Genomic DNA, 72,089 nt, shown 5'->3' on the forward strand with positions numbered 1-72,089 from the left:
GAAGCAACCTACTGTGGCCACTTCGAGTTGTGAGGCTGAGTACAGGGCAGTCTTCACAGCTACGATTGAGTGTGTTTGGCTCAGACGCCTTATGGCTGATTTGGATGTTGGACAGGACACTGCCAACACTATCTACACTGACAGTCAAATTGCATTGGCAATTGCGAGGAACCCAGTTTTTCATGCTCGCACAAAGCACATTGAGGTGCATTATCACTATGTCAGGGAGAGGCTCTCAGCAGGAGAGATCATCTTGGCTTATGTGCCAACAGAGGACAACCTTGCAGATCTTTTCAGAAAGGCATTGTCTCGTGAGAAGCTTGAAGCTTTCCGCAAAGCTTTGGCTTACTCCCCTTTGTGGATTGATCATGTCCTCAGGGCATGGAACTTCCCTTTACTCATGTGCCAGCTCTCATTCACCGCATCACTCCAGGGGGGATTTGTTACCATATACATGTGGTAGTGATGTGTGTGAACATACTAGGACCACCGGGGCATTTTTTCCCTCTTTAGGAGGTTTTTCGCCCCCGAGCATTGTATATACGCCCATCACTCTAGGGCTATCTATCTTTCCATTGCATACTAAGTAACACACTCTCTATTGTGTGCCTTGAGCTTCCTTCATCTTCTCCAAGCTGTGTGCGTTTCTCTGCAACCCTAATTCCAACATAAATACTGCTAAAAAACCAAGAAATATTGCATTTTTTACTCTTTTTGCACATTTCATGGCCCAAAAGTGATAAAAAAGAAAACAATGCACAAAAAATCTGGACAAGTATCAAAGTTAGGTGTGCCTTTTATTTTTTAAGTGTGGAATGATTTTTTTTTGAGTAGCTTTGGATAATTTCATTTAATCTTGTTTATAAAAGCTAATAAAAGTCATAAATAAATAAATAAATACGCTGAAATGTTAAAATTGGAATCGAAATTCAAATGCCAAATCTTGACGCTCAATGGAACGGCTAAAAAGAGTTTGGGGCAAATCCCATCAAATTGTTCGACGGTCACTCCGACTCACTAACCACATAGGAAAACTTTTGGCAGAAAGATCCTTATGCGTCGGTTTTCAAAAAAAAATCGATCCGGGGGTACATTGTAAGGGCTTATCAGCTCAATGGGTAGTTACAAAATGGGGGTTTCAAAAAAGTCCAAGTATGTATAGTCCTTTAAGCCATTTCTACTCTCATTTGCATTCTAGCTCTTCGAGAGAGAGCTCCAGCTAGTGATTTTTTATGCTCTTTTGTGAGCTTCTATGCACTATCTGTCAATATTTACCTACTCCAGCCATCATGGATAAGTGCCTAACTAAAACAAGAAGCACTTTGATTACCACTTTGTCCACCACCAAGGTTGTAGGAGGCACGGCAATCGGGGTGTTTTCGAGAACAACAATGTGTGCACTAGCCACACTGAGCATCCAAAACACACCAAACTTGAACCATATGCTCATCTCAAGTAAAAGAACCCAACAATGGGCTCAAAAGGCAAAAGCTAACCAAAAAACTGACTTAATATCTTTGGCGCATCGAAGATAAAAGGCTCAATTGGAGACCAATTTTTACCCACTTGCAGATGCCATCAAGTAGAAGACTTGTAGAGGTTTGGGGGTGAATGAGAGTCCTTCTCATCAGGTAAGGGCAAAATGACCATATACCCACCACAAAGTGACATTTTGCAATTTTGTGCAAAATATTGATGCATTTGACCTCAAAGTCAAGGAGGCACTCTACACGCTATACTTGACTCCTACTAACCTTCAATGGGCCCACAATCACAAGTTGGTATCCCCAAATCAACTCTACTCAAGAGGAGACAATCAACTTCACTAAGATAAACACCAAGTGCAAGATACAGAACAAGGGTCACAACCTACCTTAGTTAACCTAGTAGAAGCTATATAGGGCAAGTTGAGGGCACAAATGGTGCTAATATGAAAAATCTATCAAAGTCGTGCCAAAGATAAATTGTCACATTACAAGTATGATCCACGTAGCCTCTACATAACTTACACTACCGTAGTACACTCTCATCATTCATGCACTTCCTTATATTTCACTTTACCGCCAAAAGACGCTAAAGGGTGCACATAAAAGACCTCTAGCCAACCATTTAAGCTCAAAATTTACCAAGAACTTAATTGGCACCCCATAGAAGCACCTAAGAGGGAAAAAGCCCAAAAAGACCCAATTCTACACAAATTTATCTTGGGTGCACAAAAGATAGATATGTGACCAGTGGACCCTATCTCATCAAATTTAGTCACAGATATGTTTATATAGCTCAAATGAAGCACCATGTCAAGTTCCATCAAGATTGACAAAGCCCAACCCCTTCCAGCACAACAAGCTTTCGTAGCAAAAAAAATCGAACACAGAATTGTCCATAACTCTCACCCGCAGGGGTCAAAAGTCCATCATACTTCATAGATATCACCTACAACACATTCACCTCTTGTACATCTACTCTGGTACTAGATTGCATTCACAGACACACACTTGCATCTTAGGCGTGCCAAAGATACATTTTACCAAAATTTGTGTTTTTTGCACCTCAATTGTTGTATTAGCCTTTCCGCTTGTTAGTAAGTGGTGAAACAATTATGACAAGCCTATTCTTATGATTTTTTGTCAGGATCTCTCTCATCTACCTCAAGAGCTTCCAAAAAGAAAACCATAAAGGCTAAGCTGGTAGAGCTTCCCTCGTACTAGTTAGAAAAAGATACTCTCAAGGAAGCAAATGTTACCCGGTTGGCCAAGGAGAAGCTAGAGAGCCAACATGTCATAGTCTATCATGGGATATTCAAAAGCTCACAAGGATTCAGAGTAGAAGTGCAGATGTTGCCCAAAGAATCTCAAGACCTAGCAAGGGAAGATGCAATTAGACCAATGTGGGATAAGATTAGTCTCAGAGACTATATCTAGTTGGGACCATGTGGTGTCAACTACCAAAGAGCTTGTGAGATGTTGCACATCATTAATGAAAAGGGTCGATCTACCATTTCAAATTTTAATGACACTTCAATAGAGATGAACATCATAGAAGAGTAGATAGTTGATGCTTTGAGATTTCCCAAAGGGGGAAAACTAATGAGGGACCGTCAGCTACCTACCATAGGCATATTCACTAGCAAATCAATATCATTTGCAAATGGAAAGGAATTAATAGAGCAGGCACTCAAACTTTACCATCATCATTTCCATTTCACCGCGAAGAGGCCACCTTAGTACACATGCCCTAACCACACAGTGTCATCTACCTTTAGCTAGAAATTAGAGAGGGAAGAGCTACAGAGGTCAACCATGCCCATTATATCCACACTACTCTAACACATGTAAAGAAGCAAGAATATATATCCTTCATGGGGTCTCTAGAAGTGCTCATTGGGATAGCATCCCATGCTATCGGTGGCCAAGCAAAACACCTACCACCAGCCCCATAACAAACTTATGGCTAGGAGACAAATTGGATGGAGACGAAGAAGAATCACAAACCAAGGCACCACCAGTTTCCACAAGATTAAGAAGAAGACTTGTCAGCGTCTCTAAAGCGGAGGAAAAAACTGACACAACAACCACATCAACAACACATGAAAGGGGATTTTATTTTTGTGAGCTTTCAGTTTCGAGCTTTTACAATTGTAACTTATTTTTTGAGCTTTTGAACCAGAAGATTACACCAATGATATCTTTAAATATCATTGTGACTTGAGAGAAGTCTATACTACATAGTGTAATTCTTTAATTACCAAACAATTATATGTGATATGAAAGCATGCCTATAAATAAGAAAAATGAAATTTTAAAAGAAGCATTATTTGCATTTATTTTTGAGCTTGAAATAAATTTAAAACTTAAAAGTTTTGCAAAATTCTCCTTTGTACAAAGACCATTAAAATAAAAATAAAAATCGGTACATCCTTTCCTAGGCTCCCACATGGGATGTCCATCACATAATACAAAAAACCATCCACAATCAATTGAGAGTTTGAAGTCGTAGGGGAAGGAAGGTCGAGAAACAAAGAGGGACGAGAGCGAGCTCGCTCAGATTGGAGGAATTTCAAGAAAAATCTACTAGCTATGACATTTGGGAGTTTGACATCAAATATTTCTCTTGTTGTGGTTTATTCAAAGATGTATTTCATGAGCAATATGTTTTGGAGATGGCCATATGGTATGATAAGGGGGCATTATAGATGGAGGGAAAAGAGGTTGATGCCTCCAAAGGAGCTAGTATTATATTCTCTAGCAGTCAAGGGAGAGCAAAAGCAAAAACAATATTAAGATCTCTAGAAGCAGTATGTCCAAAGTTGGTGTACAAATTAGGGAGGAGACCGTGTGATGTAAGGTTTTTATTTTAAAATATTATGTGTTTTTTTCCATAAAAAAATATTGCAACAATCATGTTGAGGTGTCTTTAAGGCATAGGCAGCTATAGCCTTATATTTCTATGTGCATATGCATTTCAATTCAAAGCATCTTGATGTAGTCACATATGTGTCACTTATAAAATCTTGTTCTAGCATTCAACCACTTGAAAAAGGAGAGAAAATTATGTTGATATCATGAAACAAGATATGTTGGGGAAGGGAATTGTGCTTGGCAATGCTTTAGTGGACATGTATGCCAAATGTGGTGCTCTAGTCAAGACAGCACAAGTCCTTGATGATTAGTTTCTTGAGAGAGAGAGAGAGAAATGTTATACTAAATGTCTATGAGACCAAATTGATACAATCTTAGTGGATCTAATCCAATGTCTGGGTACAAAAATAAAAATGAAAGTGAAAGACTAAAATTATGATTGAAAGCTTGTTCTAGCATTCAACCACATGAAAAAGGAGAGAATACGATGATATCTTGAAATAGGATCTGCTGGGGGAGGGAACCATGCTTGTCATTGCTTTAGTAGATTTGTATGCCAAATTAAGTGTTCTAGTGAAGACAACACAAGTCCTTGATGATCATCTACCTCACACACACACATAGAGAAAAATGAAATGAAATGTTTTATAAACGTCTTAAAAAGGCCAAAATGACCTACGAGACCAAACTGATACAATCTTAGTGGATGTAATCCAACGTCTGGGTACAAAAATAAAAATGAAGTGAAAGACTAAAATTATCATCATCATCAATAATGCTTGAGAATGCCTCACACTGGGTGTTATCCTAGAAACTATTGCATTGGTCGTTGAAGAGCTTTGTCAATGTCCACCTCTATAAATAGTCATATTGGGCCTCTCTCATGTTGTGCTAGAATAGTCTTGGTCCTATGATGGAGCCTCCATCAATGTCATGGTCTACGAGGGCGTATAGCTCTCCCAAGCTCAATGGCTCCGTTAGCTAATATACATCTAGTATAAGTTGGCTCTGAAGTCTTCTATGAAGAATTCTCATTTGGCTGTTAAGTCACTACTTTAAAGAAGTCAATGATCTCCCTCTATGAACGTCTCCCACTGCATGATCTCCTCAAGGGACTCTTCCTTTGTCTGCACATCTCTAGCAAAAACAACCAAAGGAATCAATGATCAAGTTGATATCTCATTACTCTGTCTTTGGAACTATATGACACAACTAGCATATACTGACCTTTGCCAATACTCTCCTAAATCTATCAATCTCAATCACTAGCTGATGCAATGATGTGTGCATTTGACTAATAGCACATTGTATACCATAGGATAAATGAGTGTCCATATAGGCCGGTTTGATCACATATCCATCCTCTATTAGTTGCAGAAGATGCTCTCTATAGAAAGTAATATCGTGTCCAACTCTTGTATCAGTTGTATCCATGTGCTCCTAGTATCTAGTTGAATCAAATATCGACATATAGTCTAGTGACCTCTGTCTGTGAGAGAGATAGGTAGGGTGCATGCAAGGAGTACTAAAACAAACGCAATCTATCCATGCAGTTGAAGCCCTGTCATTGAAACCATGATTTCATATGCGCATACACGCATGTTGTGTCTCCCTATAGCTCTCATTGTCGGGATGACCTAAGGGCAAGCTGAGAATATCTATCTCTAAAGAGTTCCCATAAAATATGCATCAAGGGTACTAATCTAGTAAGATCCCGAAGACCCCTCCTTGGCAACCCACCTCTACTCTGTTGTTTTTGGCAAAACTCAATGATGACGGTCTTCTCTGCATATGCTACTCGGGCTACTCCCTTAGCACATTTGAATACTCATTCTACTTGTATATATAAGAGGAAAATTTTATGATCCCTATGGGAACCAAGACTTGTCATGAGAGCATAAAGTTGAGGCAGCCTCAACAATTGGAGAACCCTCTCTCAAACCCTTCTATATGCAACTCTTCTCTTATATATTGAGGCTAGGTCCTACTCAGTCCCACCCTTTCATGCTCTACCACCCCTCCTCCCTTATGCACAGTTGGCCGCTATCTCCTCATTGTTGATGGTGGCCCAGCTCTCTTATATAAGAAACTACCTACTTATGAGTAGTCGCCCCACCCACCATGTGCTCCTCTACATGTTGTTGGTAGCACACCACGAGAGGGGAGGTAGCTAGCTTGGCTCAAATAATCCCATTCCATGGTGGTCCACTATGTTGCATGTGTGTGTGTGTGTGTGTGTGTGTGTGTGTGTGTGTGTGTGTGTGTGTGTGTGTGTGTGTGTGTGTGTGTGTGTGTGAGAGAGAGAGAGAGAGAGAGAGAGAGAGAGAGAGAGAGACCCCCTTGATATCCAATAGCTCCCTATATCCAACCACCTAAAAGAACTATCCTCATTGATCCAATCCGCACTTGTACAACCTCGCTCTTCACCTACAAAGTAAATACCATCCATACAGTACTTATGCCATACACAGCAGCCAAAAGGATGAAGAGGACCCCACTCTGCAACTTCATATGAGATTATGCATGGGCATTCACATTGCATTGGCTCGGTCACCCTCTTGTCTCTCAATCTATGCAGTGTGCCATCTTCTGCTAGTGACAATATAGCAACCCCTTTACCTTGATGATAGCCTATCCACTGCCTCTTCCATTCCTCTCTTCTTCAAGTCTGTTTGGAGCATGTACTGAAATGGCGGCAAGGTAGGATTTGCAATGAGAAAGATGACAAAGTCCCGACCATTGCCAACCTCATGAACTTGATGTAGAGAATTACAATGGGTGCAGTTGTAATCCCTTGCCGCATGGTGACTAACAACAATAGTTTAGTGGGTACTCAGATCAACAACATGGATGGTGTTGGACAATGTCAATGCAGGCAAACAGCCATGCTAAGCAAAAAAAAAAGGGGACAAGAGCCGCCCCATCATCCGCGCACACGCGGATGATGGGAGGGCTCGAGCCCCTCATCTTTTCTTTCTAGAATTTTCCCCTACAAGTCATTCTCGTCCATCAATTAGGTGGCCATATTTGTGATTCCTACGCATGGCTCTCGCCCCATAGTATTCCGCCCTTGTCCGACCATGTTTTTCAAATTTCAAACTTTGCATGACATTGCCAATGCATTCAAACCATGCTAAGCAGAAAAAAAAGGTGGGAGCTGGAGCCCCCCCATCATCCGTACGAACGCAGATGATGGGGAGGGCTCTGGCACCTCCCTTTTATTCAGACTTTTTTCGCTACGAGTTCTCTCTCTGGTTCTTATGCATTAATTAGGTGGCCATATGATGCCTACACGTGGCACTTGCTCCATGGTGTGCGACACTTGTCCGACCATGTTTCATGGCAAGGGAGAAGCACCTTCCCGTTGGAGAGGGGGAATGGGGGAACACGCCCAGCACAAACACAAGGGCCTCTCTATAGCTCAAGGTATCCACAACACCCCTATCTTCTCAGAAAACAACTTCAAACAAACTCTTTACACTAGCAGACCACTGCCTGCCCAACTCTTACAGCTCACACACTCCACAGATCCACCACACAACGCACACCTACTACCACAACTTGTCTCCACCCTTACACACACTCACAGCCACTCAATCTCACTCCCTCACACAACACCGTCGGTCCGGGGGGGCCCACATAGCTGGCACAAAGGGGAAACATGAAAGCAGGAGAAAGAGAAGGGGGGAAGGGGAAACAACAGCAAGAGGGGTAACTGTGACTTGATTGCACTTCAAAAAACATGTAACACTGACTTGCACTACCATCACCATGGCATATTTTAGGAAAAGTTACAAAGGGGCTAGCTTTCTAGAGAACTCCACTTTGCAAGCTTTCAAACGGCATCCAAAAGGCCAGAAAAAGCCCCTAATTTGATCCAATTTCGACTTTTATAGGGGGGGGGGGGGGGCTTAATTTGGGAATTTGCATTTTCATTGGTCCATCTGGCATCTTGATTTGGCATTTTTTGGAAGGGGGCACTGCCTTGCTCTATTTGCCCTCTTCTTCTCTCTTTTGTACTTGAGGGGGGATTAGCGATGTCGCTATTGACCCTTGTCTTTTTTTCATATTTTATTTTTATCTTTCATTTCTAACCCTTTTGTGGGCTCAGCCTTGCACTGCTCTATTGGCTTGACTTTGACTCTTTCCCTCTCTCTATGTGACTTCTCCTTCACTTCTTCCTCTAGTTTTCTCTCCCTTTGCTCCTCTTTGGTCTAGCTTCAACCTTGCTCTCTGCCTTGGTTTGTCCTGGCTAATGCCTCCCTCCTATAGATCTTCAAAAAGAGGCCTTTAAGGCTGCGGAAATGAGCGCACATTGGGCCTGCCACATCCTCAATCAGGGCCGCCCCCTTCTTCTTCATGCGGGCGCACGCCACCACGCCGCACCGCCCGGTCAAAACCCGCCACATACAACACCGCCGCCCGCCAGCACAGCGCCGACTGGCTTACGCCATAGCCAAGCTCAAGGGAGCTCCAAGGGAGCCCTTTGCACACCTTAGAAGGGCCCACTTCGTGGTCTAAATACCTCGAACTCCCACCTCCTCAGTGCACATGTGGATTTACCACCTTGCCACGTGGCCGTTTTATAGCCCATGACCTCCAAGGCATTGGAAAAATTCAAAAAAACCTCATGAAAAATCCATTTTTTGGTCTCTTTTTCCAGACTCCCCTTTACTGCCCCAGGGTCGGATCTTCAAGCCGCAAAGCCATGCCGGGTCTCCGCTGTATCGGCCCCCGAGTTGTGCAAAACTCACCACAGTTTAACTCCCCTGAGCTCGCTATCCAAGGCCACAGAAAATGGAAAAAATCATCTGCAAACCTTTCACTACCCAAGGCTCCCAACTTCATCTTCCTGTATCTATCTGACCAAGCATCTGATTGATGCGCCATCGATTTTTGCTAACTCCACATGATGCACACTATCATCGGGAACCTTGGCGAGGCTGAAATGATGCCAGATGTTGCATTCTCTAGTGCAGTCAAATGGGCTCAGACCCGGCCCCCGGAAAAAATTCAATGGACCTTAACTTGTTATCCAGAGCTCGGATTCACAATCCGAGAAGGCATGCTCCACAACTGGAGCACTACACATGTATCCACTCACACCTTCCTGGGCCACCTGTCCCCAGCTGCCGTGTCCATCGAGGATCTGCTACACCTTCTAACTTTAAACTGCAATATCTTGAGCATTGGGGCTCCATTTGACGTGACATCTGGACCAGCTTCTAGAGCACACCAAAAAGTACATTCTAGAGCAATGACTTGGCATTTCGAGAACCTTCATATGCCATCCCATCTTGACCATCCCGCAGCACTTTTGGCCTAAAAATCCGCTTTAAGCATACATTCCCGCTACCCTTTGGCTGCCTAGGGCCTTGGAACCTATCCTAGCCTTCTGCACTGCACTTGCCTACTGCCTCTGCCTGGCATAGACCACCTCCTAGCTTCGACCAACTTTGGCTGCACACTCATTTCCCAGCCCCCTTGTCGATCATTTATGTTTGACCAAAAGCATACATACAGAAATTTAAAACTGTTACACCAAACTGACGATAAAAAGCACTCCTAAAACCATAACTATATATACAAGCTATGTACAAAAGCTTCCTCTCCTTCCTCTCGCACAACGCATGCTTTAGGTGGGCTGCCCACCCCCCTTAACTACAATTTTCTGCACCTCGGGCACTAAATCCCTCTCGAAATACAGTTTGAGCCACACACCATTCACCCTGTTCCTAAGAAGTTTGTTATTTGCTCTTACCAACTGGTAGGTCCCATTCGGAAAGGTCTTTTGCACTTTATACGGACCTGTCCACTTCTTTTTAAACTTCTTCTGGAATGTGAAATCCAGATAGCTTTTGTACTTCATGACCAAGTATCCTTCCTCTATCTTCTTGTCCAGTAGATTCTGATTGAACTTGGCAACCCGCTTCTCTCTCTGCTTCACATAGTAGTCTGTTTCCGCCTCTTTGTCCATCTGCAAAGCCTCTAAAGTGTCTATCCGATCCTATAGAAATCCTTGTTGGGTGGCATTGACATGCCACATACCCTTCAAAGCACCTAAGTGTGCATGCACCGGCAACACAGCCTCCTTACCATAGACTAGCTCGAATGGAGTGAAGTTTGTAGCTACTTTATAGGACGTCCTATACGCCCATAGACACTTCTCTAAATTTGCTTCCCACTCAGCTTCCTGCTTGTACACGTACTTCGTTAGCATCTTGATGATTTGCCCATTAGCCCTCTCAACTAGACCATTGCATTGGGGGTGATAGGACGAGGAAAACCGATGTTGAATCTTTAACTTTTCCACTAATGCACTCATGAGCTTGCTTCTAAATCCCTGACCCCTATCAGAAACTAAAACCCATGGAACACCAAAACGGCAACAGATATTATCAAACACAAACTGAGCCACCACATTAGCATTTACTTCCTTCATTGCTTTGGCCTCAACCCACCTTGTAAGGTAGTCAATAGCTACCACCACGTACTTCTTACCGCTAGTAGACTTTGGGAGAGTACCTATGGCATCCATACCCCACTTCTCAAAATCACTTTGTTCAATGATGGCGCCCTGTGACTCCGCTACCAGTCATCTTTCACCTATAGTTTGACACTCATGGCACGTCTTGCACCAGTAATGCACGTCCTTGACTATGGAAGGCCACCAAAAGCTTGCTCTAAGCACTCGAAACAAAACCTGGTCTTTGCCATGATGTCCACTTTCTTTGTGGCATTGCTCCAACACCATTCCTATCTCTTCTTTGTACAGCACCCTTCTAAGGACTCCGTCGCGCCCATAGTTCATGAGATCCTCACATACCAGTGTGAACTTGCGGGCCTTTTGCATCACTCTTCTCTTTTTCAACTTAGACAAACCCTCTGAACATTGCCCTATACTAAAAAAAACTTCAATCTCCTTTAGAGTCTCCCTACCTGCATATGTGGCTGGGGCCACATATAAACCTACAACATGCACTTGCACTCTGCTACTTGCTAACTGATCCGCCTCTTGGTTCTGCTCTCTTCTCACATGCTTGAATTGGACCTCTTCAAAATACCTTAGCATCTTCTTGATGGAAAAGAACCAATGCTTCAAAGAATCGCGCTTTACCTACCATTGGCCTAAAAGTTGCTTGATGACTAGCAGTGCATCTCCTTTCACCACCAACCTTGAAATGTTGAACTCTATACACTATTTAAGACCCAAATGCAGAGTGAGATACTCTGCCTCATTATTGGTATGGACATCCTCTAGATCATACGCCTTCAAAAATATAACTTTACCATGTGGGGCGTGTATCACCACACCTCCTCCTCCTTTCTGTACTACACTTCGATACGCTCCGTAAAACCACATCGTAAAAGCATCATCCAAGTTGGGTTCATCCTTAGCTTCATCTTGCACCACTCTTGGATAGGCCGGAAAATTGATGGCCTTACTGACAAGAATGTCTGCCAGGTGAGATTGACTCGTGTGATCTACCTTGAACTTGAATTTGAACTCTTGCAGCTCCAACACCCACTTCATAATCCTCCTTCCTGGCTTCAAATGTAGCACTACCTCTGGCAATAGATTATTAGCCATCAGCACAAAAAACTTACGCACAATCAAATGCACCTTGAACTTCCTGTAAGAGAAGACCAGAGCCATCACCCATTACTCTGCCTCGGTGTAGGTAGCCTCTTCTGGGCTAATCACCATGCTCTCGAAGTATATCGGCTTGTAGCTTCTCCCTACCTTTTGTAGTAGAACTGCTCCAATAGAAATTGTGCCCACTATCATAGACACATAGAAGTCATCCTCTTGATTGGGAGGACATACTGCTAGCAACTGACACAAGATCTCTTTGAACCTATCAAAAGCCTCTTGAGCTTCTCCATCCCACTCATAACCATGCACCTGTTGAGCCCTCTTTTGAAGAAGATGCACATATTGCGACAGCATCCAAAAGAAACGTGATAGATACTTCAGCTTATGAACAAACAAAGACAAACCTTGAGCATCTGATGGCAGATCCATCAACACCGACGCCTTCACCTTCTCGGGGTCAGCTTCTATACCATTTTGCGACACCACATGACCTAACAGTTGTGCTCGAGGCTGTGCTAGCTTGCACTTCTTGGGGTTTAACTGACCTCCTTCTTCATCAAGCCTTTGAAAGCATAAATGCAGCTTTGATAGGTGCTCCAATCTTGAACTATAGCAGCCAATATCATCCACGAAGACCCTAATAAAATAGCCCAGGTATGGACCAAATACCCTGTTCATCCAATCTTGGAAGGTGGCATATGCATTCACCAATCCGAATGGCATCCTGCAACGATAAGCGAAACAACCCCATGGAGATATGAATGTGGTCTTCAATTGATCTTCAAGTGCAATCCCTATCTGAAAGTATCCCGAAAAGCCATCCATAATCGAGTATCTCTCATGCCCAGCCACCAAGTTTAGGATTTTGTCTTGAAATGGCAAGGGATTGTGATTCCTCTTGGTTGCGGCATTCAGTTTCTTGTAGTTGACACACACTCTCCATTTCCCATTCTTCTTAGGGGTTATGACCAATGGCGAGACCCACTCTGACTCTTTCACAGGATATATGATGCCAACATCCAGTAGCTTATTGATCTCCTGCCAAAGGGCCTCCTTTTGGATTTCCCCTAGTCTTCTCAGCTTCTCTGCTTTAGGCCTATGTCCCTCCTTAAGAACAATCTTGTGCTCCACCCACTTTGCACCTTGCAAATGCTTGTACTCCATCGCAAATAGATTTGGATAGGACTCTCACATTTGAACATAGCCTTCCTTTTCACCCTTGGTTAAATCTTCACTCAACATGCTCGAAACCTCTTCTATGCTTAAACCATGAGCTTGAGGCTGCATACCTTCTTCTTTAGGTGGGGAGTCGTCTATGGTGGCTCCGAATAAGTATGCATCTATCTTCAGCATGTCATCTTCGCTCTCCCCTTCCTCTGTGCTAGTATAGCCTTCATCATAGCATGTCTCTGTCTCGTACTCGTAACTCGTCGTGTCTCCCTCATCTTTAACTGCCATAGTATGAGAACTAATCTCTGTGGTCTTCAAATCAAGCACAATTTGTCTTCCTCTCTCTTTGTCAGGCAAGGTGAACACTTTACTCTCCCAATCTTGCTTTGCTCCTATCGCCGTAATCCATGGCCTACCCAAAATCATTGGATAGGAATTATCTCCTGCCTTCATCACAAAGAAATCTATTAGGCATTCACTTTGACCTTTACATCCTGAGCCACACCCAGACACCTGGCCTTAGTATGGTTAGCCATCCTCATGCGCACATTTGACTTGACTACCGCCTTGACTCCCGTCTCTCTCATGGCTGCTTCCGTCGTGACACAAACCTGCGCTCCACCGTCTATGTAGGCTTGTACCTGCATCCTCTTCTCTATAATTGCATCCACAAGCGGAAGAACGTCAGTGGGGCTACCTACCCTCAAAGCCATGTTTTGCACCGCTTGCACATTCTCCTTAGCTCTCTGTACCCTGGTGCTAACACTTGTGGACCATTGCCTTCTTGACTTGGATTTAAGGCTAGCAGCTGACCAAACATAATATTTGCCTTTTGATTTTGAGCATCACTCAGCAGATTGTACTTGGGATAGCCACGTCCTAGCTGAAAATCTGTCTGCTTGATCTTGCGATGTCTCCTTCTCTTGCTAGGCTTGGGCTGCTCTCTACCTTCGTACACCTTCTCTTTGCCTTTGCGAGCTCTAGTTTCCCGCTCTGTCTCAAGTTCTCTATTAACTCTTGCCATTTTAGTGACCAAAACCTCAACCTCCTGCTTATCTACTCCGATAATATTCACTCTTGGGACCTCGCCTCCGTTTTGCGGAGCTGGCTGCACAGGATTCTCTACCGCTTGCTCTCTTGGACCATTGAATTGCAATTGACCTTGACCCCTACCAAATAGCGGGTAGATGCCTCCTCTTTCTCTCTGTGGTTGATGAAAATCGGGCGCCTAGTGCCCCTCTTCTCCATAATTGTAACACCTACTAGGCAATGGCCTTGCCCTGCCCCTTGTTCCTCTTGGAGCCCTCTATCTATGACACTGAGCCGCAACTCCTACATTTGCTCGGAAAAATCTTGCACCATGCGCACCCAATTTTGCGGCACAACAGCTACACCTTGATTCCCATGATTTTCTTTGTGTATAGCCTCCCTCGGACTCTGCGGTTGAGCATGGGCCATAGTCTCATATCCTGACACACCCTACTCTATCTTTTTCTTTATCTTCCTGCTCTTTGATCGGGCAATTGCTACCGCACCATTGTAATTCTCTGGGCTCTCGAAATCAGCTTTTTCTCTCACCTTTGGATGTGTACATGCCATGAACTTATTCAGCTTGAAGTAGTCTCCATTAGCCAACTGCATGGCTGTCACTAGCTCTGCCCAAAACTCTTCAAAATGACCCAAAAATAGATTGAAATCTTCACATACGTCTTGCTTAAGCGCCTTCAACTTTGCATCCATCTTGACTGGGGACGCCTCCTTGCAAAAGTCGTGAAGAAACCTCACCCATAGAACCGTCCATGCTTGCTTCGGCTCGCCTTCCAACGCTTTGTACCATGCTTTAGCTTTACCATGCATCACCAAAGGAAAAGTCTGTATTTTGCTATCCTCGTTCGGCATACACAACGATAGCAAATAAAGCTCGAAATTCGGCATCCACTCGTCCGGGCTCTCTTCGCCTGTGAAAATCGGTCCATAGCTTCTAGCTACCATGACTTCCAACACAAAAAACTGCTTCTTTTCGATTAATTGGGAGCAATTAGTGTGCTCCTCCATGGGGGCACCAGAAGATGGAGAGCGGGAATGGGGGAACACGCCCTGCACAAACACAAGGGCCTCTATATAGCTCAAGGTATCCACAACAACCCTATCCTCTCAGAAAACACCTTCAGAGAAACACTTTACACCAGTAGACCACTGCCTACCCAATTCTTATAGCTCACACACTCCACAGATCCACCACACAGTGCACACCTACTGCCACAACTTGTGGCTTGATTGCACTTCAAAAAACATGTACACTGACTTGCACTACCATCACCATGGCCATATTCTAGGAAAAGTTACAAAGGGGCTAGCTTTCTAGAGAACTCCACTTTGCAGGCTTTCAAACGGCATTCAAAAGGCCAGAAAAAGCCTCTAATTTGATCCAATTTTGACTTTTATAGGGGGGGCTTAATTTGGGAATTTGCATTTTCATTGGTCCATCTGGCATCTTGATTTGGCATTTTTTGGAACAGGGCACCACCTTTCTCTATCTGCTCTCTTCTTCTCTCTTTTGCACTTTGGGGGGGATTAGCGATGTTGCTACAGCCCCTTGTCTTTTTTCCATATTTTATTTTTATCTTTCATTTCTAACCCTTTTGTGGGCTCAGCCTTGCACTGATCTATTGGCTTGACTTTGACTCTTTCCCTCTCTCTGTCTGACTTCTCCTTCACTTCCTCTATTTTTCTCTCCCTCTGCTCCTCTTTGGTCTGGCTTCAACCTTGCCCTCTGCCTTGGTTTGTCCGGCCTTAGAACGGCCTCTTTGCTTTGCCTTGTATATTGGGCTGGCCTCGGGCTTTTATCTCTCTCACTCCTTTGCACTTTATTGCTGTGGGCCCCCCACTTTTGCACCTAACCCCTCGGCCAACCCGGCCCTTTCTTCATCTCTGTGGGACCGACCCCTTCTTTACGTCTAGGGGAGGGGGGGCATTAGTGATGTCGCTAAGGCCTCCCTCCTATAGCTCTTCAAAAAGAGTCCTTTAAGGCAGCGGGAACGAGCGTACATTGGGCCTGCCACATCATCAACCAGGGCCGCCCCCTTCTTCCTCACGCGGGCGCGCGCCACCATGCCGCCCCACCCAGTCAAAACCCGCCGCATACAATGTCGTCGCAGAGCCAGCACAACACCAACTGGCTTACGCCATAGCAAAGCTCTAGGGAGCCCTTTGCATGCCTTAGAAGGGCTCATTCCCTGGCCTAAATACCACGAACTCCCGCCTCCTCAGTGTGCATGTGGGTTTACCACCTTTCCACGTGGCAATTTTACAGCCCATGGCCTCCAAGGCATTGGAAAAATTCAAAAAAACCTCATGAAAAATCCATTTTTTGGTCTCTTTTTCCAGACTCCCCTTTACTGCCCCGCGGTTGGATCTTCAAGCCGCAAAGCCATGCCGGGTCTCCGCTGGATCGGCCCCCGAGCCGTGAAAACCTCACCACATTCTGACTCCCCTGAGCTCGCTATCCAAGGCCACAAAAAATGAAAAAAATCATCTGCAAACCTTTCACTGCCCAAGGCTCCCAACTTCATCTTCCTGTATCTAGCCGACCAAGCATCCGATTGATGTGCCGTTGATTTGTGCTAACTCAACATGATGCACACTATCACTGAGAACCTTGGCAAGGCCAAAACAATGCCAGATAGTGCATTCTCCAGTGCGGTCAAATGGGCTCAGACCCGATCCCCGAAAAAAATTCAACTGACCTTAACTTGCTATCCAGAGCTCCGATTTGCAATCCAAGAAGATCGACATGCTCCACAACTTGAGCATTACACATGTATCCACTCACAGCTGCCTGGGCCACCTGTCCCCAGCTGCCCCGTACGTCCGGGATCTGCTACACCTTCTAATTTTAAACTGCAATATCTTGAGCACCGAGGCTCCATTTGACGAGCCGGATGGATCGGCTTCTAGAGCACACCAAACACTACATTCCAGAGCACTGACTTGGCATTTCAGACACCTTCATATGCCATCCCATCTGGACCATCCGGTGGCACTTTTGGCCTAGAAAGCTGCTTTAAGCATACATTCCCGCTACCCTTTGGCTGCCTAGGACCTTGGGACCTGTCCTAGACTTCTGCACTGCACTTGCCTGCTGCCTTTTCTGGCATAGACCACCTCCTAGCTTCAACTAACTTTGGATGCACCACTGTGTTGGCCCTAGAGTGAAAAGCTCACCCATCGTCCATGTTGGCCCTCTGGTGCAAAGCTCACCCATGGTCCCCACAGTGATCGCCATGTGTATGAAGCTATCCATAAAACTATTTTTTACCAAAAAAGGGGGTGCAAAGCTCACCTATCATCTGTGCGCACGCGGATGATGGGTGAGCTTTGCACCCTCTTTTTTTTATTAAAAAATAGCTTTATGGATAGATCTCACCATCTCATTGACAATGATGAAGAGCACCGGTACCCGGATAAGGCACGATGGTGACCACTCTAATTAGACCTTTTTGCTTGAGGTGGCTGATGAGCTCGCCTATGCAAGTGGCGAAATCCTGAGGGGAGCTACTGTCAAAGATCTTGTAGTCGATGTTGAGGGCGTCAATGTGGTAGGCGGAGATGATGAGTGAGACATAGGAGATGGAATTTTCAATCCAGGTACTGCGGGACTTGGGCTAGAAGCCGATGCTGGTAGAGAAGGTGATGGAGGGGTGGGTGGCTTTGATGGTGAAAATGGCGGAGGGAGACAAGCGGGGCTGCCAAGTAGCCTCAAAGAGCCCGTTGATGGTGCCGGTGTCGGTGGAAAATGCCAAAATGAAGAAGAATTCAAAGGGAGAGCAGGTGTAGGGAGCGATGGGGACATCTAATAGAGCTGCACCACCACCGCCGATGTACTCCATGAATACTGGCTGCACCAACGTCCCCCCGCTTGCTGGCACTGGCTCTGGCTCGTGCTCTGGCTCTGGCTCTACAACCGACGTTGCTAGCGCGCTTCTTGCCATCCGCCCACCTCTTGCACTAAGATACAGACAACATGTCGCATAACATCACGCTCACGGATTACACCAACACATTTGGTAGCCCACAGATTACACGATGATATGCCTACAGAATATGAACCTCCTCACCTGCTTCATTCTCTGCAATCACGCCTGACGATGATAGAACCCAGCTTGCTACCAGCCACTGCAAAACCATCCAACCAACCACAAATCGTGTCATCGTCTAACCGGCTGTACAGAGAGAGAGAGAGAGAGAGAGAGAGAGAGAGAGAGAGAGAGAGAGAGAGAGGAGCTGGTAGAGCTCTATGCTAAGCTACTTCCAAACTTCTAAGATCCAAGAGTGGATGGAGTGGTCTTGGACGGAAGTTAGTGCAGTATGTAACAAGCATTACCTACCAGCTGCATCGGTCAAATAGACACATACAATAGTGATTGCCATGTGTATTAATCTACCCATAAAGCTAAAAAATGCCTTGATTGACAATCTATATTAAGTGTACTAAACTTTAGAAAGCACAATAAGTGCTTCACGATCTTCTTATCCGGAACTTCATCTCTTGGAATGCACTAATTGGGGGATATTCCCTAAAGGGACGAGGCAAAGAATCTCTGAGATTTTTTGAGCAAATGATAAGTGAGGGAGTCTCTCCAAATGCAATCACCTATGATTTCATTTGATAGCATGTGGAAAATCAAATTAAATCAATGTGCTAGGTTTCTTCTACCAATGCTAGGTACAAGTCCTTCAACTCCACAGTTGGATGATCTTTTCAATTCAAATGGAGTTGTAAATGTGTTGCTTCAAGTTTATGTGAAGATACAAAGTGATATTTTGGAAGACACTATTTCTTTTGAATGTCATGTCTCAAAACATTGTATAGGTTATATAAACCCCCCCCCCAAGAAAGGAGAAGTTCTTTACTCAAAGGAGAAGCTTCAGGTTCTACAAGTTCAACAACCGTTAAGGTGCCCACCATCAAGCCACCACCCAGCTACACAACCCTAGGCATTGACTCGAAGGAGGTGTCCCAGTGACCGTGGATAGTTCCTTCGTTGATACATTAACACATTGTCTGCCTTCAGCAAATCAAGTTGCGAGTGTTGCAGATGACATTTTGGGGCTTGATGGTTTCAACATTGTTGGCTCTCTATATAGATACGTGTCACAACCAGCTTTATCACTAATTGTATCATCAGCTTCTCAACCTACTTTATCAAGGGCTTTTCATATAGGCCAATCCTTGTATACATCTTATTCTAACCCACCATTTCCAATTGGTGAGATAGCCAACCAGGGAAAATCAAGGAGCATAAGATTGCAGCAAGAAAAATGGTTCAAAACAAGGTCGGCTGTTTGGGCTCATAGTCTTAGCAAGGGCTTGATTGATTTGAACATAGCAAGCCATAAGATTCTTGATACTTCTTTTACTGGTTTAATTTTATAGTTTGAACTTCGTTACTCACGTTCCTCCATCTTTTGGCAGAAAACAAAATCCTTGAGTAGACATAGGTATCGATTTTGATCAATTGCAAACTAGATAAAGGAAGAGTACAACAAGCATAGGAAAATCAACAAGAAAGAGTACGAAAGGCATAGGAAAATCCATTGGTTTTGGTTCAAGACTTGGAGTGGCGGGTGCAAGTGCAATAGTTCCTCTTGCTATGCCAATGGGGATGGCTCCCAACATGGGCAAAAGTATGAGCGTGGGAGTAGGCACAAGAAAGGGACCCACGATGCAGATGGGTTTTAATTATGGGGTTGGAACCAATAGTAGGTATTAGTAGGAGTTCCACCCTAGGAGGTTTTTCAAATCACCAAAAATAGTATGGTGGGTCCAGATGAATTGAATCTAATAGCTTGCTAGTAATGATAGCCATACTCACGTGTGTTCTGCCTTTGGCAGGTTTACTGAAGATATGACATGAATTATGGTAGGATACTGGCAATCTAAACACAGCCAATGATCTTTGTACTGAACATGTGATTGAACAAGATCTCTTAAAATTAAAAATAAATGTGAGATTGATTAGAATCAATCTCTTCTTAAAACCTCTCTATATGTAGCATGATTGGCATACGTTGTAAGATGAGAAACTGAAACGGAGAATTGTAGCATACCTTATGCATTCTTTCTTAAGAGAATTATTATAATTATTGTTGATATTTTCAAAGGATTAACTAGAATCAAAAGATCTAGCAAGGTGAGTAATAAAGACATAAACTTTTTATTTCTTTATTATGGATATATGCTAATGAATAATGTCTAAACATGGTGTTTCATCTATCCAGAATTCAAACATGTGTAAACTTATGAATGACAATTTTAAAATGTACGGGCTCCATTAGACATTGATGGGGGCTTTTCACAAGCCAAGCTCCCATACCCCTCTTCTCTCGTCCCCACCCCATGAAAACCCCCTCTTATGGAGGGAGTGATAAAAGCCATTGGAAAAAGTAAGAAAAAAATAAAGTATGATTATGTAAATATATAAGAAAGGTAAAATAGGCCACCTCATGCCTGCGGGGTAGCCCATCCCCACCTTGCCTCCTTTTTCTTCATTGTTGCCCCGCCGGGTGTTCCTTTTTCTCTCCTCCACTCAAAAGGTCAACCCCCTCTCTCTTCCCTTTGTCCTTTCTCCTTTCTCTCTCCCCTCAAGCTACCCCACCTCTCACCAATAATGCATTATAACTCACCAATAATGAACCCTAACTCACATGCAACTTACCCTATCTTCCAAAATAGTATACCCCACCCCCTCTTTCTCTCTCCTATCATATCCCATGACCCAAATACCCCCCCCTCTCTCTAAAGGGTGCCATGTCTCTTGTCTTGTAGCTAAATAACCTCCCCCACACTCACACACACTCAGTTTCACTGAAAAAGGTGCCCACAGACCCATCCCCACCTGGTGGTTACCTGATTTTTCTTGTGTTCACACACATCTGTACACAGATTCACCTCTGAGCACACTCCCCTCCCTCCCCTCTTGTAATTACTTTATTATCCATGTCACCTCTCACTTTTTTTTCATCAACCCATCTCTCTCTCTTAGTCTCTCTCATGAGACTGTTGTTCTGGCACATATACACACAGCCAGACAAGTGGGGCCCACAGTCACATGGCCTATGTAGATAATGATTTCTTCATTTCTAAATTCTAGAATTTCTCCCCCCCTCCTCCCCTATATAAAGAGGGGTCACCATCACACAAAAACACACAACATCACCAAAGAACACAGTATGCACTGTGTGTGCCTAGTGCACACACACACACCCACACCATCACCATCACCGCAATCACCATGCTTGTCTTGAGCATGACCTCTACACCCTTGGCTATGGAAGATGAAGGGCAACTAAATGAAGGATGATGGCCATAATCCTCGTGCGAGTCTTCGCCATCAACTCCCACCTATCCGCCATGTGCTCTACCACTCTCTCCCTTCTCATTCCCCTACCCTATGCTCCCCATTTCATCGCCTTATTCTCTAAATAAAGCTTGAGGTTTTGTGAGTATGTTTTCTTGCAATGTTTTGCCCATGTGAGGTGTGCGGAATCGCCACCTAGTCTTTTGTTTTGGAGTGAGCTTTTGTATGTGTGAAGGGTGTGCGGATTTGCCATCCTTTTGTGGTGCCTAAGTACTAAGCCGCTATACCCCCTCCCTCACTCTCTCTCTCTCTCTCTCTCTCTCTCTCTCTCTCTCTCTCACTTGATCTCATTCCCTTTCCTCTTCATCATTACTCCCAAGCATCCATCTCTCTTGGATGAAAACTTCGTTATGGTGGTGTGTTGTTTGCGTCCTAGCCGCTGAAGCTAGGTGGTGCCCCCTGTTTGCTTTACCATGACAGGCTCGAGGCGTGCCATTCGGTCCCCGGTGTTTTAGAGGCCGTCGGGGTTTGGTGTTCGCTTTGCTCCCGTCATTTGGTGCCCCCACTGAGGATCTTATCATGAAACCCTTCAAATTACAAGACTGAAACCCTTAAACTATTGTGAATGGATGAATGGCTAGCAGGATTTGCTAATTGGACGACAGAAGAAGTAGAGCTCCAAGCACAACTAGACCAACTCCGCATCTCCATCGAATCTCGAGTGCCAGGCATAACGGTAATCTATTTGCAGTGGGAGAGTCAACCAACACGCCAAACCCAGTGGATATACATAGGCCAAGTGCCAAGAAGAAGAAGGAGAAGGTCGAAACCATGTCCGCAACCTACAACCAACCCACAACAACAAAATGGAAGGAGATCTACACAATAGAGAATCAACACTATTCTACTTTGAGAATCGGGTAATTACTCAAGTCACCGAGGTAATTATCACAGTCAGTTTTCAAGTCACACCTGATGCTGCAGCACAGATAACGGAAGCATTGGCTCACACTCTCACTAGAGAAACTAGGGATCTACTGAGTTTGTTTCAGGAAAGAACACCACCCTCTCCCACAATCTTGGACAGTGACTAAGCACCTCTAAGCTTCACATGAATCAGTACAACCTACCTCAAGACAGATCACACATACCAACACGTGTACGCTCAATCAAGGTAATACTGGATTTGAAGGCTCACTACCAGCACGTCATTGACACCATGCTAGGTGGGGAGCGGTTTTTGGAGGTTCTGGCATCAGATCAACCATTTGTCTTACCTTTGGTACAAGGCAATGTACCGTTTGAAGTTTTAATATATGTCCTAGTATAAGAGGGTATACACGCCTCCTTGTAAAGAAGAAAAAAACTTTTGCAAGTTAAGCAGTGTGTCTTTCTAACTCTCTCTCAGTAATCATGGCAAGTGTAGCATTTCCAACATTTAAAGGAAAGAAGGGGGAGGATTTGGTAACAGACTTCCTAGATGACTTTGAAGTAGCATGTGTAGTGAGCAACAAAGATACGGATGAATCCCGGGTTAGAATCTTTAAGCATCTCATGAAGCTAGAAGTTAGATCATGGTACAATGCACTTCCACAAGCAACCAAGGATGACTAGGAACCCTTAAAAACCGCTTTTAAGAGGCGCTTTGGGGGAGGTACCACTTCAGAAAAGTTGTGGGACAAGTTGAGAGACTTGAAGCAGGAGGGTCTTTTAGAATATGCCACCTATGAGTCCAAATTTGTGGATTTGTGGGAACGGTGGGTTGAGTCACTGGCTAGGGGGGAAGCTGCACCCGATTTTCTAAAAAAAGATCGGTTCACGCATGGCTTATGGCTGCTTCTCAAGGAGAAGGTGAAAGGTAGATTCCCGGCTACGTACGAGTTAGGTGTTGAGATTGCTCGCCATAAAGACAAGAAGCTGCGAATGAAAGCCAAAGAAACCGAGTCAACAGAATCAGGAACATCGCGTCGGATAGCAACTACGACAACCACCATTCCACCACCACCACCGGCTCTTGGGGTAAGAGATGACCAACAAGATATGTTGGCCCATATTACTGACCAACTACAGAATTTGTCTGTCCACTTAATACAACAAGGGAGGAGTCAAGAAAGAGATCAAGACCCTGGAAGAGCACGACGACAAAACAGGGAGTATCATTGCTACAACTGCGGAGAAGACGGTCACGGTATGTACTATTGTCCCAAACCACGACAAAACTATAATAGAGGAGGTAGGAGGAACCAATTGTCACCCCCTAGAGAAAGAACACCCCCACCCAGAGCACCACCCCCACCAACACAAATTCTACGTCCACCCCAGACATCACTACAAGCATCCATCCCACCTCTTCCACCAGCCCCACCACCTGATCGCCCTGTAAACATCATAAGGCTAGAAGAGAAAGGAAAAGCCATAGTAGTGGATCCACCCAGAGCAAAGGAGAGGGACAAGGGTAAGGAGAAGGTAACCTTTTTAGAACCACTTGAAGCCATGACTGTGAAAAGAGCTAGGAGGGAGAAAGCTACACAATCAGATGATGAGAGAAGCATGAGAGGAGAAACTAGCAAGAGGCCATCCAGGCCACGACGGAAATTGGGCATCACCGACTTCCAGCTAGGGGAAAGTTCTAAGCCCTATGATCTAACATTGGATGTGGCAGAGCAAGGACCGAAGATTACATGGCCACAGATGCTACATCTTGCACCAAAAGTAAGGCGACAATGGTCTAAAATGGTAAGTACAAGACGCTCCAAAACAAAGGTAGCCGGAGCAATTTCGGGATGCAACATGGATGACATCCTTCCAATTGTCGACGTAAACATAAAAGGAAAGAGGGTTGGAAAAACCTACATTGATGGAGGTGCACAAATCTGTGTAATGAGCGAAGCTATGATGCTTCGATTAGGGCTCGAGATTGACAAGCCTTCTCCATGCAAGGCAAAGATGGCAAACAACGCAAAAGTAAAGTGTGTGGGTGTGGTAAGTGCCGTGAAAATCAAAGCTTTCAACACTGAGGTAGAGGTAGATGTTTTTGTAATGCCTACTAAGGGGGAGGGCTATCCACTAAGTTTGGGAAGGCCATGGTTGATGGCCATGAAGGCAAAACAGGACTGGGGTACTGGCCTTCTACGCATGGCCGGTAAGAAAGGGGAGACAATCTACTACGACATGAGGATTGGCAAGCAGAAGCAAATGAATCTGGAAACATCGGCAGATGAAACCACTAGCGAATCTTCCAGTTCTGAGGAGGAGACCACATCCACTGATGAAAGTGACAGTTCCATTGATGTGATGGGTATCATTATGAAGGATCCACAAAGGGTAATCACAACTGGTGATCCATCACCAAAAGGGAAACCCAATGAAGAGGAGAGAAAATCTCCTGGCCTAGGAGGAAGTTGGTTGAAGGGTATGTTATCTACGGAATTAACACTTGAGGAGAAAGATAATTTTTTGCGAATGTCGATGGGATTTCCTAACCTGTTCATTGACAACTATGAAAGAATCACAGGCATTACAGTGGTGGAACATCATATTAAGCTGAAGGAAGGGGTAAAACCAGTTGTGCAAAAGCTACGACGACTGGGGGTCATACAAGAAAAGGCACTCTTGGCCGAGGTAAGGAAACTGCTGGAGGCGGGATTCATCAATCCTGTAGAAAACTCAGAATGGGTGTCACCCGTAGTGGTGACGCCTAAAAAGAATGGTAAGTGGAGGGTCTGTGTTGACTACAAACCACTAAATGCAGCTACAAAGAGAGACCACTTTCCTCTCCCTTTCTTGGATGAAATTCTGAATGAAGTAGCGGGTTTTGAATGCTATACCGTCTGTGATGGTTATTCTGGATACTTTCAAATACGCATAGCCTTGGAAGATCAGCTAAAAACCACTTTTATCATGCCATGGGGTTGTTTTGCATACAGGGTTATGCCATTTGGTCTCACAAATGCACCTACCACATTCCAAAGATATGTCACATATGTTTTTCAACCGTTCTTTGGAACATCCATAAGAGTGTTCATTGATGATTTTTGTATATATAGCTCCCGTATTTCACATTTAGAAAAGGTAACTGAAGGTTTGGCCAGGTTGCAGAGCCTAGGTGGCCAATTAAATGTGGATAAATGCCACATTGGGGAGAGTAAATTCATTCTACTAGGCCATGAAATTTCAGCAAAAGGTATCAACGCCGACCCAAGTAAGGTGTCCGCACTCATAGCCCTACCTTCACCAACGACCGCACCTTCAACTGGTCTCTTTTCTACAGAAGGTGAGGTACTTAAGTAGATTCATACATCTACTATCACAACTTGTTCTACCACTGCAACAACTCACTCAAAGATCAACTTTCACTTGGGACGAGGAAAGCGAACATCACTACAACAAGGTAAAGGAGGTCTTAGCCACTCTGCCAACTATCTCACCACCTAAGTGGGATGAAAAATTCTATGTCACCTCAAGTGTTGGTGATGACTCATTGGGGGCTGTGCTACTCCAAAAGGATACGACGACATCTTTCATGAGGCCAATCTACTTCTCTAGTCGAATGATGACAGCAGGAGAGAAAGGTTTCACCCATGTGGAACACTTAGTCCTAGCTCTTAGATTTGCAACTACAAAGTTTAGGTCATATTTGTTGCCTAAGCAATTTGTGATTCTAACCACGGATGAAATATTTCCCTATGTTGTACAACACATGGATGTGTCTGCTAGAATTACTAAATGGCTAGTTCGTCTGCAAGAGTTTGACTACATGGTACAGGTAGAAAGCACGACAAGGGCAAGTTTGGGGGGACTCATGACCTACCAAGTCTTTGAAAGGAAGGAGAAGCAATCTAAGGAAGGAGAAGTATGATTACCTCCAGTACCACCGATGGTAGAAGGAGCATACTCTCTCTACTTTGATGGAGCCTACAAGCGAGCGTCCGACAAAGCAGTTGCAGGCATAGTGGTCTTTGATGACAAAGGGACAAAGGTATTTTCGTTGGGCCAATTGTTAGATTCACATTCTAACAATGAAGCTGAGTATGCATCACTAACCAAGGGTCTACAATGGTGCGTCTTGCAAGGTGTACAACGCCTTAATGTATTTGGGGATGCTCTACTTCTGGTAAGGCAAGTAAATGGAGCATGGACATGCAAGAATCCTAGTTTAAGGACTCACTTAAGTGGTGTAAAAACCTTGTTGGGTAAGTTTGAAGAAGTTCAAATACACCATATTCCAAGGGCTCAAAACCAAGAAGCAGATGCCCTAGCAAGTGAAAGACTACAGGAAGTGGTGGTTGGAGCAATAAAACTAAAGCTCCCTCTATTTCAAGGAAGTGATGCCTTGCCTCACATCATGCATTTTTTGGAAACAGGGAAATGCCCATCAGATTTAACAAAGGGACAGAAGCAATGGCTGACGCGGAAGGTCACAAGGTATCGACTCATCAATGACGGTTTGTATTGTAAGGGTAAGGACCAAATACTCAGGAAGGTCCCTCTCTCTCAGGAAATCACGGGTGTAATTGCTAGCTGTCACGACGGGGTTTGTGGTGGTCACTTTGCCCTAGACATAACAAGTAGGAAAATCTTGCAAGCAGGCTTCATATGGCCTAGCCTCAACCGTGATGTACACCACTGGTGCAAAACATGTAAGTTGTGTCAAAAGGCCGGCACTAGGTCACTTATGCCTGAACCACAGACACCTATTCTCTCATATGGCGCATTTGAAAAATGGGGTATCGATGCCATTGGGCCATTACCTAGGGCCAACTCAGGAAAATTCTACATTATCATGGGGGTCGACTACATGACTAGATGGGCAGAGGCTACAGACACCACTAGAATCACAGCGGTAGAGGTAGCTAAATTTATCTACGAGCACATATGTTGTAGGTTTGGCACACCTTTGGAGATCATCTCTGATAGAAGGCCAGGTTTCAGAGCAGACTTGGTAGGAGAATTAATGCAAAAACTAGGCATTACAAGGAGGCACTCTTCACCATATTACCCTCAATGTAATGGCCTTGTTGAAAAGGTAAATGGAATGGTTTCTAAAATTATTACCAAGCAGGTAAACAATCATCCTGGAGACTGGGATAAGTATCTACTACCAGCTTTATGGGCCTACAGAACTTCATTTCGTACATCCTTGGGATTCACACCGTATCATCTAGTATTTGGTAAGGAAGCAATCTTGCCCATTGAAGTGCAACTACAAAGTCTCAGAGTAATGGCAAGCCAGCTTCAACAGCCCAACATGCATTTGAGAGATCACATCATCAACTTGGAAAGACTACGGCTGGAGAGAGAAGAAGCAATAAATTATTATGCAGCACAAGCAGAGCATAGACGGCTTAGCTTTAACGAGCATCTCCGGAAAAAATAATTGAAGAAAGGAATGTTGGTGCTCTGCTATGACAATCGCTTCGACACGCGCAAGGATAAGGAACTCCTGCTCCGATGGGAATGCCCTTTTATCATCAGGAAAAAGTATGCCAATGGAAGCTACCAGCTTATGGAGGCTGATGGAAAACTTCATAAAACCAGGGTAAATGGTTGGCGACTTAAACCTTATTTTCTTCGATTTGACCAGGCTCCACCAATTGACATTCCAGATGAGGACACACCATCAGCCGCCACCTCCGACGATAATGATCAAACAGATGAGCTAGAGACATGAATGCCTCTAGCCAAAAGGGGAGGGCTAATGATGGGGGCTTTTCACAAGCCAAGCTCCCATACCCCTCTTCTCTTGTCCCCACCCCATGAAAACCCCCTCTTATGGAGGGAGTGATGAAAGGCATTGGAAAAAGTAAGAAAAAAATAAAGTATGATTATGTAAATATATAAGAAAGGTAAAATAAGCCACCTCATGCCTGCGGGGTAGCCCATCCCCACCTTGCATCCTTTTTCTTCACTGTTGCCCCGCCGGGTGTCCCTTTTCCTCTCCTCCACTCAAAAGGTCAACCCCCTCTCTCTTCCCTTTGTCCTTTCTCCTTTCTCTTTCCCCTCAAGCTACCCCACCTCTCACCAATAATGCACCCTAACTCACATGCAACTTACCCTATCTTCCAAAATAGTATATCCCACCCCCTCTTTCTCTCTCCTATCATATCCCATGACCCAAATACCCCCTCTCTCTCTAAAGGGCGCCATGTCTCTTGTCTTGTAGCTAAATAACCTCCCCCACACTCACACACACTCAGTTTCACTGAAAAAGGTGCCCACAGACCCATCCCCACCCGGTGGTTACCTGATTTTTCTTGTGTTCACACACATCTGTACACAGATTCACCTCTGAGCACACTCCCCTCCCTCCCCTCTTGTAATTACTTTATTATCCATGTCACCTCTCACTTTTTTTTCATCAACCCATCTCTCTCTCTTAGTCTCTCTCATGAGATTGTTGTTCTGGCACATATACACACAGCCAGACAAGTGGGGCCCACAGTCACATGGCCTATGTAGATAATGATTTCTTCATTTCTAAATTCTAGAATTTCTCCCCCCCTCCTTCCCTATATAAAGAGGGGTCACCATCACACAAAAACACACAACATCACCAAAGAACACACTATGCACTGTGTGTGCCTAGTGCACACACACACACCCACACCATCACCATCACCGCAATCACCATGCTTGTCTTGAGCATGACCTCTACACCCTTGGCTATGGAAGATGAAGGGCAACTAAATGAAGGATGATGGCCATAATCCTCGTGCGAGTCTTCGCCATCAACTCCCACCTATCCGCCATGTGCTCTACCACTCTCTCCCTTCTCATTCCCCTACCCTATGCTCCCCATTTCATCGCCTTATTCTCTAAATAAAGCTTGAGGTTTTGTGAGTATGTTTTGTTGCAATGTTTTGCCCATGTGAGGTGTGCGGAATCGCCACCTAGTCTTGTGTTTTGGAGTGAGCTTGTGTATGTGTGAAGGGTGTGCGGATTCGCCATCCTTTTGTGGTGCCTAAGTACTAAACCGCTATACCCCCTCCCTCACTCTCTCTCTCTCTCTCTCTCTCTCTCTCTCTCTCTCTCTCTCTCTCTCTCTCTCTCTCTCTCTCTCTCTCTCTATCTCATTCCCTTTCCTCTTTATCATTACTCCCAAGCATCCATCTCTCTTGGATGAAAACTTTGTTATGGTGGTGTGTTGTTTGCGTCCTAGCCGCTGAAGCTAGGTGGTGCCCCCTGTTTGCTTTACCATGACAGGCTCGAGGCACGCCATTCGGTCCCCGGTGTTTTAGAGGCCGTTGGGGTTCGGGGTTCGCTTTGCTCCCGTCAACATGAGAAGGGTTATGCTTACTTTTGTGATATCCCGGTTTGTACACTTCCTTCTCCAACATGCATGAGTTGCAGTACCTGTTTGTATTCAAAACCCCATGAGCTATCTGGCCATTGACATCGTCATGGGTCGCCCACATTGTCCGAAACTATAAGCTAGTCTTCTCATTAACATTTTCTTGTATTTTTTGGAATAAAAATCATAATTAGGGATGTTTTCAGCTCAGCTTGTAATCTCCACCCCCCATCTTCCTTCTTGAAGGCAACATAGTTTTAAATGGTTGCAAAACATATTTTTGTTTTTGTGATGGCTCATTATCCACTATGTGTTCTCATCTTCCTCTAAGTGTCATCAACAATATGGTCAATGACAGTCTTCTCAAAGATGAGCATGAATAGGGACATATGCAAGATTTTCATACATGTCTAGTTATATGATATAATTATATATAATATATCTATATATATGATTTTATATATATATATATATATAGCATAGTTATAGCTATATATAGTATAGTATAATGATATAGTTATATATTATTATATGCTATCTATTTATATAGCTCTATATAGTATACTTTATATATATAGATGTATGCTTTGTGGTGTATATCTTGCTAGATGTTCAAGCTGAAAGTTAGGACTTTCTGAAACATATACACATCTTTTTGATGTGTATTATATGAGTAAAGTCTATTGTTTTGGTTCCCTTTTTTGTGCTTTTAGAAAAGTCTCCAAGTTAAATGTCAAAAAGCTCGCAGAAATGGTTTTCAGTGCAAAAGCTCGAAATTGGAAGCTCACTAAAAAAACACACTCCACATGAAAGAGGCAAAGAACAAGATGAGGAGTAGTACACACCTCTAGAGAAAAAACCAAGAGAGACAGGAAAGGCTAAGATGGAAGAGGCAATGCCCAAGAAACGACCACGCCCCATTGTGCCAGTTGAAGAGCCAACCCAAAGAGCAACAAGGATAGAAAGAGAATCAATGGCATTCAATTTTGAAAGAGGGATAAAAAAAAGGGGATTTTGAAGAAAAGTGGAAACCATCACCTAAATGAATGAAAATCCGCTCTAAAAAAACCCATGTACTTCCAGGATGATGACCCATTGGTGATATTGGAATACCTTTGCAAAAAAGAAAAAAATCAAAAAGAGCAAGCCAAGACACAGGAAGCTAAATTAGCACCACCAACACAAGACAAGCTCAAACAAGAGCCAGAAATAAAGGAGGGAACTCCACACACTACTCCTCCAACTGAGCAACGTTGACAAGATACCAGTGCTCACAATTTGGAAAATTTTGAAGAACATATAGAGCTTCCAAAGATGTCTGAACAAAAATCAACCGATAAACCAAGTGAAGAACTCTTGATAGAAGACAAAGATGTACCGTCACATCAACATGAAGCAGGAACTTCCAGACAGTTGGAGAGCTTGGAAGATATAGCTGAGTTTGCCACGTATTCTCATGAAGCGGTGGACAAAATGAAGGATGAGATTTATGCTCGACATCAACAGTTACATCACCTCCATCAACGTCTAGAGTTCACAAACAAAAGGCTTGGGTGGCTAGATCCTTTAATGAGGCATATCAAGAGGCCATGGATACAATTAAGAAAAAACTAGCCGAGATCATAGAAAAATCCGAAGCAAAATTGGGAACTTTAAGGACAAGAAACCAGCAACAAGAGCAACAACTAAAGGAGGTAACCACTGCTCTACAAAAATCCACCTCATATGCTCAATGACTGCAAGTCTAGCTTGATATTACAAATGCTCATCTAGCACAATAAGAGTCCCATTTCCAAGAGCAAAATCAATTACTCAATCAGCTCAGACTCAACCCCACCGTGGCTACACTGCATAGCACGGATGAGGCTTACAAGTCTTATGAGTAGAAAATCAAAGAGCTTGAACTGGAGGTCAAACTAGAGCAAATGCAACATCAAGAATTCTCAATTGGATTCCTGCAAAAAGAAGAAGGCTACCACAAGGAGATTGCACACATTAAAGAGGAACTTAGCAAAGCTCAAGGTGCTCTTAAATCTCAAATCTCCACATCAGGAGTAGACAAACCTAAAATGGCAATGGTAGATATTGATGCTCTATAGTTTATGAAATTTGAAGAAGCAAACACTACAGAAGGAAATCTCCCTGAGCTTGTGATCCCTCAAGCCCCTTTGCACCAACGAAAATCTTGACTACAAAAAAAGAAGCCTTATTAAGAAGCCGGTAGAAGATGAAACATAGAAAATCTGTAAAGAGTCCATGAAATGGGAGGAGATTATTCTACACTCTATCAATGTCAATCTTCTCACACTGGAAAATATCAATGAGGAATGGCATCAACAAGCTATCCCCTACCCGCTTATCAAATTCAAAGTGCTGCGAATAAAAAAAAGATTACTCAAGGAGCTTGCTACCAACCCTATAATGGTACATCCCAAGTGGCAAGAAATTTGGTTGAATCAACAACCTAGGTATCTTTTGTACACGAATGCACCACCAGCCATCAAGCAAGATCCAATGAAGTGTCCAGTTCCAAGAGTCGGCACTTAGCAGCAACACACCATCATATAGCAAAGGCAACCAACATGGCTCAATTACCTGTGGTTCTCACGAACCACCATATTACAAAGCCACCAAATATTACATGGTGAAGAATCTATCATCAACAATCAAGCTTTTCCATGGAATATCGAACTTGGATTGCATTATGCTGGTCAAGATTTCAACAATTCTTCTTACTTGCCTACAGACCTTTCATCACATTGAGTAGACGAATGCTACCTAGATTTCCTTCCTCAATGTCAAGTTTTGTCACATTTGGAGCATTGTAGCTGCACAAATTCATTGTATAAGACTTGCAACAATAAGAAGGTTATCTTTTGGTGTTTGATACACACCTGAGACCAATCTAGGTGAGAGCACACTAGACTTTGGTTTTTCCAAGAAATTAGCTATCTCTTGTAGCCTCCATGCACTAGTCGTGTCAACTATGTCCCACAGATTGACATTTTATGTTTGTGGTTCTCACTTTGCAAGCATCAATATGGTGAGGCTTGGCAGCCGGCCGACACTCTCCTTGAGTTCGCTACCGCCAGAGAAGGGAGAAAAGAGAGTCCAAATTTTAATTGAATTCTTGTCATCAAGAGGGGATCCTTGATCTTCTTCTCTTGAGCCTCAAGAACCCTTTCTCTAGTTAGGAATGAGTCGAAAAGCCCGATTTTCAAAAATTCTCGACATTGGCCAATCAAAGGAAATTGAGAATTTTGCTTTGTCACATAATCTTTTTCTCACATATATGACAAGTGCACTAAAATTTGTCTTATGGGCTTGTGCTTGACCTTTTTTTACTAGGGCTTGATGCTGCTTTAATGCACAACTCAAAAATTGAATTTTTGAAAGAGGAATGATAGTGGAGGTTGCATAGGCCATTAAGAGAATGCCAGTGGTAGTGTAATCTAAAATCTAGCTATCAAAGATCCATATACCCCTAGTGTGTTAACTTTGCTACTGTGGTGATTCATCTATATGTATGGAGGTTAATGAACTTTTGACCATTCATATGGGAGCTAAATTTTGAGGACATTTTTTCCATGATGACACAATTATGGGTGCTAGACTTGGTGCATGGGAGATTGCGCTACCCATTTTAGATGCATTCGTTGGCCATATTGTCTGGTATGTTGCTACATGAGAGCATGAACAATCAATTTTATCATAATGATTGGAAATTTTTTGCATGGATTGCATAAAATGGCAAGTCTTTTGCATCACAATAATTCTAATTCTTGGTTGATTGAAATCCTCATTGAACTAAATGGAACATTCTTTTGGACATGCCTATGGTCTTTTTTTGAGAGCTACATTGATGATGCATTCATGCTTGGTAAGACAAGTGCATTACAATTTGGACCTAGCATTGCTTTATGTATTCTTTGTGCTTGATTTAAATGCAAAAATCTTTTATGGAACTAACACTTAAGCTTTATTGTGAAGAATGATTGGTAGGCATGAGCTTCCATTAATTCAACAAAGTGTTGGCATTGCAGTATATGCAATAGTTGGATATTTAGAGCCTTTCCATTTCAATTGATTAAAGTTGTATAATGCCTAGCTTGGTCTCAAATGAATATTCTTCCATTTGAGCTAGTGTTTAGCTAATTTTGTGGGAGCTTTAAATTGCAAAAAAAAAAAATCAAGAGGCACTTCATATCATTCAAAGTTGAATGATTTCTAGATTGACCTAAACTTTCACATTTCATTTGAGCTAGTAATAAATCAACTTTTCATTGTGCATGAGAGATTCTATAAATTGCAAAATTTACTTATTTAGAAGCATTCTCTCTCTCATTTTTCCTATGTATGCATAGATTTTCTACTTTAGAGCATCATGTGTGTAGACAAAGGCACTTTTTACCCGTAGCTTTTTCTCCCTTTGTCTTTCAATTAATGGTTTTTTTAGCTTGTGCTTGCTAATGCTTCCTTCAAAAGACTTGACTTGTAATAAAATGAATCAAGAGGACTCTACCTAAGTGGATATTGCTCAAGGATGCTCAAAAGAGCACAAATAGGTGAAATCCTTCCATGACATTCCTCTCTTGTTTATCTCTCCATTCCTTTTGCTTGGATTAAGTGAATTTGCTTCTAGCTATGGTTTTAGTCATTCCAAAATCTAGCCATATACTAAAGTTCCAACACTTGGCTTTATGAAATATAAACTCATTATAAGTATGGCTTTACTTGTGTTAATCATAGGTAATTGTTCTTGAACTTAGGTAATATAGGCTCATTACTTGTTAGTCCTAGACTCCAAATGATTACCTTACTATTTCACTCATTTCTAACATGACTTAGGGCTATGATTAGGCTTTATTATCTTAGTCCATTTTCCATAAGCATCTTTCATTAGTGGAAGCATAAAAAGTGCTAAAAAATGAACAATGAATTAAAAAAGTGTCCAAAAAGTGTAGCACAAATGCTACTAGACACATTGAAATTTTAATTTATATGTCATGTCATGTTTGTTTTAGTTTTCATGATAGTTTAGGTGTGTCTTTGCTTTATGTTGTTTAGATTTTGGGTATGGTTGGAACCATTTTTTGGACATCTTGCTAATCTTCGAAGGGTAGAAAGTGACACCATAGGTAAAAAAGAAAGCAAGCCAATATTCCCTTGCCAGCAAGTCCCAAATACTTGTAAGGTAAGAGGGTGGGAGGGTCAAATTTCCATCTTAAATTCATTGTGATTGTCCTTAGGGAAACCATATCCAAGCTATTGCATAAGAACTTCCAAAATTCAATAAAACAAAGCACAAATTGAGAACAATTTTGAAGTCAATAAATGTGTACAAATATGATAGGATCATGCACTTAATTAAAAATTGGGATCGGATGGATGAATCCATCAAAGAAACCAGAGTGCTAAGATATTCCTAAAAGCACCAAAGTGAAGCAAAAATAATAAAGAATACATAATTTCATCTTGAAAACTAGCATTGGCTCGGTCACCCTCTTGTCTCTCAATCTATGCAGTGTGCCATCTTCTGCTAGTGACAATATAGCAACCCCTTTACCTTGATGATAGCCTATCCACTGCCTCTTCCATTCCTCTCTTCTTCAAGTCTGTTTGGAGCATGTACTGAAATGGCGGCAAGGTAGGATTTGCAATGAGAAAGATGACAAAGTCCCGACCATTGCCAACCTCATGAACTTGATGTAGAGAATTACAATGGGTGCAGTTGTAATCCCTTGCCGCATGGTGACTAACAACAATAGTTTAGTGGGTACTCAGATCAACAACATGGATGGTGTTGGACAATGTCAATGCAGGCAAACAGCCATGCTAAGCAAAAAAAAAAGGGGACAAGAGCCGCCCCATCATCCGCGCACACGCGGATGATGGGAGGGCTCGAGCCCCTCATCTTTTCTTTCTAGAATTTTCCCCTACAAGTCATTCTCGTCCATCAATTAGGTGGCCATATTTGTGATTCCTACGCATGGCTCTCGCCCCATAGTATTCCGCCCTTGTCCGACCATGTTTTTCAAATTTCAAACTTTGCATGACATTGCCAATGCATTCAAACCATGCTAAGCAGAAAAAAAAGGTGGGAGCTGGAGCCCCCCCATCATCCGTACGAACGCAGATGATGGGGAGGGCTCTGGCACCTCCCTTTTATTCAGACTTTTTTCGCTACGAGTTCTCTCTCTGGTTCTTATGCATTAATTAGGTGGCCATATGATGCCTACACGTGGCACTTGCTCCATGGTGTGCGACACTTGTCCGACCATGTTTCATGGCAAGGGAGAAGCACCTTCCCGTTGGAGAGGGGGAATGGGGGAACACGCCCAGCACAAACACAAGGGCCTCTCTATAGCTCAAGGTATCCACAACACCCCTATCTTCTCAGAAAACAACTTCAAACAAACTCTTTACACTAGCAGACCACTGCCTGCCCAACTCTTACAGCTCACACACTCCACAGATCCACCACACAACGCACACCTACTACCACAACTTGTCTCCACCCTTACACACACTCACAGCCACTCAATCTCACTCCCTCACACAACACCGTCGGTCCGGGGGGCCCACATAGCTGGCACAAAGGGGAAACATGAAAGCAGGAGAAAGAGAAGGGGGGAAGGGGAAACAACAGCAAGAGGGGTAACTGTGACTTGATTGCACTTCAAAAAACATGTAACACTGACTTGCACTACCATCACCATGGCATATTTTAGGAAAAGTTACAAAGGGGCTAGCTTTCTAGAGAACTCCACTTTGCAAGCTTTCAAACGGCATCCAAAAGGCCAGAAAAAGCCCCTAATTTGATCCAATTTCGACTTTTATAGGGGGGGGGGGGGGGCTTAATTTGGGAATTTGCATTTTCATTGGTCCATCTGGCATCTTGATTTGGCATTTTTTGGAAGGGGGCACTGCCTTGCTCTATTTGCCCTCTTCTTCTCTCTTTTGTACTTGAGGGGGGATTAGCGATGTCGCTATTGACCCTTGTCTTTTTTTCATATTTTATTTTTATCTTTCATTTCTAACCCTTTTGTGGGCTCAGCCTTGCACTGCTCTATTGGCTTGACTTTGACTCTTTCCCTCTCTCTATGTGACTTCTCCTTCACTTCTTCCTCTAGTTTTCTCTCCCTTTGCTCCTCTTTGGTCTAGCTTCAACCTTGCTCTCTGCCTTGGTTTGTCCTGGCTAATGCCTCCCTCCTATAGATCTTCAAAAAGAGGCCTTTAAGGCTGCGGAAATGAGCGCACATTGGGCCTGCCACATCCTCAATCAGGGCCGCCCCCTTCTTCTTCATGCGGGCGCACGCCACCACGCCGCACCGCCCGGTCAAAACCCGCCACATACAACACCGCCGCCCGCCAGCACAGCGCCGACTGGCTTACGCCATAGCCAAGCTCAAGGGAGCTCCAAGGGAGCCCTTTGCACACCTTAGAAGGGCCCACTTCGTGGTCTAAATACCTCGAACTCCCACCTCCTCAGTGCACATGTGGATTTACCACCTTGCCACGTGGCCGTTTTATAGCCCATGACCTCCAAGGCATTGGAAAAATTCAAAAAAACCTCATGAAAAATCCATTTTTTGGTCTCTTTTTCCAGACTCCCCTTTACTGCCCCGGGGTCGGATCTTCAAGCCGCAAAGCCATGCCGGGTCTCCGCTGTATCGGCCCCCGAGTTGTGCAAAACTCACCACAGTTTAACTCCCCTGAGCTCGCTATCCAAGGCCACAGAAAATGGAAAAAATCATCTGCAAACCTTTCACTACCCAAGGCTCCCAACTTCATCTTCCTGTATCTATCTGACCAAGCATCTGATTGATGCGCCATCGATTTTTGCTAACTCCACATGATGCACACTATCATCGGGAACCTTGGCGAGGCTGAAATGATGCCAGATGTTGCATTCTCTAGTGCAGTCAAATGGGCTCAGACCCGGCCCCCGGAAAAAATTCAATGGACCTTAACTTGTTATCCAGAGCTCGGATTCACAATCCGAGAAGGCATGCTCCACAACTGGAGCACTACACATGTATCCACTCACACCTTCCTGGGCCACCTGTCCCCAGCTGCCGTGTCCATCGAGGATCTGCTACACCTTCTAACTTTAAACTGCAATATCTTGAGCATTGGGGCTCCATTTGACGTGACATCTGGACCAGCTTCTAGAGCACACCAAAAAGTACATTCTAGAGCAATGACTTGGCATTTCGAGAACCTTCATATGCCATCCCATCTTGACCATCCCGCAGCACTTTTGGCCTAAAAATCCGCTTTAAGCATACATTCCCGCTACCCTTTGGCTGCCTAGGGCCTTGGAACCTATCCTAGCCTTCTGCACTGCACTTGCCTACTGCCTCTGCCTGGCATAGACCACCTCCTAGCTTCGACCAACTTTGGCTGCACACTCATTTCCCAGCCCCCTTGTCGATCATTTATGTTTGACCAAAAGCATACATACAGAAATTTAAAACTGTTACACCAAACTGACGATAAAAAGCACTCCTAAAACCATAACTATATATACAAGCTATGTACAAAAGCTTCCTCTCCTTCCTCTCGCACAACGCATGCTTTAGGTGGGCTGCCCACCCCCCTTAACTACAATTTTCTGCACCTCGGGCACTAAATCCCTCTCGAAATACAGTTTGAGCCACACACCATTCACCCTGTTCCTAAGAAGTTTGTTATTTGCTCTTACCAACTGGTAGGTCCCATTCGGAAAGGTCTTTTGCACTTTATACGGACCTGTCCACTTCTTTTTAAACTTCTTCTGGAATGTGAAATCCAGATAGCTTTTGTACTTCATGACCAAGTATCCTTCCTCTATCTTCTTGTCCAGTAGATTCTGATTGAACTTGGCAACCCGCTTCTCTCTCTGCTTCACATAGTAGTCTGTTTCCGCCTCTTTGTCCATCTGCAAAGCCTCTAAAGTGTCTATCCGATCCTATAGAAATCCTTGTTGGGTGGCATTGACATGCCACATACCCTTCAAAGCACCTAAGTGTGCATGCACCGGCAACACAGCCTCCTTACCATAGACTAGCTCGAATGGAGTGAAGTTTGTAGCTACTTTATAGGACGTCCTATACGCCCATAGACACTTCTCTAAATTTGCTTCCCACTCAGCTTCCTGCTTGTACACGTACTTCGTTAGCATCTTGATGATTTGCCCATTAGCCCTCTCAACTAGACCATTGCATTGGGGGTGATAGGACGAGGAAAACCGATGTTGAATCTTTAACTTTTCCACTAATGCACTCATGAGCTTGCTTCTAAATCCCTGACCCCTATCAGAAACTAAAACCCATGGAACACCAAAACGGCAACAGATATTATCAAACACAAACTGAGCCACCACATTAGCATTTACTTCCTTCATTGCTTTGTCCTCAACCCACCTTGTAAGGTAGTCAATAGCTACCACCACGTACTTCTTACCGCTAGTAGACTTTGGGAGAGTACCTATGGCATCCATACCCCACTTCTCAAAATCACTTTGTTCAATGATGGCGCCCTGTGACTCCGCTACCAGTCATCTTTCACCTATAGTTTGACACTCATGGCACGTCTTGCACCAGTAATGCACGTCCTTGACTATGGAAGGCCACCAAAAGCTTGCTCTAAGCACTCGAAACAAAACCTGGTCTTTGCCATGATGTCCACTTTCTTTGTGGCATTGCTCCAACACCATTCCTATCTCTTCTTTGTACAGCACCCTTCTAAGGACTCCGTCGCGCCCATAGTTCATGAGATCCTCACATACCAGTGTGAACTTGCGGGCCTTTTGCATCACTCTTCTCTTTTTCAACTTAGACAAACCCTCTGAACATTGCCCTATACTAAAAAAAACTTCAATCTCCTTTAGAGTCTCCCTACCTGCATATGTGGCTGGGGCCACATATAAACCTACAACATGCACTTGCACTCTGCTACTTGCTAACTGATCCGCCTCTTGGTTCTGCTCTCTTCTCACATGCTTGAATTGGACCTCTTCAAAATACCTTAGCATCTTCTTGATGGAAAAGAACCAATGCTTCAAAGAATCGCGCTTTACCTACCATTGGCCTAAAAGTTGCTTGATGACTAGCAGTGCATCTCCTTTCACCACCAACCTTGAAATGTTGAACTCTATACACTATTTAAGACCCAAATGCAGAGTGAGATACTCTGCCTCATTATTGGTATGGACATCCTCTAGATCATACGCCTTCAAAAATATAACTTTACCATGTGGGGCGTGTATCACCACACCTCCTCCTCCTTTGTGTACTACACTTCGATACGCTCCGTAAAACCACATCGTAAAAGCATCATCCAAGTCGGGTTCATCCTTAGCTTCATCTTGCACCACTCTTGGATAGGCCGGAAAATTGATGGCCTTACTGACAAGAATGTCTGCCAGGTGAGATTGACTCGTGTGATCTACCTTGAACTTGAATTTGAACTCTTGCAGCTCCAACACCCACTTCATAATCCTCCTTCCTGGCTTCAAATGTAGCACTACCTCTGGCAATAGATTATTAGCCATCAGCACAAAAAACTTACGCACAATCAAATGCACCTTGAACTTCCTGTAAGAGAAGACCAGAGCCATCACCCATTACTCTGCCTCGGTGTAGGTAGCCTCTTCTGGGCTAATCACCATGCTCTCGAAGTATATCGGCTTGTAGCTTCTCCCTACCTTTTGTAGTAGAACTGCTCCAATAGAAATTGTGCCCACTATCATAGACACATAGAAGTCATCCTCTTGATTGGGAGGACATACTGCTAGCAACTGACACAAGATCTCTTTGAACCTATCAAAAGCCTCTTGAGCTTCTCCATCCCACTCATAACCATGCACCTGTTGAGCCCTCTTTTGAAGAAGATGCACATATTGCGACAGCATCCAAAAGAAACGTGATAGATACTTCAGCTTATGAACAAACAAAGACAAACCTTGAGCATCTGATGGCAGATCCATCAACACCGACGCCTTCACCTTCTCGGGGTCAGCTTCTATACCATTTTGCGACACCACATGACCTAACAGTTGTGCTCGAGGCTGTGCTAGCTTGCACTTCTTGGGGTTTAACTGACCTCCTTCTTCATCAAGCCTTTGAAAGCATAAATGCAGCTTTGATAGGTGCTCCAATCTTGAACTATAGCAGCCAATATCATCCACGAAGACCCTAATAAAATAGCCCAGGTATGGACCAAATACCCTGTTCATCCAATCTTGGAAGGTGGCATATGCATTCACCAATCCGAATGGCATCCTGCAACGATAAGCGAAACAACCCCATGGAGATATGAATGTGGTCTTCAATTGATCTTCAAGTGCAATCCCTATCTGAAAGTATCCCGAAAAGCCATCCATAATCGAGTATCTCTCATGCCCAGCCACCAAGTTTAGGATTTTGTCTTGAAATGGCAAGGGATTGTGATTCCTCTTGGTTGCGGCATTCAGTTTCTTGTAGTTGACACACACTCTCCATTTCCCATTCTTCTTAGGGGTTATGACCAATGGCGAGACCCACTCTGACTCTTTCACAGGATATATGATGCCAACATCCAGTAGCTTATTGATCTCCTGCCAAAGGGCCTCCTTTTGGATTTCCCCTAGTCTTCTCAGCTTCTCTGCTTTAGGCCTATGTCCCTCCTTAAGAACAATCTTGTGCTCCACCCACTTTGCACCTTGCAAATGCTTGTACTCCATCGCAAATAGATTTGGATAGGACTCTCACATTTGAACATAGCCTTCCTTTTCACCCTTGGTTAAATCTTCACTCAACATGCTCGAAACCTCTTCTATGCTTAAACCATGAGCTTGAGGCTGCATACCTTCTTCTTTAGGTGGGGAGTCGTCTATGGTGGCTCCGAATAAGTATGCATCTATCTTCAGCATGTCATCTTCGCTCTCCCCTTCCTCTGTGCTAGTATAGCCTTCATCATAGCATGTCTCTGTCTCGTACTCGTAACTCGTCGTGTCTCCCTCATCTTTAACTGCCATAGTATGAGAACTAATCTCTGTGGTCTTCAAATCAAGCACAATTTGTCTTCCTCTCTCTTTGTCAGGCAAGGTGAACACTTTACTCTCCCAATCTTGCTTTGCTCCTATCGCCATAATCCATGGCCTACCCAAAATCATTGGATAGGAATTATCTCCTGCCTTCATCACAAAGAAATCTATTAGGCATTCACTTTGACCTTTACATCCTGAGCCACACCCAGACACCTGGCCTTAGTATGGTTAGCCATCCTCATGCGCACATTTGACTTGACTACCGCCTTGACTCCCGTCTCTCTCATGGCTGCTTCCGTCGTGACACAAACCTGCGCTCCACCGTCTATGTAGGCTTGTACCTGCATCCTCTTCTCTATAATTGCATCCACAAGCGGAAGAACGTCAGTGGGGCTACCTACCCTCAAAGCCATGTTTTGCACCGCTTGCACATTCTCCTTAGCTCTCTGTACCCTGGTGCTAACACTTGTGGACCATTGCCTTCTTGACTTGGATTTAAGGCTAGCAGCTGACCAAACATAATATTTGCCTTTTGATTTTGAGCATCACTCAGCAGATTGTACTTGGGATAGCCACGTCCTAGCTGAAAATCTGTCTGCTTGATCTTGCGATGTCTCCTTCTCTTGCTAGGCTTGGGCTGCTCTCTACCTTCGTACACCTTCTCTTTGCCTTTGCGAGCTCTAGTTTCCCGCTCTGTCTCAAGTTCTCTATTAACTCTTGCCATTTTAGTGACCAAAACCTCAACCTCCTGCTTATCTACTCCGATAATATTCACTCTTGGGACCTCGCCTCCGTTTTGCGGAGCTGGCTGCACAGGATTCTCTACCGCTTGCTCTCTTGGACCATTGAATTGCAATTGACCTTGACCCCTACCAAATAGCGGGTAGATGCCTCCTCTTTCTCTCTGTGGTTGATGAAAATCGGGCGCCTAGTGCCCCTCTTCTCCATAATTGTAACACCTACTAGGCAATGGCCTTGCCCTGCCCCTTGTTCCTCTTGGAGCCCTCTATCTATGACACTGAGCCGCAACTCCTACATTTGCTCGGAAAAATCTTGCACCATGCGCACCCAATTTTGCGGCACAACAGCTACACCTTGATTCCCATGATTTTCTTTGTGTATAGCCTCCCTCGGACTCTGCGGTTGAGCATGGGCCATAGTCTCATATCCTGACACACCCTACTCTATCTTTTTCTTTATCTTCCTGCTCTTTGATCGGGCAATTGCTACCGCACCATTGTAATTCTCTGGGCTCTCGAAATCAGCTTTTTCTCTCACCTTTGGATGTGTACATGCCATGAACTTATTCAGCTTGAAGTAGTCTCCATTAGCCAACTGCATGGCTGTCACTAGCTCTGCCCAAAACTCTTCAAAATGACCCAAAAATAGATTGAAATCTTCACATACGTCTTGCTTAAGCGCCTTCAACTTTGCATCCATCTTGACTGGGGACGCCTCCTTGCAAAAGTCGTGAAGAAACCTCACCCATAGAACCGTCCATGCTTGCTTCGGCTCGCCTTCCAACGCTTTGTACCATGCTTTAGCTTTACCATGCATCACCAAAGGAAAAGTCTGTATTTTGCTATCCTCGTTCGGCATACACAACGATAGCAAATAAAGCTCGAAATTCGGCATCCACTCGTCCGGGCTCTCTTCGCCTGTGAAAATCGGTCCATAGCTTCTAGCTACCATGACTTCCAACACAAAAAACTGCTTCTTTTCGATTAATTGGGAGCAATTAGTGTGCTCCTCCATGGGGGCACCAGAAGATGGAGAGCGGGAATGGGGGAACACGCCCTGCACAAACACAAGGGCCTCTATATAGCTCAAGGTATCCACAACAACCCTATCCTCTCAGAAAACACCTTCAGAGAAACACTTTACACCAGTAGACCACTGCCTACCCAATTCTTATAGCTCACACACTCCACAGATCCACCACACAGTGCACACCTACTGCCACAACTTGTGGCTTGATTGCACTTCAAAAAACATGTACACTGACTTGCACTACCATCACCATGGCCATATTCTAGGAAAAGTTACAAAGGGGCTAGCTTTCTAGAGAACTCCACTTTGCAGGCTTTCAAACGGCATTCAAAAGGCCAGAAAAAGCCTCTAATTTGATCCAATTTTGACTTTTATAGGGGGGGCTTAATTTGGGAATTTGCATTTTCATTGGTCCATCTGGCATCTTGATTTGGCATTTTTTGGAACAGGGCACCACCTTTCTCTATCTGCTCTCTTCTTCTCTCTTTTGCACTTTGGGGGGGATTAGCGATGTTGCTACAGCCCCTTGTCTTTTTTTCATATTTTATTTTTATCTTTCATTTCTAACCCTTTTGTGGGCTCAGCCTTGCACTGATCTATTGGCTTGACTTTGACTCTTTCCCTCTCTCTGTCTGACTTCTCCTTCACTTCCTCTATTTTTCTCTCCCTCTGCTCCTCTTTGGTCTGGCTTCAACCTTGCCCTCTGCCTTGGTTTGTCCGGCCTTAGAACGGCCTCTTTGCTTTGCCTTGTATATTGGGCTGGCCTCGGGCTTTTATCTCTCTCACTCCTTTGCACTTTATTGCTGTGGGCCCCCCACTTTTGCACCTAACCCCTCGGCCAACCCGGCCCTTTCTTCATCTCTGTGGGACCGACCCCTTCTTTACGTCTAGGGGAGGGGGGGCATTAGTGATGTCGCTAAGGCCTCCCTCCTATAGCTCTTCAAAAAGAGTCCTTTAAGGCAGCGGGAACGAGCGTACATTGGGCCTGCCACATCATCAACCAGGGCCGCCCCCTTCTTCCTCACGCGGGCGCGCGCCACCATGCCGCCCCACCCAGTCAAAACCCGCCGCATACAACGTCGTCGCAGAGCCAGCACAGCACCGACTGGCTTACGCCATAGCAAAGCTCTAGGGAGCCCTTTGCATGCCTTAGAAGGGCTCATTCCCTGGCCTAAATACCACGAACTCCCGCCTCCTCAGTGTGCATGTGGGTTTACCACCTTTCCACGTGGCAATTTTACAGCCCATGGCCTCCAAGGCATTGGAAAAATTCAAAAAAACCTCATGAAAAATCCATTTTTTGGTCTCTTTTTCCAGACTCCCCTTTACTGCCCCGCGGTTGGATCTTCAAGCCGCAAAGCCATGCCGGGTCTCCGCTGGATCGGCCCCCGAGCCGTGAAAACCTCACCACATTCTGACTCCCCTGAGCTCGCTATCCAAGGCCACAAAAAATGAAAAAAATCATCTGCAAACCTTTCACTGCCCAAGGCTCCCAACTTCATCTTCCTGTATCTAGCCGACCAAGCATCCGATTGATGTGCCGTTGATTTGTGCTAACTCAACATGATGCACACTATCACTGAGAACCTTGGCAAGGCCAAAACAATGCCAGATAGTGCATTCTCCAGTGCGGTCAAATGGGCTCAGACCCGATCCCCGAAAAAAATTCAACTGACCTTAACTTGCTATCCAGAGCTCCGATTTGCAATCCAAGAAGATCGACATGCTCCACAACTTGAGCATTACACATGTATCCACTCACAGCTGCCTGGGCCACCTGTCCCCAGCTGCCCCGTACGTCCGGGATCTGCTACACCTTCTAATTTTAAACTGCAATATCTTGAGCACCGAGGCTCCATTTGACGAGCCGGATGGATCGGCTTCTAGAGCACACCAAACACTACATTCCAGAGCACTGACTTGGCATTTCAGACACCTTCATATGCCATCCCATCTGGACCATCCGGTGGCACTTTTGGCCTAGAAAGCTGCTTTAAGCATACATTCCCGCTACCCTTTGGCTGCCTAGGACCTTGGGACCTGTCCTAGACTTCTGCACTGCACTTGCCTGCTGCCTTTTCTGGCATAGACCACCTCCTAGCTTCAACTAACTTTGGATGCACCACTGTGTTGGCCCTAGAGTGAAAAGCTCACCCATCGTCCATGTTGGCCCTCTGGTGCAAAGCTCACCCATGGTCCCCACAGTGATCGCCATGTGTATGAAGCTATCCATAAAACTATTTTTTACCAAAAAAGGGGGTGCAAAGCTCACCTATCATCTGTGCGCACGCGGATGATGGGTGAGCTTTGCACCCTCTTTTTTTTATTAAAAAATAGCTTTATGGATAGATCTCACCATCTCATTGACAATGATGAAGAGCACCGGTACCCGGATAAGGCACGATGGTGACCACTCTAATTAGACCTTTTTGCTTGAGGTGGCTGATGAGCTCGCCTATGCAAGTGGCGAAATCCTGAGGGGAGCTACTGTCAAAGATCTTGTAGTCGATGTTGAGGGCGTCAATGTGGTAGGCGGAGATGATGAGTGAGACATAGGAGATGGAATTTTCAATCCAGGTACTGCGGGACTTGGGCTAGAAGCCGATGCTGGTAGAGAAGGTGATGGAGGGGTGGGTGGCTTTGATGGTGAAAATGGCGGAGGGAGACAAGCGGGGCTGCCAAGTAGCCTCAAAGAGCCCGTTGATGGTGCCGGTGTCGGTGGAAAATGCCAAAATGAAGAAGAATTCAAAGGGAGAGCAGGTGTAGGGAGCGATGGGGACATCTAATACAGCTGCACCACCACCGCCGATGTACTCCATGAATACTGGCTGCACCAACGTCCCCCCGCTTGCTGGCACTGGCTCTGGCTCGTGCTCTGGCTCTGGCTCTACAACCGACGTTGCTAGCGCGCTTCTTGCCATCCGCCCACCTCTTGCACTAAGATACAGACAACATGTCGCATAACATCACGCTCACGGATTACACCAACACATTTGGTAGCCCACAGATTACACGATGATATGCCTACAGAATATGAACCTCCTCACCTGCTTCATTCTCTGCAATCACGCCTGACGATGATAGAACCCAGCTTGCTACCAGCCACTGCAAAACCATCCAACCAACCACAAATCGTGTCATCGTCTAACCGGCTGTACAGAGAGAGAGAGAGAGAGAGAGAGAGAGAGAGAGAGAGAGAGAGAGAGAGAGAGAGAGAGAGGAGCTGGTAGAGCTCTATGCTAAGCTACTTCCAAACTTCTAAGATCCAAGAGTGGATGGAGTGGTCTTGGACGGAAGTTAGTGCAGTATGTAACAAGCATTACCTACCAGCTGCATCGGTCAAATAGACACATACAATAGTGATTGCCATGTGTATTAATCTACCCATAAAGCTAAAAAATGCCTTGATTGACAATCTATATTAAGTGTACTAAACTTTAGAAAGCACAATAAGTGCTTCACGATCTTCTTATCCGGAACTTCATCTCTTGGAATGCACTAATTGGGGGATATTCCCTAAAGGGACGAGGCAAAGAATCTCTGAGATTTTTTGAGCAAATGATAAGTGAGGGAGTCTCTCCAAATGCAATCACCTATGATTTCATTTGATAGCATGTGGAAAATCAAATTAAATCAATGTGCTAGGTTTCTTCTACCAATGCTAGGTACAAGTCCTTCAACTCCACAGTTGGATGATCTTTTCAATTCAAATGGAGTTGTAAATGTGTTGCTTCAAGTTTATGTGAAGATACAAAGTGATATTTTGGAAGACACTATTTCTTTTGAATGTCATGTCTCAAAACATTGTATAGGTTATATAAACCCCCCTCCCCCAAGAAAGGAGAAGTTCTTTACTCAAAGGAGAAGCTTCAGGTTCTACAAGTTCAACAACCGTTAAGGTGCCCACCATCAAGCCACCACCCAGCTACACAACCCTAGGCATTGACTCGAAGGAGGTGTCCCAGTGACCGTGGATAGTTCCTTCGTTGATACATTAACACATTGTCTGCCTTCAGCAAATCAAGTTGCGAGTGTTGCAGATGACATTTTGGGGCTTGATGGTTTCAACATTGTTGGCTCTCTATATAGATACGTGTCACAACCAGCTTTATCACTAATTGTATCATCAGCTTCTCAACCTACTTTATCAAGGGCTTTTCATATAGGCCAATCCTTGTATACATCTTATTCTAACCCACCATTTCCAATTGGTGAGATAGCCAACCAGGGAAAATCAAGGAGCATAAGATTGCAGCAAGAAAAATGGTTCAAAACAAGGTCGGCTGTTTGGGCTCATAGTCTTAGCAAGGGCTTGATTGATTTGAACATAGCAAGCCATAAGATTCTTGATACTTCTTTTACTGGTTTAATTTTATAGTTTGAACTTCGTTACTCACGTTCCTCCATCTTTTGGCAGAAAACAAAATCCTTGAGTAGACATAGGTATCGATTTTGATCAATTGCAAACTAGATAAAGGAAGAGTACAACAAGCATAGGAAAATCAACAAGAAAGAGTACGAAAGGCATAGGAAAATCCATTGGTTTTGGTTCAAGACTTGGAGTGGCGGGTGCAAGTGCAATAGTTCCTCTTGCTATGCCAATGGGGATGGCTCCCAACATGGGCAAAAGTATGAGCGTGGGAGTAGGCACAAGAAAGGGACCCACGATGCAGATGGGTTTTAATTATGGGGTTGGAACCAATAGTAGGTATTAGTAGGAGTTCCACCCTAGGAGGTTTTTCAAATCACCAAAAATAGTATGGTGGGTCCAGATGAATTGAATCTAATAGCTTGCTAGTAATGATAGCCATACTCACGTGTGTTCTGCCTTTGGCAGGTTTACTGAAGATATGACATGAATTATGGTAGGATACTGGCAATCTAAACACAGCCAATGATCTTTGTACTGAACATGTGATTGAACAAGATCTCTTAAAATTAAAAATAAATGTGAGATTGATTAGAATCAATCTCTTCTTAAAACCTCTCTATATGTAGCATGATTGGCATACGTTGTAAGATGAGAAACTGAAACGGAGAATTGTAGCATACCTTATGCATTCTTTCTTAAGAGAATTATTATAATTATTGTTGATATTTTCAAAGGATTAACTAGAATCAAAAGATCTAGCAAGGTGAGTAATAAAGACATAAACTTTTTATTTCTTTATTATGGATATATGCTAATGAATAATGTCTAAACATGGTGTTTCATCTATCCAGAATTCAAACATGTGTAAACTTATGAATGACAATTTTAAAATGTACGGGCTCCATTAGACATTGATGGGGGCTTTTCACAAGCCAAGCTCCCATACCCCTCTTCTCTCGTCCCCACCCCATGAAAACCCCCTCTTATGGAGGGAGTGATAAAAGCCATTGGAAAAAGTAAGAAAAAAATAAAGTATGATTATGTAAATATATAAGAAAGGTAAAATAGGCCACCTCATGCCTGCGGGGTAGCCCATCCCCACCTTGCCTCCTTTTTCTTCATTGTTGCCCCGCCGGGTGTTCCTTTTTCTCTCCTCCACTCAAAAGGTCAACCCCCTCTCTCTTCCCTTTGTCCTTTCTCCTTTCTCTCTCCCCTCAAGCTACCCCACCTCTCACCAATAATGCATTATAACTCACCAATAATGAACCCTAACTCACATGCAACTTACCCTATCTTCCAAAATAGTATACCCCACCCCCTCTTTCTCTCTCCTATCATATCCCATGACCCAAATACCCCCCCCTCTCTCTAAAGGGTGCCATGTCTCTTGTCTTGTAGCTAAATAACCTCCCCCACACTCACACACACTCAGTTTCACTGAAAAAGGTGCCCACAGACCCATCCCCACCTGGTGGTTACCTGATTTTTCTTGTGTTCACACACATCTGTACACAGATTCACCTCTGAGCACACTCCCCTCCCTCCCCTCTTGTAATTACTTTATTATCCATGTCACCTCTCACTTTTTTTTCATCAACCCATCTCTCTCTCTTAGTCTCTCTCATGAGACTGTTGTTCTGGCACATATACACACAGCCAGACAAGTGGGGCCCACAGTCACATGGCCTATGTAGATAATGATTTCTTCATTTCTAAATTCTAGAATTTCTCCCCCCTCCTCCCCTATATAAAGAGGGGTCACCATCACACAAAAACACACAACATCACCAAAGAACACAGTATGCACTGTGTGTGCCTAGTGCACACACACACACCCACACCATCACCATCACCGCAATCACCATGCTTGTCTTGAGCATGACCTCTACACCCTTGGCTATGGAAGATGAAGGGCAACTAAATGAAGGATGATGGCCATAATCCTCGTGCGAGTCTTCGCCATCAACTCCCACCTATCCGCCATGTGCTCTACCACTCTCTCCCTTCTCATTCCCCTACCCTATGCTCCCCATTTCATCGCCTTATTCTCTAAATAAAGCTTGAGGTTTTGTGAGTATGTTTTCTTGCAATGTTTTGCCCATGTGAGGTGTGCGGAATCGCCACCTAGTCTTTTGTTTTGGAGTGAGCTTTTGTATGTGTGAAGGGTGTGCGGATTTGCCATCCTTTTGTGGTGCCTAAGTACTAAGCCGCTATACCCCCTCCCTCACTCTCTCTCTCTCTCTCTCTCTCTCTCTCTCTCTCTCTCTCTCACTTGATCTCATTCCCTTTCCTCTTCATCATTACTCCCAAGCATCCATCTCTCTTGGATGAAAACTTCGTTATGGTGGTGTGTTGTTTGCGTCCTAGCCGCTGAAGCTAGGTGGTGCCCCCTGTTTGCTTTACCATGACAGGCTCGAGGCGTGCCATTCGGTCCCCGGTGTTTTAGAGGCCGTCGGGGTTTGGTGTTCGCTTTGCTCCCGTCATTTGGTGCCCCCACTGAGGATCTTATCATGAAACCCTTCAAATTACAAGACTGAAACCCTTAAACTATTGTGAATGGATGAATGGCTAGCAGGATTTGCTAATTGGACGACAGAAGAAGTAGAGCTCCAAGCACAACTAGACCAACTCCGCATCTCCATCGAATCTCGAGTGCCAGGCATAACGGTAATCTATTTGCAGTGGGAGAGTCAACCAACACGCCAAACCCAGTGGATATACATAGGCCAAGTGCCAAGAAGAAGAAGGAGAAGGTCGAAACCATGTCCGCAACCTACAACCAACCCACAACAACAAAATGGAAGGAGATCTACACAATAGAGAATCAACACTATTCTACTTTGAGAATCGGGTAATTACTCAAGTCACCGAGGTAATTATCACAGTCAGTTTTCAAGTCACACCTGATGCTGCAGCACAGATAACGGAAGCATTGGCTCACACTCTCACTAGAGAAACTAGGGATCTACTGAGTTTGTTTCAGGAAAGAACACCACCCTCTCCCACAATCTTGGACAGTGACTAAGCACCTCTAAGCTTCACATGAATCAGTACAACCTACCTCAAGACAGATCACACATACCAACACGTGTACGCTCAATCAAGGTAATACTGGATTTGAAGGCTCACTACCAGCACGTCATTGACACCATGCTAGGTGGGGAGCGGTTTTTGGAGGTTCTGGCATCAGATCAACCATTTGTCTTACCTTTGGTACAAGGCAATGTACCGTTTGAAGTTTTAATATATGTCCTAGTATAAGAGGGTATACACGCCTCCTTGTAAAGAAGAAAAAAACTTTTGCAAGTTAAGCAGTGTGTCTTTCTAACTCTCTCTCAGTAATCATGGCAAGTGTAGCATTTCCAACATTTAAAGGAAAGAAGGGGGAGGATTTGGTAACAGACTTCCTAGATGACTTTGAAGTAGCATGTGTAGTGAGCAACAAAGATACGGATGAATCCCGGGTTAGAATCTTTAAGCATCTCATGAAGCTAGAAGTTAGATCATGGTACAATGCACTTCCACAAGCAACCAAGGATGACTAGGAACCCTTAAAAACCGCTTTTAAGAGGCGCTTTGGGGGAGGTACCACTTCAGAAAAGTTGTGGGACAAGTTGAGAGACTTGAAGCAGGAGGGTCTTTTAGAATATGCCACCTATGAGTCCAAATTTGTGGATTTGTGGGAACGGTGGGTTGAGTCACTGGCTAGGGGGGAAGCTGCACCCGATTTTCTAAAAAAAGATCGGTTCACGCATGGCTTATGGCTGCTTCTCAAGGAGAAGGTGAAAGGTAGATTCCCGGCTACGTACGAGTTAGGTGTTGAGATTGCTCGCCATAAAGACAAGAAGCTGCGAATGAAAGCCAAAGAAACCGAGTCAACAGAATCAGGAACATCGCGTCGGATAGCAACTACGACAACCACCATTCCACCACCACCACCGGCTCTTGGGGTAAGAGATGACCAACAAGATATGTTGGCCCATATTACTGACCAACTACAGAATTTGTCTGTCCACTTAATACAACAAGGGAGGAGTCAAGAAAGAGATCAAGACCCTGGAAGAGCACGACGACAAAACAGGGAGTATCATTGCTACAACTGCGGAGAAGACGGTCACGGTATGTACTATTGTCCCAAACCACGACAAAACTATAATAGAGGAGGTAGGAGGAACCAATTGTCACCCCCTAGAGAAAGAACACCCCCACCCAGAGCACCACCCCCACCAACACAAATTCTACGTCCACCCCAGACATCACTACAAGCATCCATCCCACCTCTTCCACCAGCCCCACCACCTGATCGCCCTGTAAACATCATAAGGCTAGAAGAGAAAGGAAAAGCCATAGTAGTGGATCCACCCAGAGCAAAGGAGAGGGACAAGGGTAAGGAGAAGGTAACCTTTTTAGAACCACTTGAAGCCATGACTGTGAAAAGAGCTAGGAGGGAGAAAGCTACACAATCAGATGATGAGAGAAGCATGAGAGGAGAAACTAGCAAGAGGCCATCCAGGCCACGACGGAAATTGGGCATCACCGACTTCCAGCTAGGGGAAAGTTCTAAGCCCTATGATCTAACATTGGATGTGGCAGAGCAAGGACCGAAGATTACATGGCCACAGATGCTACATCTTGCACCAAAAGTAAGGCGACAATGGTCTAAAATGGTAAGTACAAGACGCTCCAAAACAAAGGTAGCCGGAGCAATTTCGGGATGCAACATGGATGACATCCTTCCAATTGTCGACGTAAACATAAAAGGAAAGAGGGTTGGAAAAACCTACATTGATGGAGGTGCACAAATCTGTGTAATGAGCGAAGCTATGATGCTTCGATTAGGGCTCGAGATTGACAAGCCTTCTCCATGCAAGGCAAAGATGGCAAACAACGCAAAAGTAAAGTGTGTGGGTGTGGTAAGTGCCGTGAAAATCAAAGCTTTCAACACTGAGGTAGAGGTAGATGTTTTTGTAATGCCTACTAAGGGGGAGGGCTATCCACTAAGTTTGGGAAGGCCATGGTTGATGGCCATGAAGGCAAAACAGGACTGGGGTACTGGCCTTCTACGCATGGCCGGTAAGAAAGGGGAGACAATCTACTACGACATGAGGATTGGCAAGCAGAAGCAAATGAATCTGGAAACATCGGCAGATGAAACCACTAGCGAATCTTCCAGTTCTGAGGAGGAGACCACATCCACTGATGAAAGTGACAGTTCCATTGATGTGATGGGTATCATTATGAAGGATCCACAAAGGGTAATCACAACTGGTGATCCATCACCAAAAGGGAAACCCAATGAAGAGGAGAGAAAATCTCCTGGCCTAGGAGGAAGTTGGTTGAAGGGTATGTTATCTACGGAATTAACACTTGAGGAGAAAGATAATTTTTTGCGAATGTCGATGGGATTTCCTAACCTGTTCATTGACAACTATGAAAGAATCACAGGCATTACAGTGGTGGAACATCATATTAAGCTGAAGGAAGGGGTAAAACCAGTTGTGCAAAAGCTACGACGACTGGGGGTCATACAAGAAAAGGCACTCTTGGCCGAGGTAAGGAAACTGCTGGAGGCGGGATTCATCAATCCTGTAGAAAACTCAGAATGGGTGTCACCCGTAGTGGTGACGCCTAAAAAGAATGGTAAGTGGAGGGTCTGTGTTGACTACAAACCACTAAATGCAGCTACAAAGAGAGACCACTTTCCTCTCCCTTTCTTGGATGAAATTCTGAATGAAGTAGCGGGTTTTGAATGCTATACCGTCTGTGATGGTTATTCTGGATACTTTCAAATACGCATAGCCTTGGAAGATCAGCTAAAAACCACTTTTATCATGCCATGGGGTTGTTTTGCATACAGGGTTATGCCATTTGGTCTCACAAATGCACCTACCACATTCCAAAGATATGTCACATATGTTTTTCAACCGTTCTTTGGAACATCCATAAGAGTGTTCATTGATGATTTTTGTATATATAGCTCCCGTATTTCACATTTAGAAAAGGTAACTGAAGGTTTGGCCAGGTTGCAGAGCCTAGGTGGCCAATTAAATGTGGATAAATGCCACATTGGGGAGAGTAAATTCATTCTACTAGGCCATGAAATTTCAGCAAAAGGTATCAACGCCGACCCAAGTAAGGTGTCCGCACTCATAGCCCTACCTTCACCAACGACCGCACCTTCAACTGGTCTCTTTTCTACAGAAGGTGAGGTACTTAAGTAGATTCATACATCTACTATCACAACTTGTTCTACCACTGCAACAACTCACTCAAAGATCAACTTTCACTTGGGACGAGGAAAGCGAACATCACTACAACAAGGTAAAGGAGGTCTTAGCCACTCTGCCAACTATCTCACCACCTAAGTGGGATGAAAAATTCTATGTCACCTCAAGTGTTGGTGATGACTCATTGGGGGCTGTGCTACTCCAAAAGGATACGACGACATCTTTCATGAGGCCAATCTACTTCTCTAGTCGAATGATGACAGCAGGAGAGAAAGGTTTCACCCATGTGGAACACTTAGTCCTAGCTCTTAGATTTGCAACTACAAAGTTTAGGTCATATTTGTTGCCTAAGCAATTTGTGATTCTAACCACGGATGAAATATTTCCCTATGTTGTACAACACATGGATGTGTCTGCTAGAATTACTAAATGGCTAGTTCGTCTGCAAGAGTTTGACTACATGGTACAGGTAGAAAGCACGACAAGGGCAAGTTTGGGGGGACTCATGACCTACCAAGTCTTTGAAAGGAAGGAGAAGCAATCTAAGGAAGGAGAAGTATGATTACCTCCAGTACCACCGATGGTAGAAGGAGCATACTCTCTCTACTTTGATGGAGCCTACAAGCGAGCGTCCGACAAAGCAGTTGCAGGCATAGTGGTCTTTGATGACAAAGGGACAAAGGTATTTTCATTGGGCCAATTGTTAGATTCACATTCTAACAATGAAGCTGAGTATGCATCACTAACCAAGGGTCTACAATGGTGCGTCTTGCAAGGTGTAAAACGCCTTAATGTATTTGGGGATGCTCTACTTCTGGTAAGGCAAGTAAATGGAGCATGGACATGCAAGAATCCTAGTTTAAGGACTCACTTAAGTGGTGTAAAAACCTTGTTGGGTAAGTTTGAAGAAGTTCAAATACACCATATTCCAAGGGCTCAAAACCAAGAAGCAGATGCCCTAGCAAGTGAAAGACTACAGGAAGTGGTGGTTGGAGCAATAAAACTAAAGCTCCCTCTATTTCAAGGAAGTGATGCCTTGCCTCACATCATGCATTTTTTGGAAACAGGGAAATGCCCATCAGATTTAACAAAGGGACAGAAGCAATGGCTGACGCGGAAGGTCACAAGGTATCGACTCATCAATGACGGTTTGTATTGTAAGGGTAAGGACCAAATACTCAGGAAGGTCCCTCTCTCTCAGGAAATCACGGGTGTAATTGCTAGCTGTCACGACGGGGTTTGTGGTGGTCACTTTGCCCTAGACATAACAAGTAGGAAAATCTTGCAAGCAGGCTTCATATGGCCTAGCCTCAACCGTGATGTACACCACTGGTGCAAAACATGTAAGTTGTGTCAAAAGGCCGGCACTAGGTCACTTATGCCTGAACCACAGACACCTATTCTCTCATATGGCGCATTTGAAAAATGGGGTATCGATGCCATTGGGCCATTACCTAGGGCCAACTCAGGAAAATTCTACATTATCATGGGGGTCGACTACATGACTAGATGGGCAGAGGCTACAGACACCACTAGAATCACAGCGGTAGAGGTAGCTAAATTTATCTACGAGCACATATGTTGTAGGTTTGGCACACCTTTGGAGATCATCTCTGATAGAAGGCCAGGTTTCAGAGCAGACTTGGTAGGAGAATTAATGCAAAAACTAGGCATTACAAGGAGGCACTCTTCACCATATTACCCTCAATGTAATGGCCTTGTTGAAAAGGTAAATGGAATGGTTTCTAAAATTATTACCAAGCAGGTAAACAATCATCCTGGAGACTGGGATAAGTATCTACTACCAGCTTTATGGGCCTACAGAACTTCATTTCGTACATCCTTGGGATTCACACCGTATCATCTAGTATTTGGTAAGGAAGCAATCTTGCCCATTGAAGTGCAACTACAAAGTCTCAGAGTAATGGCAAGCCAGCTTCAACAGCCCAACATGCATTTGAGAGATCACATCATCAACTTGGAAAGACTACGGCTGGAGAGAGAAGAAGCAATAAATTATTATGCAGCACAAGCAGAGCATAGACGGCTTAGCTTTAACGAGCATCTCCGGAAAAAATAATTGAAGAAAGGAATGTTGGTGCTCTGCTATGACAATCGCTTCGACACGCGCAAGGATAAGGAACTCCTGCTCCGATGGGAATGCCCTTTTATCATCAGGAAAAAGTATGCCAATGGAAGCTACCAGCTTATGGAGGCTGATGGAAAACTTCATAAAACCAGGGTAAATGGTTGGCGACTTAAACCTTATTTTCTTCGATTTGACCAGGCTCCACCAATTGACATTCCAGATGAGGACACACCATCAGCCGCCACCTCCGACGATAATGATCAAACAGATGAGCTAGAGACATGAATGCCTCTAGCCAAAAGGGGAGGGCTAATGATGGGGGCTTTTCACAAGCCAAGCTCCCATACCCCTCTTCTCTTGTCCCCACCCCATGAAAACCCCCTCTTATGGAGGGAGTGATGAAAGGCATTGGAAAAAGTAAGAAAAAAATAAAGTATGATTATGTAAATATATAAGAAAGGTAAAATAAGCCACCTCATGCCTGCGGGGTAGCCCATCCCCACCTTGCATCCTTTTTCTTCACTGTTGCCCCGCCGGGTGTCCCTTTTCCTCTCCTCCACTCAAAAGGTCAACCCCCTCTCTCTTCCCTTTGTCCTTTCTCCTTTCTCTTTCCCCTCAAGCTACCCCACCTCTCACCAATAATGCACCCTAACTCACATGCAACTTACCCTATCTTCCAAAATAGTATATCCCACCCCCTCTTTCTCTCTCCTATCATATCCCATGACCCAAATACCCCCTCTCTCTCTAAAGGGCGCCATGTCTCTTGTCTTGTAGCTAAATAACCTCCCCCACACTCACACACACTCAGTTTCACTGAAAAAGGTGCCCACAGACCCATCCCCACCCGGTGGTTACCTGATTTTTCTTGTGTTCACACACATCTGTACACAGATTCACCTCTGAGCACACTCCCCTCCCTCCCCTCTTGTAATTACTTTATTATCCATGTCACCTCTCACTTTTTTTTCATCAACCCATCTCTCTCTCTTAGTCTCTCTCATGAGATTGTTGTTCTGGCACATATACACACAGCCAGACAAGTGGGGCCCACAGTCACATGGCCTATGTAGATAATGATTTCTTCATTTCTAAATTCTAGAATTTCTCCCCCCCTCCTTCCCTATATAAAGAGGGGTCACCATCACACAAAAACACACAACATCACCAAAGAACACACTATGCACTGTGTGTGCCTAGTGCACACACACACACCCACACCATCACCATCACCGCAATCACCATGCTTGTCTTGAGCATGACCTCTACACCCTTGGCTATGGAAGATGAAGGGCAACTAAATGAAGGATGATGGCCATAATCCTCGTGCGAGTCTTCGCCATCAACTCCCACCTATCCGCCATGTGCTCTACCACTCTCTCCCTTCTCATTCCCCTACCCTATGCTCCCCATTTCATCGCCTTATTCTCTAAATAAAGCTTGAGGTTTTGTGAGTATGTTTTGTTGCAATGTTTTGCCCATGTGAGGTGTGCGGAATCGCCACCTAGTCTTGTGTTTTGGAGTGAGCTTGTGTATGTGTGAAGGGTGTGCGGATTCGCCATCCTTTTGTGGTGCCTAAGTACTAAACCGCTATACCCCCTCCCTCACTCTCTCTCTCTCTCTCTCTCTCTCTCTCTCTCTCTCTCTCTCTCTCTCTCTCTCTCTCTCTCTCTCTCTCTCTCTCTATCTCATTCCCTTTCCTCTTTATCATTACTCCCAAGCATCCATCTCTCTTGGATGAAAACTTTGTTATGGTGGTGTGTTGTTTGCGTCCTAGCCGCTGAAGCTAGGTGGTGCCCCCTGTTTGCTTTACCATGACAGGCTCGAGGCACGCCATTCGGTCCCCGGTGTTTTAGAGGCCGTTGGGGTTCGGGGTTCGCTTTGCTCCCGTCAACATGAGAAGGGTTATGCTTACTTTTGTGATATCCCGGTTTGTACACTTCCTTCTCCAACATGCATGAGTTGCAGTACCTGTTTGTATTCAAAACCCCATGAGCTATCTGGCCATTGACATCGTCATGGGTCGCCCACATTGTCCGAAACTATAAGCTAGTCTTCTCATTAACATTTTCTTGTATTTTTTGGAATAAAAATCATAATTAGGGATGTTTTCAGCTCAGCTTGTAATCTCCACCCCCCATCTTCCTTCTTGAAGGCAACATAGTTTTAAATGGTTGCAAAACATATTTTTGTTTTTGTGATGGCTCATTATCCACTATGTGTTCTCATCTTCCTCTAAGTGTCATCAACAATATGGTCAATGACAGTCTTCTCAAAGATGAGCATGAATAGGGACATATGCAAGATTTTCATACATGTCTAGTTATATGATATAATTATATATAATATATCTATATATATGATTTTATATATATATATATATATAGCATAGTTATAGCTATATATAGTATAGTATAATGATATAGTTATATATTATTATATGCTATCTATTTATATAGCTCTATATAGTATACTTTATATATATAGATGTATGCTTTGTGGTGTATATCTTGCTAGATGTTCAAGCTGAAAGTTAGGACTTTCTGAAACATATACACATCTTTTTGATGTGTATTATATGAGTAAAGTCTATTGTTTTGGTTCCCTTTTTTGTGCTTTTAGAAAAGTCTCCAAGTTAAATGTCAAAAAGCTCGCAGAAATGGTTTTCAGTGCAAAAGCTCGAAATTGGAAGCTCACTAAAAAAACACACTCCACATGAAAGAGGCAAAGAACAAGATGAGGAGTAGTACACACCTCTAGAGAAAAAACCAAGAGAGACAGGAAAGGCTAAGATGGAAGAGGCAATGCCCAAGAAACGACCACGCCCCATTGTGCCAGTTGAAGAGCCAACCCAAAGAGCAACAAGGATAGAAAGAGAATCAATGGCATTCAATTTTGAAAGAGGGATAAAAAAAAGGGGATTTTGAAGAAAAGTGGAAACCATCACCTAAATGAATGAAAATCCGCTCTAAAAAAACCCATGTACTTCCAGGATGATGACCCATTGGTGATATTGGAATACCTTTGCAAAAAAGAAAAAAATCAAAAAGAGCAAGCCAAGACACAGGAAGCTAAATTAGCACCACCAACACAAGACAAGCTCAAACAAGAGCCAGAAATAAAGGAGGGAACTCCACACACTACTCCTCCAACTGAGCAACGTTGACAAGATACCAGTGCTCACAATTTGGAAAATTTTGAAGAACATATAGAGCTTCCAAAGATGTCTGAACAAAAATCAACCGATAAACCAAGTGAAGAACTCTTGATAGAAGACAAAGATGTACCGTCACATCAACATGAAGCAGGAACTTCCAGACAGTTGGAGAGCTTGGAAGATATAGCTGAGTTTGCCACGTATTCTCATGAAGCGGTGGACAAAATGAAGGATGAGATTTATGCTCGACATCAACAGTTACATCACCTCCATCAACGTCTAGAGTTCACAAACAAAAGGCTTGGGTGGCTAGATCCTTTAATGAGGCATATCAAGAGGCCATGGATACAATTAAGAAAAAACTAGCCGAGATCATAGAAAAATCCGAAGCAAAATTGGGAACTTTAAGGACAAGAAACCAGCAACAAGAGCAACAACTAAAGGAGGTAACCACTGCTCTACAAAAATCCACCTCATATGCTCAATGACTGCAAGTCTAGCTTGATATTACAAATGCTCATCTAGCACAATAAGAGTCCCATTTCCAAGAGCAAAATCAATTACTCAATCAGCTCAGACTCAACCCCACCGTGGCTACACTGCATAGCACGGATGAGGCTTACAAGTCTTATGAGTAGAAAATCAAAGAGCTTGAACTGGAGGTCAAACTAGAGCAAATGCAACATCAAGAATTCTCAATTGGATTCCTGCAAAAAGAAGAAGGCTACCACAAGGAGATTGCACACATTAAAGAGGAACTTAGCAAAGCTCAAGGTGCTCTTAAATCTCAAATCTCCACATCAGGAGTAGACAAACCTAAAATGGCAATGGTAGATATTGATGCTCTATAGTTTATGAAATTTGAAGAAGCAAACACTACAGAAGGAAATCTCCCTGAGCTTGTGATCCCTCAAGCCCCTTTGCACCAACGAAAATCTTGACTACAAAAAAAGAAGCCTTATTAAGAAGCCGGTAGAAGATGAAACATAGAAAATCTGTAAAGAGTCCATGAAATGGGAGGAGATTATTCTACACTCTATCAATGTCAATCTTCTCACACTGGAAAATATCAATGAGGAATGGCATCAACAAGCTATCCCCTACCCGCTTATCAAATTCAAAGTGCTGCGAATAAAAAAAAGATTACTCAAGGAGCTTGCTACCAACCCTATAATGGTACATCCCAAGTGGCAAGAAATTTGGTTGAATCAACAACCTAGGTATCTTTTGTACACGAATGCACCACCAGCCATCAAGCAAGATCCAATGAAGTGTCCAGTTCCAAGAGTCGGCACTTAGCAGCAACACACCATCATATAGCAAAGGCAACCAACATGGCTCAATTACCTGTGGTTCTCACGAACCACCATATTACAAAGCCACCAAATATTACATGGTGAAGAATCTATCATCAACAATCAAGCTTTTCCATGGAATATCGAACTTGGATTGCATTATGCTGGTCAAGATTTCAACAATTCTTCTTACTTGCCTACAGACCTTTCATCACATTGAGTAGACGAATGCTACCTAGATTTCCTTCCTCAATGTCAAGTTTTGTCACATTTGGAGCATTGTAGCTGCACAAATTCATTGTATAAGACTTGCAACAATAAGAAGGTTATCTTTTGGTGTTTGATACACACCTGAGACCAATCTAGGTGAGAGCACACTAGACTTTGGTTTTTCCAAGAAATTAGCTATCTCTTGTAGCCTCCATGCACTAGTCGTGTCAACTATGTCCCACAGATTGACATTTTATGTTTGTGGTTCTCACTTTGCAAGCATCAATATGGTGAGGCTTGGCAGCCGGCCGACACTCTCCTTGAGTTCGCTACCGCCAGAGAAGGGAGAAAAGAGAGTCCAAATTTTAATTGAATTCTTGTCATCAAGAGGGGATCCTTGATCTTCTTCTCTTGAGCCTCAAGAACCCTTTCTCTAGTTAGGAATGAGTCGAAAAGCCCGATTTTCAAAAATTCTCGACATTGGCCAATCAAAGGAAATTGAGAATTTTGCTTTGTCACATAATCTTTTTCTCACATATATGACAAGTGCACTAAAATTTGTCTTATGGGCTTGTGCTTGACCTTTTTTTACTAGGGCTTGATGCTGCTTTAATGCACAACTCAAAAATTGAATTTTTGAAAGAGGAATGATAGTGGAGGTTGCATAGGCCATTAAGAGAATGCCAGTGGTAGTGTAATCTAAAATCTAGCTATCAAAGATCCATATACCCCTAGTGTGTTAACTTTGCTACTGTGGTGATTCATCTATATGTATGGAGGTTAATGAACTTTTGACCATTCATATGGGAGCTAAATTTTGAGGACATTTTTTCCATGATGACACAATTATGGGTGCTAGACTTGGTGCATGGGAGATTGCGCTACCCATTTTAGATGCATTCGTTGGCCATATTGTCTGGTATGTTGCTACATGAGAGCATGAACAATCAATTTTATCATAATGATTGGAAATTTTTTGCATGGATTGCATAAAATGGCAAGTCTTTTGCATCACAATAATTCTAATTCTTGGTTGATTGAAATCCTCATTGAACTAAATGGAACATTCTTTTGGACATGCCTATGGTCTTTTTTTGAGAGCTACATTGATGATGCATTCATGCTTGGTAAGACAAGTGCATTACAATTTGGACCTAGCATTGCTTTATGTATTCTTTGTGCTTGATTTAAATGCAAAAATCTTTTATGGAACTAACACTTAAGCTTTATTGTGAAGAATGATTGGTAGGCATGAGCTTCCATTAATTCAACAAAGTGTTGGCATTGCAGTATATGCAATAGTTGGATATTTAGAGCCTTTCCATTTCAATTGATTAAAGTTGTATAATGCCTAGCTTGGTCTCAAATGAATATTCTTCCATTTGAGCTAGTGTTTAGCTAATTTTGTGGGAGCTTTAAATTGCAAAAAAAAAAAATCAAGAGGCACTTCATATCATTCAAAGTTGAATGATTTCTAGATTGACCTAAACTTTCACATTTCATTTGAGCTAGTAATAAATCAACTTTTCATTGTGCATGAGAGATTCTATAAATTGCAAAATTTACTTATTTAGAAGCATTCTCTCTCTCATTTTTCCTATGTATGCATAGATTTTCTACTTTAGAGCATCATGTGTGTAGACAAAGGCACTTTTTACCCGTAGCTTTTTCTCCCTTTGTCTTTCAATTAATGGTTTTTTTAGCTTGTGCTTGCTAATGCTTCCTTCAAAAGACTTGACTTGTAATAAAATGAATCAAGAGGACTCTACCTAAGTGGATATTGCTCAAGGATGCTCAAAAGAGCACAAATAGGTGAAATCCTTCCATGACATTCCTCTCTTGTTTATCTCTCCATTCCTTTTGCTTGGATTAAGTGAATTTGCTTCTAGCTATGGTTTTAGTCATTCCAAAATCTAGCCATATACTAAAGTTCCAACACTTGGCTTTATGAAATATAAACTCATTATAAGTATGGCTTTACTTGTGTTAATCATAGGTAATTGTTCTTGAACTTAGGTAATATAGGCTCATTACTTGTTAGTCCTAGACTCCAAATGATTACCTTACTATTTCACTCATTTCTAACATGACTTAGGGCTATGATTAGGCTTTATTATCTTAGTCCATTTTCCATAAGCATCTTTCATTAGTGGAAGCATAAAAAGTGCTAAAAAATGAACAATGAATTAAAAAAGTGTCCAAAAAGTGTAGCACAAATGCTACTAGACACATTGAAATTTTAATTTATATGTCATGTCATGTTTGTTTTAGTTTTCATGATAGTTTAGGTGTGTCTTTGCTTTATGTTGTTTAGATTTTGGGTATGGTTGGAACCATTTTTTGGACATCTTGCTAATCTTCGAAGGGTAGAAAGTGACACCATAGGTAAAAAAGAAAGCAAGCCAATATTCCCTTGCCAGCAAGTCCCAAATACTTGTAAGGTAAGAGGGTGGGAGGGTCAAATTTCCATCTTAAATTCATTGTGATTGTCCTTAGGGAAACCATATCCAAGCTATTGCATAAGAACTTCCAAAATTCAATAAAACAAAGCACAAATTGAGAACAATTTTGAAGTCAATAAATGTGTACAAATATGATAGGATCATGCACTTAATTAAAAATTGGGATCGGATGGATGAATCCATCAAAGAAACCAGAGTGCTAAGATATTCCTAAAAGCACCAAAGTGAAGCAAAAATAATAAAGAATACATAATTTCATCTTGAAAACTAGCTAATATCCACCAGCTAGCCCTTCGAGACTAGACCGCTATAATTTAAACATAAAGTTCCCAGCCAAGAACAATACCCCAAATTAATCCACAATTTATAGACCAACATTAGGATAGTCCAAAAGCACCCTAAATTACTATTGGTGTCCCAAGCCAAGAACCAAAATACCAACATCCTAATCAAAACTCCACTAAAAGTAGGAAATCTTAAGCTATGCGCTATCAAAAAACCTTCAATTCAGCATCTAGCTAGTCACTCAAAAGATCAAAGATCCTTAGTCTAATTTTAAAGTTCCAGGACAAGCACAAAACCCTAAGTATAGAATGCAATGAGATGTTACCATTGCCAATAATAAACCACAAAATGGTGCTTTCCAATACCATTAGCGATCAGCCTCTCCACTTATCAAAGTCATGCAAGTGATATAGTCAACCAACGATGAGGCTAATATTCAAGCCATAAAATTAGTATAATAAGTGTGTCTTATAAGCCCTAATAGAAGCAAAAAAACATTATGACAGCTAAAAACAATAGTCAAAAAATATTATGTGTTGTGCTTTCTATAGATGCCAGCATTAGGTTGCAAGTGGATTCCAACTAGATACCCAACCCCAAGCGGCTTTGGTATAAGCACAAGATGCTACAAGTATGCTAGGGATCCATGATCAAGGTCATCCATTCAGAGAGACGGAGATCATCTCCAAGTGATGGGAGGTGAGCATTAATGTTTCGATGTGCCATAGTGCCAAAAAGCAAGGGGGATAGATGGGTTACAAACTATTATGATGAGGGTTGGGCACATTAACTCTAGTAGAAAAAATAAAGGCCTGATTCTCTCCAAGAAGGAAGAAAAATAGGATCCTCTTGTTAATTTAGTGAGATTTTTATTAAGGGGATAATCCCACTAGGCATGCAATCCTTAGGGGTTAGAGAGTAAATAAATAAGACCCATTAGGAGGTCAGAATTCCTAATGCATTACAATCAAAGAAACCACAAGTCCTATTTTGATCACAACATCAAAACTATGCTTCAACTAGAGGTATAAAGTACAAGGTAGTCACCCACAAGACAATATAACTATCAACTCCAATAGGCATAGCATAAACCAAATTCACATCACAGTCTATCCTCAAGGTATCAAGCAGAGGGCATATGTGTACAACCCCACACCACCAAGCCATAAGTGGAGGGATAAAATATTTTTAGATGAATAAAATAAAGGTCCGGATCACTATTGAGAAAAGTGCAAGATAAAGCTTTTTAGTAATCATCCTCATGACAATATAACCATCAGCTCCATCAAACCTAACGTAAGCCAATTTATCCTACAGATGACAATACAAGGTAATTATACATGGTATTCACCCACAAAACCATAGGAAAGCACAGACAAGCCATCTTCTCAAGCATTATGGGTAGTCATGTCCAAACGGGCCTTAGGTCATGCCGGGTAAATATTTTAGCATTAGCCAACAAGTGAGTCCTCGTTTAATAGAGATAAAATAATTGTGTGTGTGTGTGTGTGTGTGTGTGTGTGTGTGTGTATGTGTGTGTCCAAAAACTATGTTTCCTTCTTCATACAAAGCTCAAGTAGCTTCTTCATCAAGTAAACTATGTTTCCTTCTTTCTTTGTACATAGTTTTGTTTTAATCCACTTAGGCCACAATATGACTGGCAAGACACACCCATACTAGCTCATAGCTAGCCTTCTTCTTATATCAAAATATGAATAAGTATTCAATGGGAATTATCTCACTACATACTCCACCACACGACATTGTATACTCATCTTCTTCACTACACACACGCATTCACACTCACATTCCTTTCATAAGGAAGAATACACTTCTTGCAAACAAAATAAGGTTGATAAGGCATGAGCCAATAATAAGATTCAATGAATGGTTGAACTCTTTATCTATGGATGAGAAATCATATTTTAAGGAACTTTCATTAACAATTGTAGAATTAATTCTTGTACTTAGACAACTTCCAAAGGACATCTATACAAATAGTTTCAACAAATCATTGTGTACCTTGTCAAATGGCCATAATGACATCCAACTCATTTTAAATTCTCATGGATTTGCAACCTACTATACATCCTACATGACAAAGCACGACTCATCAATAAGCAAAGCAATCAAAAAATTCCTTAATATCTACAAAAAAACTCAGTCTCCCCACATAGGAGTGTCTATTGAAAAAATGGGAGGGCCTTGATCAATAGCCAATAAATCTTGGCTCAACAAGCGGCATATATTTTCCATTGCACAGCACTAGTAGGGAGTTTTCTTTCATAAACCTATACTTTCAATCTCAAAGAACATTGCACTGAAACAATGAGCCACTCTACAAGCACTTGGTCATGATGACACACAAATTTTCTTTGATGATCTTGTCACTAATAGCACCAAAAGAACAACATATGTAGCACACCTATGCTTCATTGAATTGGCAAGCCAATTGAGAAATTTACATGGTGCACAACATAGGGGGAATAATCCTTGTGTGATTAGGTATGCAAATTTCAAAGGAGAAATAGACATTGAGAGACATTGTACCATGAGCTTTGCTTGCTCTTTCTCCATTTTGGACACAATGACACATGCTTGACAACATGGAAAGATAAGTTTGAGTCCAACATTGGCATAACTATCAAAAATTATTTTTAAAAAAATTCACAAAAAACTTGAGATCTTGACAAGTAACAAGAAATTATGCTCATCTAATTCTTCCTTAAGAGAGGAACATCAAGAAGCATTCAATTATGAACTCTGCCTTGACTTGCCAACAACTAGAGCTTACAACACAAATATTGCAACATCATCAAGACTTCTTGGAGTTCCAAATTTAGAGTATCACTCACTTATGAGCTAAAACATAGAACGATAACAGCTTTACAATGCCATCATGACAAAGAAATCATTACAAACAAACAATGGTATCCATCTTTTTTTGACAGCCGTGTTCGCATTGGAAAGACATTTATATTACGTGCCATTGTGAAAAGCTTGGTTTGACACTACAACACATTGATCGCAAGATACATTGAGCTTCCAAATGGATTACTAATGGCTTACACAAGCAAAGTGGCCTATAATTTTGGCGGCACAACCATTCACTCAACTTTGCGACTTCCATTGATTCTTAACTACAACATTGCTCTCTCCAATAAGACATTAATATAGCTCTCACAAATATACATGAATCTCAAGTGTTTGGCCAATGTAGTTAACAGGCTAGGCACCCTCTTAGTCGACCAAACCTTGTACAAGCCACATTCTTTATGTCATTTAACCTATTTTTCTAGAAAGCCTTGTAAAAGAGGCTATGCAATTTTGATCCAAAAACCTGTAACCTCTAAGCTATAATATTTTTTGTGTGCTCAAAGCCCTAGCAGCCAACTATTGGCCATTTTGAAAAGCCCCAAATATAAAGCTCAAAAATCATCGTTTGAACACACCATGTAGAATTATCTTTTGGATTTTGAAGAGCTATCGATGTGTGACCGTCAAGCGGCTACTCAGCTCTACAAATAAGAACTCATTTTTCTCTTCATCTAATAATCCAAATTGAGTTTCAAGAATTGCATTGTGATCCTCATCTCTTGCTCTTTCGATCAAGTATAAGCATTTCAAGTTTTGTTGTGGTTTGTGACTATGTGTCTGTGAGTTTTATTAAGTGATTTGAGTGTTGAAATAACTAATTTTTGACATTTTGACCATAAGAGAGTGTTATTAGACTTTAGGGTGACCCGTTTATGCTGTTATGTTGCAATTTTCATGACCTAGTACATGATGGATTGTGATTTTGGTACCTTGTCAAATGAACACCAGACATTGTAGACTTGTGTCCTTAGACTTAATATAGATTTTGTTGGGAACTGTGGGCTATGGAGGATGCAGGCAAACAAGAGAGAGAGAGTCGACACAGAAGGAGAGCCAAAAAAAGATACGCTATATTAATTGATAAACAACCATATATAAAGTGATACTAGCCATGCAAACTGCAAAATAACTTAAGCTATGTCTACATGTTATAAGGGACTGTGCCCACCATTGGTATGATGACTGAACCGGGCTTGTAAACCCAACAACCCTCCCCTCAAGCCCAAACCACTAACAATGGACTTGATACAGACAGACCATGGCAGAGTTCATTCACGTAAAACCATGAGTAGAAGCCCCCCCCCCTGACTATAGCATAGGTGTGTGTGTGTGTGTGTGTGTGTACTTCCCTCAAACAACCATCAGTGTGAGACATACCAGAACCCGACCAAACAACAAAGGGTGGTCTTACCACTTATTATGTGGCAGTGTCTATAACCCTGTACAAAACTTTGGCATAAGGACAACTGACAAGCATGACAATAACTGACAACTGATAATCTAAAACAAGGCTTTGGATAATGATGTTGACAATGGACAAAATCATAGATCTATGACACTAAGGTGGTTTTGAAAAACTTGTACTATAGTCACGAACCAGATACTCATGTGAGATGTGTAGATGTATCGAGTTCTTGAAGCAAAACGTTCTTCACTTGCTTTCTTGATTGATAAACTTTGATTGTGGAGCATATTTGTTCTTCTTTTACTAACCTTGATTTCAATATCCTACGTTGAACAATGCCAATATGCAGACCCTTTTGAAATCTTTAAGCTCTACAGAGCCGTGAACCATTCTCTCAAAAAACAAATCTTTTTAAAGAGAAGCTGCAATCTTGAGATGTTGTCAAAACCTTGGTCAAGTCACACACTGGCTTGAGAATCCCTTCAACGGGTTGCATGCACCTTAGACCAAGCTTTGCAAAATAATTGCCTCAGTAGGCGTTGTGAGATGCTTGTTGAGAAGCACGCCGTTGCCAAGATGCTACACAGCATTTTGATATTCACACGATTTAGCACTTGATTCACTGCATGGGGCTTGCCAAAGACAACCAACAACCACATCCACCTAGATTGCCTTTCAATATGCTCGAAAAATTGCTCTCTACAGATGCCGACCTGCTTGATTTCGCCTTGCATAATTATCTCTAAGAAGTAAAGCGTTTTGAGAGGGGGCATATATGCCTGCGAGTACCAATTGTGGCCTTTAGATGAGCTCCTCAACCTCTTGCAGGGAAAACCAACTGCATTTTACAATGCCGGCTCTGAGAGTATGGCCGCCTGCAGTGCCTTTGATTTTGCCCACAGCACCTTTTAAGAGGCAACACACACCTCGTTTTGGTACCATGTGTTGGGAAATGTGGCTATGGAGGATGCAGGCAAATGAGAGAGAGAGAGAGAGAGAGAGAGAGAGAGAGAGAGAGAGAGAGAGAGAGAGAGAGAGAGAGAGAGAGAGAGAGAGAGAGAGAGAGAGAGGGGTCAACACAGTAGGAGAGCCAACAAAAGATACGATATATTAATTGATAGATAGCCATATATAAAGTGATACTAGCCATGTAAGCTAAAAATAACTTAAGCTATGTCTGCATGCTATAAGGGATTGTGCCCACCATGGGTATGATGACAGAACCAGGCTTGTAAACCCAACAGCTTTCCTTAAAGTTTTGTGACAACCCGAGTCCGTTTAGTCCACAAAATATAATACATAGGTAGGTTTTTTAATCAAAGATTGGTGGTTAGCTTATTAGGTTGACATGTTTGCTTGCTAGGTTCACTTCTTGAGTATTGACAACATCAAGGTGTCTTTGTGCCTCATCTAAGTCACTTCCCTAAGTATTGACATATTATGTTAGTGACAAATAGCTAAGCTATAGACATCCATCACAATGACCCGCTAACATTGACCCCATTGCTAGGGAATGATCCTTAGGTGGTGAGTGACCTAGTTCATATTTAGAGCCTTCTTTTCCAAAGATTTGTCATCCATTCAATTTACACCTTAGCACTGAAGCAACTAGACGTTGGCTTAGTGCTTGATAGAGTTGAGGGACCAGCTAGATCTATCCTTGAGGAGCAAAAATAGTTTTGAGTGAGATACTAAAAGCATTTCATTCTTCAGATATTCTCAATGCTTTGAAAGTATTGTTTGTTGGAATGAGGGTTGTAGAAAAACACACACAGCTTGGAGAAGACAAAGGATGCTCAGGGCACACAATAAAGAGTGTATTACTTAGTGTGCAATGGAAAGATATATAGCCCTAGAGTGATGGACCTATATACAATGCATGGGAAAAAACATCCTAGTGAGGGAGACAATGCCCAAATGGTCCTAAGTGAGTTCACACACATCACTACCACATGTATATGGTAACAAATACCCCTCAAGGGAGTGATGCGGTGAACGAGAGCTGGCACCACATAGAGTATAAGGAAGTGCCATGCTCTGAGGACATGACTGGTCAACAAAGGGAGTAAGCCCAAATCTATATGGAAATCTTCAAACTTCTCACAAAAACAGTGTAGATAGTGTTGGCAGTCTTATATCCAACACCCAAATCAAACATAAGGCGTCTCAGTCACACTCAACAGCCAAATCATCCATAAGGTGTCTGAGCCATACACACTCAACCGTAGCTCCAAAGACTGTCATGTACTCACCCTCACAACTAGAAGTGGCCACATTAGGTTTCTTCTTGCTCAACCATGAGATACATGAACTGCCAAGCATGAAACAAAAACCAATGGTGGACACTCGCATGTCAAAACAACCAGCCCAATCTGAGTCCAAAAAAGCATGTAGGTCTGGCAAAAATGATCCCCCCTTGGGACAAAACAACCCAAGATTTAAAGTGCCACTCAAGTAGCAAAAACTCCTCTTGATATCCTGCCAATTCTTAGACCCTAGACTATGCATGAATCTACTGACTTGTGAGACTCCAAACTGAATATATGGCCCCGTGTTGCATACAAAAATAAGGCATCCAACAATAGTTTGGTAAAGAGTGACATTGGTGTTGGTTTTGGTCACCCGTGTTTGGCCGACCATCACTAACCCAAGTCACTAACTCATTTACAGTTTCTTTATCCAATTGTATTAATAATACATTATTACGAGACATACACACAATCTTGGCATAGTGTGTGTTGTGTAGGAAGGCAAGCCTCACCCTCACCTGTGTCTGCGTACTCTCTTCTCTCTCGCACTCTCTCTTCTTGCTTCTAGACTTGATCCAACAACTAGTATCAGAGCCATAAGCTAATGAGGACTGAACAGAGAGTGTGTGGGATGCCAAGGAAACACACAAAGAAGGAGCAAAGAAGTAGGTCGCTCAGATCAGGGTTGCAAGACAGCAATCTGCTATTTTTCTCATAACTTGAGCTAGAAAGCTCTAATTTACAAACTTTTTTTAATCTAAAGAAAGCTGGCTTTGAGCTCTACAATTTTGTAGAAGAGATCATTTTTTTGTTTGGAGCGTAGATGGATCAAAACATGAAAACACAAAGACTGTTTTTTTTAAGGACACTTTTGGGCTACATCCGCTAGCTTTTGTGATTGTAGTTTGAGCTCGACAGTTTATGCCTTAAGCATGCATTTTGGCAGTCGTACGTTGAGCCATTATTCACTCACATGGGATTTATGATCTGTGTGGTCAGATGCTCAGAGAGTTGGTAGCACTTGTTGGAGGTCCACTTCTGGCCACATACAAGAGGTGCGGTCAGTAGCTTGCAATTTCTGATTTGTCTTGCCGTTATGCGAGACACTTGCAAGATACTTTGAAACCTTTGTGAGCTAAATCATCCAATTGGATTGCTATCTGGGATGCTATTTTCATGCATACAGAGGGCTGAGATTCTCAGCCATACATAGCTTTATACGTGCCATATTTTTGGTAGTGGTTGCATCTCAAATTGTGGTCGTTTATGCAACAGTCTTTTGGCAGAGTTTTCTCGAAATCAGACAGGATACACAGGTTATCTTCTACAAGCATTTTGGTAGTGATTTTGGAGCTTTATGCACACAGGTTTCTGCATTGAGAGCTTGTTGCAAGGCGTTGTAGCAACGACTAATCGCAAACCACACAAAATTATCAAATTTGTGAATCGGCAACCCGGCTAGGGCATGGAAGCATGAGCATCAGATGAATATAATAAGAGTATTCAAGAGAATACCTCGCCAATGCAAGTAGAGATTAGCCGTGGCAAGGTAGCCGTGGCAAGACTAACTCTAATCATACTCTAATCACTAATCAATCAACTCCTACACTCATCAAGCCCACCGAATTCCGACTTACCATAGACTAGAAACCCAAAGCACACTAATGATAAGCACACATTGATTGCATTTATGTTGGTCTCTCCAATCACCACATGCAAATCAAGGCACTTCATCAATAGCTACACACACGAGGTGAATGGTGCTAGAGTTTCATAAAACCTATCCACACGCAAGCAAACAATATGGCACACACACTAATTACAAGATTAAGAACCAACTTAATCAACCTAATTAGTGATGCTAAATATTGCAAATTGAATGCTCATAGAAGGATAAGAGTGG

The 72,089-nt window shown here is 43.1% G+C and overlaps 2 pseudogenes; both read right to left on the bottom strand.

Moving 5' to 3' along the window:
• Positions 1-16,520: 16,520 nt before the first annotated feature.
• On the bottom strand, positions 16,521-18,336 carry LOC147417871 (chitinase 1-like; annotated as a pseudogene).
• A 26,547-nt stretch (positions 18,337-44,883) lies between these two features.
• On the bottom strand, positions 44,884-46,699 carry LOC147417872 (chitinase 1-like; annotated as a pseudogene).
• Between the last annotated feature and the right edge of the window lie 25,390 nt (positions 46,700-72,089).

The sequence above is a fragment of the Adiantum capillus-veneris genome, chromosome 30 (genome assembly GCF_014529385.1).
Source record: "Adiantum capillus-veneris isolate H3 chromosome 30, ASM1452938v2, whole genome shotgun sequence".
Lineage (NCBI taxonomy): Eukaryota > Viridiplantae > Streptophyta > Polypodiopsida > Polypodiales > Pteridaceae > Adiantum > Adiantum capillus-veneris.